Source organism: Leucopleurus acutus, assembly GCF_964270905.1.
Source record: "Leucopleurus acutus genome assembly, chromosome: 3".
In the NCBI taxonomy this organism is placed as follows: Eukaryota; Metazoa; Chordata; class Mammalia; order Artiodactyla; family Delphinidae; genus Leucopleurus; species Leucopleurus acutus.
The window spans coordinates 28,566,856-28,638,297 of record NC_139145.1 but is presented as its reverse complement, the minus strand read 5'-3'; the positions used below and the strand labels follow the sequence as shown (position 1 = coordinate 28,638,297).

At 49.9% G+C, this 71,442-nt stretch overlaps 1 protein-coding gene across 3 annotated transcripts; it reads left to right on the top strand.

The window, feature by feature from the left end:
• Nucleotides 1-14,455: 14,455 nt before the first annotated feature.
• NEURL1B (neuralized E3 ubiquitin protein ligase 1B) lies at nt 14,456-50,055 on the top strand (the record flags this gene model as incomplete). 3 transcript variants are annotated; one of them, XM_082836256.1, is made up of 5 exons in its annotated part: nt 14,456-14,520; nt 32,672-33,217; nt 46,500-47,219; nt 49,315-49,440; nt 49,811-50,055. In XM_082836256.1, 5 exons carry the CDS (start codon nt 14,490-14,492, stop codon nt 50,053-50,055), a joined length of 1,668 nt encoding a protein of 555 aa, XP_082692382.1. The 3 variants fall into 3 exon arrangements, with proteins under 3 accessions (XP_082692382.1, XP_082692384.1, XP_082692383.1); XM_082836258.1 differs by lacking the exon at nt 46,500-47,219; XM_082836257.1 differs by lacking the exon at nt 32,672-33,217 and having other exon boundaries at nt 14,490-14,520.
• Nucleotides 50,056-71,442: the final 21,387 nt, after the last annotated feature.

Below are 71,442 nucleotides of genomic sequence, written 5' to 3'. Positions count from 1 at the left end.
GGATGGGAGCTGGTGGCAGATGGGTGGGCACAAGGCCTTTTCAAGGCAGCTGCCAGAGTAGGGGGCCTGCTTTGTTGGGTCTTTTCAAGAGCTGTGGCCGCACACAACGAGGGGCCAGGGATGCCCCCTTTCTTTGCTTTCTTCTCCTACACCTGCTTGACCACCTGTTCACGTAAAGGCTCCCAGCCCCTGGCCTTTTCTTCCTGCTGGCTCTCCTGGGCTCTACTTCCCCAGTCCCTAGGCCTCTTCCTGCTCTCCCTCCTGCAGGCCCTCAGGGGTGACTCTTCAGGGCTCCCCCACAGACCAGACAACCATTCTTCTTCCCCCAGCCCCTTCCCAGCGCAGCTGGCCTTCCAGGCCTCTGCCCATTCTCTACCACCCTTAGAAGGCCCCAGCTTGCCTCTTTCCACCTGTCTATTCATACAGGGGTCTTCACACTGGGGGCTCACATAGCCCCTAAAAGAATTTTGAAAACTACCTATAGCACACAAACATTTTTAGTTGGCACCTAAATGTTTTCATCATAGAAGCAAATAGTTGCAAAGGATGTGACTTCCAGCATGCTGTATACCCAATAAATGCTTTAAATAAAATCTCATCATAACTTCGGAGCTGTAGATTCCACTCATACATTTTCCAAAAACTCCACCTTGCAAACTGAACAGCTGACCATCTCTGCCAAACAGTGCAGCCAGGTCTGCCTGACTTTTAGTCAGAAAACTATATGCATTTATTTTCCAGTGTGTAAACATGCTAATGCACATCTCTGCATTGCCCCTCTCTCTCTTGAATTCTGTTTCTAATTCTAAGATGGGTAAGGCATTTGACACCTAGATAAAATAAGGCTTCGATGTCTTCTGTGTTTCTTACTGACAGTATCTTGATCTACTGCCCCAGGGATGCTCCCTCAGGAGCCGGACTCTTTCAAATTGCCTTCCCTCTGGTGCCCTGGAAGTTTTTTTTTCTTTTAAACTTTTTGTTGTGAAATATAACATGCACAGAGAAGCCACATTGTGTGGGGCTAAAGCTTGCATCAAAACTAAAATGTGCAGCTCAATAATTTATCAAAAGGCAAACATCCAGGTCAAGAAATAGGACATTTCTCGCTCCCCAGAGGCCCCTCCTTTGGGCCGCTCCAAACGGTACCCCTCCCTCCTGTTCAAAGTTGACCACTACTCTGAATTTTATGATAGTCACGTCTTGCTTTTCTCTACACTTTTATAACCTACACATACCTGTTTTTCAACATCACATAAATAAAGTCATGTCGTATGTTCTCTCTGGTGCCTGGCTTCTTTCACAGGACATTATGTTGCTGAGTCATCCAGGTTGGTATGTGGACTGTACTTCATTCTCATTACTGAATTATATTCCATTGTATGAGTATATCCCAATTTATTGACCATTCTACTGTTGATGGACATGTGGGTTGTTCTTAGTTTGGAGCTATTTGAATAAAACTGCTAGGAACATTCATGAACAGGTCTCTGTTGGGTCTATATCTAGGAGGGTTTTGCTGGATCACGGGGGGTACATGTATGTTTAACTCTAACAGATACCACCAAATAATTTTCCAAAGTGACTGTATGGCTTTACACTCCCATCAACAGTGTATGAGGGGTCCTGTTGCTCCACATCCTTGCCAGTTCTTGGTATTGTCAAAAGTTTAAATTTAGCCAATCCGGCTGGGGTGCCATGGTTATCTCATTGTGAAATTGATTTTTCATTTCCCTGATTATCAGTGAGATTCAGTACTGTCTTATATATTTATTGGCCATTGGAATGTTCTTATTTTGAAATGCCTGTTTTTTTCCCCACTTTTATACAGGCATATCTCGGAGATATTGAGGATTTGGTTCCAGAACATCTCAATAAAGAGAATATTGCAATAAAGCAAGTCACATGAAGTTTTTGGTTTCCCAGTGCATACAATGTTATATTTACACTATACTGTAGTCTGTTACGTGTGCAATAGGATTATGTCTAAAAATGGTAAACCTTAATTAAAAAAATACTTGATTGCTAAAAAATGCTAAGCATCATCTGAGCCTTCAGGGAGTAGTAATCCTTTTGCTGGCGGAGGGTCTCGCTTCCATGTTGACGGCTGCTGACTGATCAGCATGGTGGTTGCTGAAGGTTGGGATAGTTGTGGAACTTTCTTCAAATAAGACAACAGTGAAGTTTGCCACATCAATTGACTCTTCCTTTCACGAATGACTTCTCTGTAGCATGCAATGCTGTTTGATAGCATTTTACCCACTGTAGGACTCCTTTCAAAATTGGAATCAATCCTCTCAAGCCCTGCCACTACTTTATCAACTAAGTTTATGTCATATTCTAAATCTTTTGCTGTCATTTCAACAATCTTCACAGCATCTTCACCAGGAGTAAAGTCCATGTCAGGAAACCACTTTCTTTCTTCATCCAGAAGAAGCAACTCCTCATCCGTTCAAATTTTAGCATGAGATTGCAGCAATTCGGTCCCATCTTCAGGCTCCACTTCTAATTCTAGTTCTCTTGCTATTTCCACCACACCTGCAGTTATTTCCCCCACTGAAGTCTTGAACCCCTCAAAGTCAGCCGTGAGGGTTGGAATCAACTTCTTCCAAACTCATATTAATGATGACATTTTGACCTCTTCCCATGAATCATGACTGTTCTTAATGGTATCTAGAATGGTGAACACTTTCCAGAATGTTTTCAACTGACCTTGCCCAGATGCATCAAAAGTATCACTATCTATGGCAACTATAGCCTTATGAAACATATTTCTTAAATGAGAAGACCTGAATATCGAAATTACTCCTTGATTCACGGTCTGCAGAATGGATATTGTGTTAGCAGGCATGAAAACAACATTAATCTCGTTGTTCATCTCCATCAGAGATCTTGGGTGACCAGGTGCATTGTCAATGAGCAGTAATATTTTTAAACAAATCTTTTTTCTGAGCAGCAGATCTCAGCAGTGGGCTTAAAATATTCAGTAAACCATGTTGTAAACAGATGTGCTGTCATCCAGGCTTTGTTCTTACATTCATAGAGCACAGGCAGAGTAGATTGAACGTAGTTCTTAAGGGCCATAGGATTTTCAGAATAGCAAATTAGCATTGGCTTCAACTTAAAGTCACCAGCTGCATTAGCCCCCTAAGAAGAAAGTCAGCCTGTCCTTTGAAGCTTCAAAGCCAGGTATTGACTTCTCCTCTGTAGCTATGAAAGTCTTAGATGGAATCTTCTTCCAATATAAGGCTGTTTTGTCCACATGAAAATCTGTTGTTTGGTGTATCCACCTTCATGAATTCTCTTAGCTAGATCTTCTGGATAACTTGCTGCAGCTTCTACATCAGCACTTGTTGCTTCACCTTGCACTTTCATGTTATAGAGACAGTTTCTTTCCTTAAACTTAATGAACCAATCTCTGCTAGCTTCAAACATTTTTCTGTAGCTTCCTCACCTCTCTCAGCTTTCATAGAATTGAATAGAGTTAGGGCCTTGCTCTGGGTTAGGCTTTGCGTTAAGGGAATGTTGTGGCTGGTCTGATCTTCTATCTAGACCTCTGAAATTTTCTCCATATTGGCAAGAAGGCTCTTCCGCTTTCTAATCATTCATGTGTTCACTGGAGTAGCACTTTTCTTTTTTTTTTTTGGCGGTACGCGGGCCTCTCACTGCTTACTGTTGTGGCCTCTCCCGTTGCGGAGCACAGGCTCCTGACGCGCAGGCTCAGCGGCCATGGCTCACGGGCCCAGCTGCTCCGCGGCATGTGGGATCCTCCCGGACCGGGGCACGAACCCGAGTCCCCTGCATCGGCAGGCGGACGCTCAACAACTGCGCCACCAGGGAAGCCCTGAAGTAGCGCTTTTAATTTCCTTCAAGAACTTTTCCTTTGCACTCACAGCTTGGCTGACTGTTTGGCACAAGAGGCTTAGCTTTCAGTCTGTCTTAGCTTTTGACATGCCTTCCTCACTAATATTAATCATTTCAAGCTTTTGATTTAAAGTGAGACATGTATGACTCTTCCTTTCACTTGAACACTCAGAGGCCATTGTAGGGTCATTAATTGGCCTAATTTCAATGTTATTGTGTCTCAGGGAATAGGGAGGTCCAAGGAGAGGGAGAGAGACAGGGGACCAGCTGGTCAGTGGGGGAGTAAGAACACACATGACATTTATCAATTAAGTTCTCTGTCTTATAACGTTAGCAGTTCATGGCACTCCCAAACAATTATAAGAGTAACAAGAAAGACCCTTGATCACAGATCACCATAACACATATAATAATAATGAAAAGTTTGAAATATTGCAAGAATTACCAAAATATGACACAGAGACACAAAGTGAGAAAAAGCGCTGTTGGAAAAATGGTGCCGATAGACTTGCTCGACACAGCGTTGCCACAAAACCTCAAACTGTAAAACATTCAGTATCTGTCAAGCACAGTAAACAAAACTGAATAAAGTGAAGTATTCCTGTATTGAGTTGTTAGTCTTTTTCGTATCAATTTGTAGTTGTATTTATTCTGGAAACAAGTCCTTTGTTGGTTATATGTGTGTGATATATTTTTCCCACTCTGTAACTTGCCTTTTAATTTCTCATTAATATCTTTTGACAAAAAGAATGTTAACTTTCATTGTAGTCAATTTTATCAATCCATTTTTATGATCAGTACTTTCTGTGTCTTGTTAAAGAATTTTTCTATCACTTTGAGGTCATCGAGACATTCTCTTACATTATTGTCTAGAAGTTTTACTGTTTTGCCTTTAACATGTAGATCTATAATTCCCCTGAAATTGATGTTGTGAGTGGTGTGAGGTAGGGATCAAGTTTCTTTTTTTCCTATATAGGTATCCAATTGGCACAGCGCTAGTCATTGAAAAGATGTTCCTTTTCCCCCACTACTTGGTAATGTCACATTTGTCAAAAAACATATGAGTCCATGTATGTCTGGCATCGGTCTCTCTTCCGTTGGTCTATTTGTCTATCCTGTACCCATACCACACTATCTTAGTTACTTAGCTATATAATAGGTATTGGCATCCAGTAGAGCAAATCCTTCTACTTTGTTCCTTTTTATCAAAAAATGTCTTTTTCAAAAAATGGCTATCCTTCACCCTTTGTGTTTCCACACAGGCTTTACAAACTTGTTTTCCAAGTTATAATACATACTACATACACACACACACACACACACACGCACACACCTGTTAGGATTTTGATTAGGGTTGTATGCACTGAATCTATCAATTGGTTTGCAGTGCACTGATTTCTTTAAAATACGGGATCTTCAATTCATGAATGTGATATATCATTCCATTTAGTTTTTGGATTCCTCTCCATAATGTTTTACAGTTTTCTGAGTATTTTTTAGGTGAACCAATTCTTTTTAAACTCTGAAGTGAGTGATAGTACAGGCAACATCTGGATATGGCAAAATCATGAAGACAGCAATGTTCCCAGAATATTTTTTGGTACCTCCTGCCAGCTTGGTATCAAGGGGACTTCAAGCTGTGCCTAGGCCCTCCCCCAAGGCCCACTTCCCTTGCACACTTTGCACACTCTGAAGCTGACCCAGGGCTGGGACTTAGTAAAGATGCATGAACTAAGCACTACCTGTCACACTCCCAACCCACAGCGTTCAACTCATTGCTTGAAAACTGACAACCCAATCCACGCCAAAATGCTAAGGACCGGTCAGGCAGTGGTTCAGCTACTAGATAAAACTCTACCTTTGAAAAGTAGTCTGTTGAGTCCTTTACCATTAGAAAAGTTTTGTACATGCTCATTACAGAACATTTAAAAATTACCCACAGATAGAAGGGGAAAAAAACACCCATATTCCTTATTACTCAGAGAAAATGACTTGTCACGTTTTGACGCATTTCCTTTCACCTTGTTTTTATACACATTGTTCAGCCTTTCTCATTTAACATTATGACGTAAGCTTTCTCTCCTGTGACTCCAGACTCTTCAGAAGCATCATGGCCAGGAGCTCTGTAAGGTTCTGTGAGCGACACCTGTTTACTGAACATTACCTGTGGTAGGAGATGTTTGTGAATTCATACTGGAGTACGCAATGTGTACTGAAGAACTCTGGGCATTTCTTAGCTTAGTCCCTATCCGTCTGGGATTACATCCTCAGGATAGATGCTTAGAAGTGTATTTCAGACTCAAAGAATGCAAACAAAATCTTATGAGGCATTTCAAAGCAGGAGTTAGAACCTGTAACCGTGGCTGCCCATGGGGCATGTGTTTCTTGAGAACTCACTATTGCCAGACACCCCTGTAAATGCTTCAGGCCTATCAGCTCATTCCCTCCTCACAAACCTCTCAGGGAGCTCCTATCATTTGCCTCATTTCACAGAAATAGAACCTGAGGCACAGAGAGTTGGAGTGGCTAGCCTAAGGTCACAGGCAGTGCGTACCCAGGCTGGGATTCGAACCCAGGCACTCTGCCCCCAGGGCTCCCACCCTCAACCACTCCGGGAGGATGGAGGATAATGTGGACTCTTCTCCACATGCTTGCCTCCTCTCATGGTCTCCTTCCTCTTCGTCTAAGGAGCCTCTTCCCTCTGCAGGTGAGGGGTCAGTGAGAGTGAGGACCCGACTGTAGGGGTCCCACAACAGGCACGAGTCCCCTGAGTCCAGCTGTGTGACACGGGCAAATCCTTCCCCTCTCTGAGCTTCAGTTTCTTCATCAGTGAAAAGGGCGAAGAGGCCACGAAGCGAAATGGCTCGGTGAACTGGACAGTGCTCCCGGGTGCTGGGCTTCCACGGCCAGTGCCTCGGCACCAGCTCTCAGGGCCACCTCCCAGTCACCCACCTCTGCTGGCTCGGGTCCCATCTCCTCCCGTCCCACCTGTACTGCCTGATTCTCTCCAGCCAGCGAGGGTGCGACCCTAGGCCTGGCGCAGAACGGGTGCTCCTGCAATGGCTGTGGGACTGAGTTTTAAAGAGCCCTCGTGAGATTTCACCCAGTTATGGGACAAGTGGGGGCAGAGCAAGCAGGGACCAGAAATTGTTGGGGGAAGGAGTGGGAGATAAAAGAGGGTATTTATCTTTCTATATCTATCCCTCTGATAGAATTAATGGTCCTTGTTTCACGAGAGTTTAGCCTGTCACTGAGTCCCCATCGCTCTGAGACATAAGGGCAAGTCACAGGGCAAGTAAGAAGGCGAATCACTATTTGAACCCTGGTCTATGGGACCAAATCCTGGACCGCCAACCTGGTCCTGTGCATCCGACTGCAGTGTTGCAATACACGCAGCCTGAATATCACAGTCCAAGACGAATCCCACCTGATCCCCAGTAAACCCAGAAACTGATTTTTCCTGGCCATTTTACAGATGAGGACACTGAGGCCTGCCTGAGGCCTCAGTTGGGTAAGTGCTGCAGCCTCGAGTTGATCCTGGGCTTTCCAAGTCCCAATCGGTACCAGAGCTCCCCCAGCCACATGGCACAGACACCTTCCCTCAGGCTGGGCAGACGATGATGAAGAAACCTCTGAGCGTGAACCAGACCGTGGTGAGAAGCCTCCAGCACGGGCTGGGGTGGCTTGATGGATTCCCTACATAAACAAGGAATAGCGTCCCTCAGCACAGAGAGCAGACAGAGACCCCAGCCTTTCTCTTCCTGAGACAGTAACAGTGGTTGCTGAGATGAAGAGCCTGGTCTGAGCCAGTTTCCATGCCAGGCTCTGGGGCAACGGAAGGGCCACTGGCCTCATTTACTCTTCCCAGTAGTCAGAGAAACAGACCCTGTCCCCCGTCCTCATTTTTCAGGGGGAGAAACTGAGGCTTAGTGAAGGAAGTTGCTTGTCAGAGGCCACATGGCCAAGAAAGGGCAAGCCAGGGGGTTTGAAAAAGTCAGCCTGGCCTCAGGGTCCAAACCGTACCCTGCTGCACCTGATGTGGCCCCTGGTGGCATCCTTCCCCACCTCACCCCCAACCTGTCCCACCAAGGTCTGCCTCTGTTCTCTGGCCCTTACCAGCCTCGCCGGGCTCCTGGCAACGCCTCAAGAAATGCAGCCCAATCGCGTTTTACACTACAGATGTGTTTTGGAGAAAAAGTGTGCTCCACACTGGATCTTATTCCAAACTCGCGGTAATTCTAACCTCAGGCCATTTGGACTGAGCCTGCACTCTGCGCCGATCCCTTCCCAGGCTGCTTCTCATTTCATTCCCACACTGGGAACGACTGTCCTCATTCTACAGATAAGGGACTTGAGGCTCAGAGCAGGCACGTGACATGCTCAACGACCCTCAGCTAGGCAGTAGTGGGCTGGGTGTGCACCCCAGCCAGGGGCCCGGAGCTGGACTCTTTCCCTCTGCACCATCTCCCATCAGAGCCGGAGGAGGACCTGGGGCTGCCCCCCAATCCTGGAGCCCATCGAACCCACTGGTGGTGCAAGTGGCCTGGCCTCCTGGACCAGCAAGGCCCTGCACATTAAGATACACACATCCCAGCTGCCCCAGTTCCTAGTCTGCCTCAAATCCCTGACAACCTGGGATCCTCCACTCAGGTTCCTGCTGCAGCCCACATGGCCCCAGAGCCTCCGTGATTCCCCTGATGCTCTCTAGCCAGTGCAGGGCCAGCTGAGGGAGGTGAAGATTGCCTGAAAGACCCCAGGGTCACAGGAAGCCAAGCGTCCCAGGCCTGCCAGGCATAACCCACGCTTCACATGGCCTGCAGTGGCACCACGGGGCCCCAGGCTGGCGTAACCCCTCTGGTCCCCTGCTCAGGCTCCCCAGACCTGGCAGCTCCTGACCCAGCTCTGAGGAGCTGCCCCAGGACATGAGACACCACAGTGTTCAAGGCCAAGAGAAGCAGCTTCTTCTACTGTCCCACCCCATGTCCCCACTCTGTTCTCTTCCTCTAGAAGAAACGTCCTCTTCCCCAAGCAACTGACCCCAGGAATAACAAGAGTTACTAATTAATAATAATGGTGGCTTAGTTTTATTGTGCATTTACCATGTGCCAGGCACTGTTCTAAGCACTTGACATGTATTATCTCATTTAATCCTCAAAACAATCCCATGAGGCTAGTACCCTTACTAGTCCATTTTACACGAGGGTAGTGAGGCACAGAGAATTTGAGTAACATGCTCAGGGTCACACATCTAGATAGGAGGGAAGCCAGACTATGAAGCCAGGTAGTCTGGTTCCAGAGACTGAGCCCTTAGCCAGCACATCATCTGTGGATGAGATCCAACCCCTGTCCCTGGGGTTTATCTATTGACTCATCAATTCATTCATTAATTAAACACTTACTGACCACCTATTCTGTGTCAAGCACTTTGCAATCATAATCTCGTTGAAAGTTTATAGCGCCTATCAGGTAGGCGTTATTATCATCCTCATTTTACAAATGAGGCAACTGATGTCCAGAGAGGTTCAGTAACTATGCAGAGACACACAGCCAACGAGATTCAAGGTAATCAAGTAAGTAGCCTAGCTAGGATTTGGCCCTTTCCACATTCATTATTCCAGTTTTTCTTTAAAAGTCCATGTCCCCCTGGTGGGTTCTCCACAGCTCTAGGAAGGCAGCAGGGAAAAGCGGGCTCTCCCAGGGCCAGGACAAGCTGTGTGCTGGACCCTGGGATGGATCAGCACAGGCCTGCCCTCAAGTTGCTCTAGGTAGGATGGGCTGGGCTCTTTGCAAACTCTCAGCCACCTGAGGGGCCGACAGGAGGAATGCACAGACTCTGGGGTCAGAGCAGGCTGGGCTCCTGTTCGTAGCCCAGCTGCGTAGATTTGGGCAAGTTGCTGTACCTCTCTGAGCCTCCCAGCATGTCATATAGGAGGGAGATGATAATGGCCCCTACCTCTGCTGGAGGGGATGAAGATTTTAAAAGGCAACAAATACAAGCAACTCCTTAACAACCCTTCACTCCTTTTCTCACTCATAGGGTTTTTATGAGGATTAAATAAATCAGAACCTAACATGTTCAGTCATACTGCTCTCTGCCTATGTGACCGGGGCCTTGCTACCTACACTCTCTGGGCTTTGGTTTCCCCATCTATAAAATGGGCATATTAATAATACTACCTCCTGGGGTTGTTGTTAGCTTAATACATCTAAAGGACTCAAAACAGCATCCAACACTCAATAAACGTTAGCTATTACTGTGTCGTAATTATCATTGTAACTGCACAGTAAGTGCAAGTTATTGGGATCATAAATTGATTTCAATTCACCCCCCGCCTCAGGCTTCCATCCCATGGCCATCATGACCATGTGTCTCAGAGCATCTAAGCTCTGTCCTTGTGTTATGAGAAAGCTGAGTCCAGGACACCCATGACCCCAGCCTGTGGCAGAGAGGCCTCCACTGGATTTCAGGAAAATGCCAGTGCTTGGCGTTTTCGGATGGCCACCATGGGACCCATCCATCTGAATGTTGTTGATGTGTCTCTGGGTAGACTCTAGAGGAAGATTCTGTCCATTCAGCCTTCCTGTGCACCAGTGATGAGCTCCCCTTTGGAACTGATGCCAGCACCAAGTATGTATCTGCAAGGGAACAGGACAAGGAAAGCCATGTTCCAGGGCTTCTTTCCCTTTTTCCTTGGCTGCCAGGTAAACTGTGGCCAGATTTAGTATCACACAAACGTGATTTGCTCATTGAGGGCGGCCCTGCATGAACATAGGTATGGGAGCCAGAAAAACTCAAGACACCTGTCTCCTCTGTTCACGACTGTGCCACACTGGATGAGTGGCTTTGTGGTTCTGAGCCTGTTTCCTCTTCCGTAAAAAGAGAGAGAGAGCTAGAAGTCTCTGAGTTCTGCTTCCTCCTGGATGTGTGAACTTGGCAGTTCCCTCTTTGCCCTTCACTTCCGTTTCCTCTCCTGTCAAACAGGAATTATGTTAATGACCACGCTACTAGGTTGTGAGGAGGATCGCTCAAAGGGCACAGCCTGGTGCCCACTGCATGATTGGCACTTTGTAACCAGGAACTGAAAATATATTGCTTTTGTGGGTGAAGACCGCTGGGTTTGGAAATCGAGGTTTGATGGGCAGAGTTTGCTGAAAAGTAGAGGCCTCCCGTAGCAATTTTAAAACCAAGCTTTGTGGTTTGACTGTAGCCTGGATTCTCAGTTCTTGAGTTGCAAGGACGAGTCTGTGCAAAGACCCTTGGGTTCCCTGGAGGAAGGGGTCTTCTACCCAGGAGTCTGCAGTGGCCATAACCCCCACCAGCTCAGTGCGTGCCCTTTTTACGAGGTGCACTTGACGACCTGCCATGCATGGGGCAGGATCTGCTAGGGCATGCCCAGAGGGAACAATGCCAGGGAGCAGAGCCTGGGCCCTCCCTCTACCCACTGCCATGGGAGACTGTGCCAACACTGCACAGTCAAGAGAGGCAGCCCCACCCTGGGGCCCCTGCAACCCAAGCACGGGTCCTGGTGCCAAGGGAGGGTAGCATTGTCTCCACGGTTTTGGATGTGGCTAAGGGTGGGGGGCAGTGTGGAAGTCAAAGCCAGGAGAGGTTATGACTAGAGGCTGCTGTCCTGGCCCAAGGATGCCCCGTGTCCTCTGCTTCTGTTTGCACACCTCCTGTGACTGGGAGCTCCCTCTCTCCCAAAGCCACCTGCAGCTTTGCCTTCCTTCTCAAGTGTGGTGCCCAGAACCAAAGCAACTTCTCCCAGAATGGTCTAATCATGCACTGGAGCGGCAAGCTCCTCCTTTGCTCTACAGACCATACTTCTGTTAATGCGTCCCTATTTTATTTGTTTCTCCCCACACATATCACTATTGATGACACCCAAGTCCAGGGCTGCTATCAACTAAAACTCATTCCTTCACAACTCCTTTTTACCCCTTCCTTCTTCCATCCCTTCCTCCCTCCCTTCTTCCAGCCTTCTTTCCTTTCTTCTCCCGTTTTAGAGCAATGCCCCTCTGCAGTCAGTTTTTTCAAATGTGTATTGAGAATTTGGGCATGCTACTCCGACTCTGGGCACTGGGGATTCATAAGTGAATATGTCCTGGGTCCTGCCCACAGGAGGCTTCCCATCTGCCAATGGAGAGGACAGAGGGTTAACAGCTAAAGCACCTGCCCTGAGGGTATAATTGACAGAAAAGACAAAGTGCAGAGGGACCTCAGAGGGGTGAGCAACTACCATATATGCCCAAATATTAGGTCACCCAAGTAAAGGTTAAGGGCAATCCCTATTCTCCCAATGAGAAGATGCACAGTAAAGTTGAATAATATAAACTTTAAGGTGTGGAGACGAAATAGTCAAACGGCTATTGTAATATTTATTTCTTTACTGAGAGAGATATATTTTAAATCACTTTTATATAGTTAAAATTTTAATATTTCATTTATTTAATAAAATATTAATTTGGAAAGACTGCTTTTGTCCAATCTAAAATTTCAAGAAACTACTTGGTTCAAACTCTTTACACGTGGCTTTGACACTAGTGTCACCATCAGCTGGTGGGAGGGTGGGGGGAAAGAAGTTTTGGTTTTCCAGAGCACATCTTAATCACAGGGACCAAGATGCTAAAACACAGCCCTTTTGGATCCAAGCGTCAGGTGACCACTGGACACTGTGTCCCCTCTGCAGGTACCATCTGCATTGCATTAGGACAGCTGGGGCTTCATTTGCAGGTGTGCATTTGTGATCTGCACAACCCTGCCACTTATTTGGGTGCTCTGAAAGTGACCTTTAAAAGGCCTGTTTACGACAACCTCCCTTGCCGTCACCCTTTGTGACCCTACCTTTGTGACACTTGCAGTTACAAAATCCTATTTGCACTGCACTGCTTTATATGAGTAAAATTTCCTAGACTCCTTTTATAATAATACTGACCTCTATACGCATCCCAAACTCACGTGGATTGAGGGTATATGGAACTACTGCACCTTTCCCAAACAGGACTTTGTGTTTAAAAAATAAGTGACTGAGAGAGTACCCGTAATATGAGAAATTGTGACTCAAACACAAGCCAACCTTATGTTCAGACGTATATGATAAATCAGGGTGTGGTGGGGAATAGAGAAGCCTGCCCAGAGGTGGAGGCTTTGAGCTGACCTTGAAGGACGAGAACCCTTTTGGGATGGGTCAGGCACTCGAGGCAGAAGGCACCAGAGAAACTGAGCTGCGGGGGCTGGGGGCGGGCGGGGGCTTGTTCTCCCGGATACCCATCTTTCAATCACATATCTCCAGGCCAGCTTTGCCCCTTACTGGGAAATTTGGAGCAACTGTTTTCCACTCTCTGCGCCTCAATCTGCCTATCTGTGAAGTGGGGGTAATAACACATTTCATAAGGTCATAAAGGTTACAAGAGCATGGAAAGTAAAGCCGGAAAAAGAAAAATTGGTTTGGAATTGGGTCTTCTTGGGCAAATCATTTCACCTCCTAAGCCTCAGTGTTCTGATCTGAAAAATGGAGCCCAATGAAGGCAGGGGTTAGCAGGCTTCATGCCCCACTGAGTGTGGTCTGGGTTCCTGCACAGGAGAGGTACTGAGATCTGTGGGGTGAATGAATGAATAAGGAATGCCTGTTACTCCCTCTGCCAGAGACACTGTCTCCAGCTCTTCCCATGCCGACTCTTTGCTGTGCATCGGATGGAGCTGACACGCCCCCAGGTTCTCCCTGAGCCCCGCAGAGTTACCCCATCAGTCTTGTTTTATTTTCCTCCTGGCTTTGATCATTATATTATGTGATCTTAATTGCTTGCTATTTCTGTCTTCACCACTAGACTAGCATGGCTTGTCTGTAGCTACGGTGCCCGGCACAGCCTGTGGCACAGAGGATGTGCTCAATAAATATTTTAATGAATGAGCGAGTGAGTGAATTGATGAATATATGTTCCCTCCTCCCAACCTTTGGACACTGCCTAGGTTTCTCCTACTTGTAGGCACGAGATCCCACCCCAACCCATCACCCTGGTTGAACTGTTTTCAAGCCCTTTACACTGTCCGAGTTGACCTTGTGCTTGTGTTTCCGTCCCGGACCTCCTCATCCCCCACCCCTACCCCCGCACCTTCAACATCCCGCATAGAAGCTCCGCAGGGCGAGGGCTTGGCCCCCCTGTGGCCCAGCGCCTGGCACACAGTAGGCCTTCTTACAGTGTTGCAATTAATGACAGAAAGGCCAGCAGGCTAACGAGCCTGGCATCCTGAGGGCACCTAGCTGCCCAGCGCGCCTTCCTGCCCCGGGCGCGGGAGCCGCGAGGGCGGGAGGCTCGGCGGTTCCCCTCCCGCCTCCCGGTGCAAACTTTCAAAAGATGCTGCGGCCGCGGCCCCGCCCCTCTTCGCGTGGTTGGAGGCGGCGGGAGGCGGGGGCGGAGCCGGCAGGCCCCGGCCGGTGGCTCCGCCTCCTCCTCCCGCCGCTGCTTCCCTCACCGCACCCTCCCCAGCTGCAGCCCGCCGGCTCGCCAGTGCAGCCGCGATGCCCCGGAGCCCGAGCCCGACCCCGGCCCGGATTCCCGGCCCACCGCGTATTTAGCCTCCGTGCGTCCCGAGCGCGCCACCGCCAACGCCGCGCCCCGACGCAGCTATGGGCAACACTGTGCACAGGACCCTGCCAGGTACGCCGGAGAGCCCCTCCCGGGAGGCGGGCGCTGGGGTTCTTCTCTCCTCGGGGGACCCTCTGGGTGACTTCCGGAGAGCCACCCCACCTACCCTTGGAGCCCTCGGCGGGCGCGGCGGGCTGGAATCTCAGGTGCTTCCCGACTCCCGGCTCAGCGCGCGCGGAGCGGCTGAGCTTTGCGCTCTGGGAGGGCGGGTACCGCGTCCTGGTTACCTTGGGGACCCCGGTGCTCTTTCTCCCGGCTTTGGCCAGATGCGCGAAGGGGCCGTTGGGACGATGCTGCGCGACCCCTTGCCTTTGTTCCAGCCCAAGGGCGCTGATGAAGGAGCCCGGGGCGCTCCAGGGGGGTGAATGGAACCAGGCTCCGCAGGGCTTCCGACGGCCAAAAGCCGCCCGATGTGCCGAGACTGCAGCGGCTGAGAGTTGGGGGGGGGGTGCTCGCAGGGGTACCTCAGTTACCAGCCGCTCAGCGCCCCCGCGGTACATGCTGCCTTGGTTTGGCCACGTTCCCACGCGCACCCTGGCTGCGCCCCCCTCTGGTGTCTGCTCAGCTGGGAGCTCTCTAGCCCCTTGCAGTCGCCGCTGACGAGCGCATCGCCCCCTAGTTAACACCGCCCCAGAATTTCCGGAGCCAGAGTAAGGGGATCCAGAGCTGGAAGGAGGTGGGGGTGTGAAGACAGAGAGGCCTTGCTAGAAAATACCTGATAATTGTGGGAATAGATCAGTGCTGCTCAAAGGCTTGGAGGCTCAGTGTCTGGCACTTTGCCTACCCCAGCGCGATATGCAAAGAAGCTTCACAGTAAAGGTGTGTATTCCAATTTTATAATGAAGAAATTGAGTTTCAGTGGAGGCGAAATGACACACCCAAGGCCATGTTGCTAGTGGGGAGGGGGTCTGGATTGGGACCTATGTCTGTCTGCCCACCCTCCTCCCTGCCAAGTCTTTAGAATAAATCTTTATTTTGCCTTAAGGCTGGGCATTTGTAGCAGCCTTTAGGCAGAAGGTGAGAGACACATATGTGAGGTTTTAGGAGGAGAGGGAGGTATCACCTCCTCTATTCTCTAACAGTCCCATATAGCTCTCTCCTTCATAATTACATATCAAAAAATAATTATTTCTTCCCCTGGAAGGGATTGAAATGGACGGTGCTGAGCCCCACATTCCCAAGGCCTGCTTATAGGAGAGGAGCCCCTCCTTCTGCTTTATAAGCCCCTGGGCAGCTTTCAGGCCACTGCACACAGAATTTACCAAATCCTCTGAGAGGTGAAGTCACCAGCAGAGCGTCACCAGTTAATCAGTGGCAGAGGTGGGATTCGAATCCAGGTCCTCTTACCTGAGAGTGGCCACGCCTCCTATGGCCAGGGCTATTGACGGCATGGGGATGGGAATGGGATGGGGAGAACCCGCCACCCAGTCTGGAGGTGTCCAGGGATATTGGCAAACAGAGCAGCAGATGTCCTCCCAGCCACAAAGACATGAGCCCCTTTGTGGGATTTCTTAATTAAGAAATGTTTATGCTGTTCTAGTAGAAAAGCCATTCTGCCACCTGTGGGTCAGCCTTGGGGTAGATGAAGGGACAGAGGCACGCCAGGCGGGCTAAATATAGCTGGATATTTATGTAGTCTCCATCCCACTCGGCCCTCTCTCTGTGGACAGGGCCACCCCGCGCTGGGAGCCTGGGGTTAAGGTCAGTTACTCATGGCAGTAGCTAATCATGGAAAATTCAAGCTCCACTGGTGCTGAAGCTTGCATTGAGTTTGAGGAAGGAGACGGAACTGGCATTCCTGTGCCACATCAGGCTGTAGGTGCCAAAAACGTGAAGAAACATTTATTGTTTTCTGACCTGCCCGTAATTAGTTTCTCACACACATTGTGCTGTTTTTTGCACCTCTGTGCTCAGTACGTGATGCTCCCCACACCTGGAATATCCTTTCAGTGTCTAGTCCATCTCTCAAAACCCAGCTCAGTTGTCACCTCCTCCAGGAAGCTTTCCCTGACCACCCACACCTTTGCTCTGCCACCTAAATACCTTCTTGTCTCTGCTTGTTCATCAGACCACTTTGCATTGTCATCACCCGTCTCTACTACTCGCCTTGGGGCTGCCTGAGGACAGAGCCCACGTCTTGATCATCTTGTATCCCTGATTGCCCAGCTCAGAGCCTGGTGCCTGGAGGGAGCCCAAAAATTGGCGGTGGAGCTCACATGTTGCCTGCATCTTAGGCTGAAAGAACACTTGGCTCAGTGTTGCCCTGTAGAAATCCTTGTGCTTTCATTCTCAGGAAAAGGACACATGCGTGGGGTTCCTTCTACGGGACTTGAAATAGAGAGCTGGCATTTGCCGAGCACCTGGATTCCATGCCAGGCTTCCTGCATATGTGGCTTCATTTATATGCCAAGCATGCTTCTCCTTAAGGCTTCCGCACTTGCCGATCCCTCTGCCTGGAACATCCTTACCCCAGATCTCCACATGGTTTCCCCCTGCTTCTTTCACGCGACTCCTGCCATTGCCCCTGCCCCCATCGTCTCCCACTCCCTCTCCCCTGCTTTGTGTTTTTTCTTAGCATGGCTCGCCATGTGCCATGCTGTACATGTAGTTAGCTGTTTATCGTCTGTCTCCCCAGGGAGGATTTTGCCTGTTTTATTCACTGGGGTATATTCAGCATCTGGAGCAGTGGCTGGGACATAGGAGATGTTCAGTAAATATTTGCTGAATGAATGAATTTAGTTCTTGCAACAGCTCTGCAAGGTAGGGATTATCATCTCCATTTTACAGATAAGGAAACCAAGTCTCAGAGAGGTAAAATGACTCATCCCATTTCACATGGGCCAACCAGTTGGCAGAACCAGGATTGAATCCAGGTTTATTTAGCTCCAAAGTCCTGCAGTCTTCCCCTGACATCCGTGGTTCAGATACCATTTATTGGGTGCCGCAGAGTACACCTGGCATGCTATTGTATACAGTAAGGAAATGCCCCGAGAAAAGAATGTCTTTTGTGATCGGTTGAGGGAAAGCCCCTTGGTGGCCCTCACAAAGGGCATCAGCAATTCAGATCAATGGCCCATAAACAAGTGTGCAGGGTTCAGCATGGGAATTTGCATTTGCTATGCTCTTACTGTGTGCATTCCCCATTCCCTTTCTAGTTGCAGTTCAGACCTGCAAAATAAGGTGCCATTCTCCTCCATTTTACAGATGAGGAGACTGAGGCACAGAGAGGTTGAGACACCTGCCCCAACTCACACAGTAAGGCAGTGGTAAAGCTGGGCTTAGCAGACCCAGGTCTGTCTTGTTTGTAATATACTACATGGTCCTTTTTTCTGCACTCCTTTAGCCTTAATCTGGGTTTTGCAAAGCAAAGAAAGAAAAGTGTAAACATGCGTGGGGTGGCGGGGAGAGGAGGGCGCAATTCCAGCAGGGAGGGGGATGGGAGGAGGAACTCTCCCCCTTCTCCCACCAGCACGTTTCAATCCCTTCCCTCCACACGCCTCTGGGGCTCACCCGTAGTTCTGGTTGGAGAAGAGTCTGAATTCAAACTGTCGGTTGGGTTTAATCATTAAGTCAGTCCATGCTTGACCAAGTCAACGGCCCTTTCTAGTGTTAGTTCAGTGAGTGGTATCCTGGAGCTCTGGAGTGAGGGAAGCGTGTTGACCCTGCTCTGTGCCAAGCCCTGAGTCAAGGGCTTTACCCACATTACCTGTTTCAGATCCTCATAACAACGCTTTAGAGGGGCTATATTTATCCCCATCTTACAGGGAGGCAGATGGAAGCTTGGAGAGGTAAAGGACAAAGGCTCACCGGTATAAGGGGGAGAACCAATCTTCCTAACCTAGATGGTCAGTCTGCAAATGCTACGTCCAGACCGGAAGCATCTGCTCCTACTGGGCCACTCAGGTGCCCTCCCTGTAGAGCCTCTTTCTTTATTTGACCTGAATACGGAACCATGTGGCTACTGGGCCTACATGGGTCAGATCTGCTGCCCTCTGGCAGTGGGCGGTGATGCTCCGAGGGCCCGGCAGCCACTCTTTTCCCTGGATCTGGACCGTCTCAGCTCTAGGGAGGACAGCAGCCTTTGTCACTCTCACAGCCATCACGGCGGCTGCACGGATGACCCAACCAGGGACTCCCCTCTCTCTGCACGGCTCTTCCTCCTTTACCCAGTCACAATGTAAAGTTAGGTGGGGCTTGCCCGTCTTATCTGGCCCCATCTGCCTCTCTCCCACTGGGTCATGAAGAATCACTTTATAGCCTCCCAGTTGAGCTAGAGGCCTGAGCCTGAGCCTCTCAAAGTGATAGTGGTTCGTCCAACAGCCCTGAAACCTACCAGGCTGTCAACACATGGTCAGGGGCCCTGACTAGTCAAGGTTCCTTGGTGAGGGCCTGCGAGGATGCTGGGGGCTGGCGTGGGCGTTGGGGGAAAGGATGGAGCAGTCTTATCTGTCAGTGGAAGTGAGGAAGAGGAATGGGTCTGTCCAATGTATAGGAAACATGGAGAAGTTGCCTGTGGAGAATCTGGAGCCAGAAGGAACTGGGGCCTCCCTCTGTTTTTACCCTCTTATCCCACCTCTTCTCCCTTCCTTCTCTCTCTCCCCAGGCAGGAAAGGGGGGTAGGGAAGGCTTCCTGGGGGAGGCGACATCTGAAGGAAAGTCCAACTGAATGTCTGCCTCCCCCATTCGAATGTCATCTTTTTCTGCCTGCTTTTAGGGTCTTCTGTAGCTCAGTTGCACCAAAGCCATCCCGATCTCCGCTTACGTGCCGTGTGCCCAGGCTGGTTGACCCTGGGGTGTGCCCTGCTCTGCGTTTTCCTGACTGTGCACCTTCGTTCACTGATCTGACATCTGTTGGGCATGTGTCGTGTGCCAGCCCTGGGGTTCCGCCCTGAATGGGATGGACAGCCACAGGCAGGCCCCGTGGAGCTGGCCACTGGTGGGAGAGGGATAGAATGCTCTAGTAGAGCAGGTCACGTGACTGGTTATAGCACTGCAGAGCGTAAGGTGCTGCTACCTTGTGCCTCAAAGAAGGAGGGGCCGATGTCCAACACCCCGAACAAGGCCTGGCCTTGTTGTCTGTCTACTGTGGGTCGTGCACGACCACCTTTAAAAAAAAAAATCCTAATGACACAGAATAGGATAAAAAATAAAATATCGAGTGCATTCGCGTAAGAAGAGTATTTTGGCCTCAGAAACTTTGGCTTCAGTTGTGCACGTGTGCGTGCACCTGTGCGTGTTGCATGCCACAATGTCAAATGCGTTTCTCTCCGTGGGTCACAGTGGTTAAGGGCTATGGTGAGCCCACTCACTGGTCTACAGCAGGAGGAGGTCTGGTGTCTGGGTCTAGACATGCATCTTGGAGTCAGGCTACCCGGGTTCAAATCTCAGCGCGGCCATTTCCCAGTGGAGTGATGTTGGGCAAGGACTCCCCTCTCTGTGCCTCGGTTTCCTCCCTGCAAGTGGGGAGGATTCGTAGCTCCCCGCAGTTGGTGGGAGTGAACATTAAACGGAACAGAGAGGGCGAAGGCTTTAGCACAATGTCCAGGGCAGTCACTGTCATGGTTATTGTTGCCACCGTGGACAGGAGAGGCCTCAGGCCTGCCCCTGGGGTCCCTAGATGGGGCTGGCTGACAAGTGCCCTTCACTTCCTGCCTTGAAAGCTCTGCCCCAGGTGACCACGAGCCCCGAGCTGAGGGCCTGGATTGGGAGTCATCCCTTTCATAGCACTGACAGCAGTTCCCAAGGGTTCCTTGAGCCCTGTCCAAGACACCTCATTTCTGAGGAGAAGAATCTGCCTGGCAGGTTGCATTTGCAGTTTGCATCGGCTCACCAAACTTCCAGGTCTAGTGGGAGAGACTAACAAGGACACGGCAGTTTGGTAAGTGGGGGAGGGGAAGCCCAGGGGGCTGTGAGAGCCTAGAGGAGGATGCAGGGAAGGCTTCCTGGAGGAGGTCCTGTCCAGCTGAGACCGGAAAGCAGAGAAGTTAGCCACAAGGGAATGGGAAAGGCTGTTCAAGGCAGAGGGTTAGATGTGCAAAGGCCTGAGGGGAGGGAGAACAGGGCATGTGAAGGGGGAGCTGCAGAGTTCGGGGGTCCCAGTGCAAGTGGTGGTAGCAATATGAGGTCAAAGCGGTGGGTAGAGGTCAGGTCAGAGGAAGAGTGGTTTCTTGCAGGCCGGCCTGCAGTCAGAAGACTTAGCTTTCTCAGATGCCACACTCCCCGCCAGGATGATGTGCTGTGTTTGCTGGGCTGGGCCGCAAAGGCTGCTCAGAACAGGCTGTTTAATCTTCCCCATGGACAAGAAGAGTCAGCTCTGTCCTCTTTTGGACCAAAGGGCTTTCTGTACTTGGAGGTGCTCTATAAGGGCTTAAAATAGAAGCCCAGAAGCCAGGTGTGTGGTGAGAGCTTAAAGCAGAGAGGGAAGAGGAAGGGGCCCAGCGTGCGGTAGGTTGTGAGCACCCACCTGGGGGGTGTAGCCAAGTGGTCAGAGCTGCAGCACGCCCGCCCCATGCCAGGCCCTTTTTCTGTTTCATCCCCTTTAAACCATCAGGACGAGCCTTCCAGAAGTAGTCTCCCACTTCACAGATGAGGAAACTGAGCTCAGAAGGGTCATGAGACCTGCCTTGGGTCAGGCAGCTAGGAAGTGGCAGAACAGAATTTGATCCCAAGCCTGCCTGACCCCAGAGCCCCTTCCCCCATCACTATGGGGCGCTGCCCCCTGGGGCTTCTTGGGGCTGCTGCCCCTTGGCCTCATCCTGAGCTCCTGAGTCCCCCCTCCCCACAAGCTGTCCTTCCTGCAGGCACACCTTCTTACCTTCTCTGTCCTGGGAAGGTGAATCGCCTCTGTCCCCAGCAGCCAGGATGATGCTGCCCATAGAAAAGGTCCATCCACCAGCCCCGCTCACCTCGCCCCAGGCCTGGAGACTCTAACTAAAAAGGTGGAATCCTGCCCTGGAGGAGAAGGGGTGAACTGGAGCTCTGCACCCCTTCCTCCTGCCTGACTAGGGCTCAGGCTCCTGATGTGTCTGCCTGGTAAAAGCTGGCCCGTGCTCGGCCATCCCCACCCCCCACTGGCAGGGGTCACCATGCACCCACATCCTTTCCCCTGAGCCCGGCGGCTACCCGGAGCTCCAGGCAGCCCCTAACAGTCGGTCAGCAAGGGCCTGGGGCCAGGGTGAGCGCCCTTTGTCACCCTGCACCCAGGCTTTCCTGCAGGCCAGGAGCATCCTGTCCCCCTGGTGTGCTGTCATTGTTAACAGAGTTGGTAATGGCACAGGCTGGGGGCCTCCATCCCTGGGTCTGAGTCTTAGCTCTGCCCCTTATGATCCGGACGAACGACTTGACCTCTCTAAGCTTTGATTCCCTTTTTTGCAGAAAGGAGATAGTGATGTTACCTCTCAGGCCTGCAAAGCCTCTGACAGATAGTGAGTGCTCACAGGGGGCACCTGTTATGATTATGTATTCACTAGACAAACAAGCCCCTGCTCGCTGCAGGGCCTGGTGCTCCCAAGGGAGACAGACACAAAAGAATAATAATAACCACTAGCTTGTATCACTCAGCCAGGCCGTGCCAGACACTGTTCTCAGCAGGTACCTGCATTTAGCCCTCAGGACAAGCCCTGTGAGAGAGCTACTATTTTTAGTCCCATATAACTATTGAGAGAACAGAGAGGGAAAGTAGCTGGCCTAAGGGCACACAGCTTGGGTAGTCCAACATGAGTCCCACTAGAAGGAAGCAATGCTGATGTGGGATGGATGACTGCCAGGTCAAGACAGGGGGTCAGGTGGGGGGCATTTCACATTTGCCCTGGAAGCCTTCATGGTATTGAGCAGAAACTTGTGAGCATTTAGATCTGTCTGGCAGATTTCTTTTCAGTTGTTCACCTACTTCTGAGGTTGTTTCTCTCACATCCCACCTTTAGGCATGGCAGGGTAGGGCCACTCTCCCGGTGGCTTATGGGGACTCCAGCTGACATTCCCAAAGTCTGATGTGTAGATCTCCTTTCAACCCCCTTTCAAGGCAGGCCAGGGGACGACTGATGTCCTGAGAGTTTTCTGGAGAGCAAAGCAAGGGCCACGTCAGCCCCAGAGGAGCAAAGGATCCCCAGCAACATAGCCTGGGGACCCTTGGGACCTGAGAGCTGCCTGCAGATCCATGAGGCAGGGGAGCAGACTTGATAGGGAAGGGTGCTGTGGACCGAACACAGACATGACCAGACGTGTGTGGACATCACAGGAGATTTCAGCTCAGTCAAAGGAAGGACTTTCTAACTGTGGAAGCTATCTGGAAGTGGAGTGAGGGCAGTGGGGGAGAAAGTACCCTTTGCCAGAGTGGCATGGGTGTTTAGCCCAATTGGGACTTGACGTGGACATTGTAGAGGCAACTAGAGCCTCAGATGATCCGGGATGAATTGTCCATTAAGGTGCCTTTTGATCCCGGGGTCTTAATAAGAAGTGCTAGCCAGCGCTCATCTGCTGAACGCGTGGAGGGCCTTTCATAATCTCTCACTTTTCTAATCCCCCTGCCAGTTCTGCATGTTGGGAGGCTTTAGCCCCATTTTACAGATCAGGAAACTGAGGCACAGAAAGATGAAGCCACCTGCCCCCTTCTGGGTCTGTTCCCTCCCCTGTGACCTCCCAGCCTCAGCAATTTCCCACACTTAGCAGCAGGTACTTCTGAGCAGCAGCCATTCTTGGGTATCAGTGCCAGCTCGCTCTCCTCCCTTCCCCTTCATTCTCCTTATTACCAGGACTCAGGGCAGCTCAGAGCTGGCCTCTTGTATCACCTCTGGGCAGAGGGGAGAGAGTTCTTTAATGAGTAAACCATCTGGGGATACGGATGGGGGGGTGGTGTCTGGGGCAGTACTGGCAGTCGGCACAAGGCCCACAGCTATTAACAAGTGTGTTCTGTTTACATCCTCAACATTACCCATTGTTTACATCATAATTATATCCCTCAGGCGCGTGTTTTCTTTCCTTTTCCCCAAGGCGATGCCCACCCCTCTCATAAATTCCGAGAATGCTCAGAATCACCACGTCCCACCTCCCAGTTGGCAGATCAGGACTCTGAGGACAAGAGCCTGGCGAAGGGTCACCCAGAGATTACAGGTGGGGTCTTTGGCTGGAATCCCAGGAGAGATGGTGGAAAGAGCACTGGTTTTGGAGGTAGTCTCATGTTCAAACCTCAGTTCTCCTCTATGTAAGCTAAGTGACCCTGGGCAAGTCTCTTGCCCTCTCTGAACCTTCATTTCCCATCTCTAGGATGGGGAGAATGATGGCGACCCCCCTCATGGGGTTGTGATGAGGAATAAATAGGAGACTCCATGAGAAGTCTGAGCTGACATGAGATGGGGACTCTTTAAATGCGCATGTCTCACCCTCTCTGCCAGAGGGGATGTTGGATTCCTTGAAGGCAAGGCATCTGTGCTCTTGAAATTGATGAAAAGGAGAGGAGCAATAGGACCAGATAGTCCTGCTGGGTCTCACCTCTCAAATCCCTGCAATAGATTCCTAAAGTACTCACTGGCTGGCTAGGGAAGCAATTCCACATAATGGTTAAGTGTGTGCATGGCTTTGGATTCAGGTCTGAGTGAAATCCTGACCCAGCTGTTTGCCTGCACCATGACCTCGGGCCATGCCCTCCTCATCTGGGCCTAATGTCCTCATCTGGGGAATGGGTTCGTGAGGATGTAGAGAGGGCCCAGTGAGCCAACAACTTTCAGGTCATCAGAGCTTAGGACGTATGATACAGAGATTCTTATCAGGACTCCTGAGTTTGCATTTCCAACATTCATCCTTTACTTCTTGGGTCAGGGGCAGAAGCCCATGCAGACTTCCTGCAGGCATCCTCAGTCTATACTCACTGGCTTTTGGGAGCCCTCAGACATTTGGAGAAAGGCCAGTCTGACAGATGAGGGGGAGAGGAAAAAGAAAGCTGGCTCTTTGGAGAAGGAAGGAGAGTAGGAGGGGCACCCTTGAGTCACTTCTCTGTGGGCCTCAAAGCCAAACATGGCAGGGAAGGAATCTACTTTAGTTGAGGACCTACTGTGTGCCAGACTCTGTTCCTTCCCTGTAGGGATAACTTCTACACGTTGCCCAAAGCACCCATAGCCTCTTCTTCCTAGCCTTGGGAGCCAGGCTGGTATGGTTCTAATGCTAACTCCGCCACTTCCTGGCTGTGTGGCCTTGGGCAGCTCTCCCAGCCTATCTGAGCCTCCCTTCCTCACCAGCAGTGGGTCTGGTAGCAGTCACCTCCTTCAGCACTGTCAGGAGGATCCCAGGAAGTCTGGTGGGTGGAGAGCCAGCCGCAGGCTCCGGATGGCCCCCTGGGAGGTCTGCCTCTCTGATCGTGCCCCACCTCCAATCCCCTTTTAAACCTTGGGGACATTAGGCTCTGGGGTTCCATCCCCCTGCTATAATCTGCCACTGCGTTCCTTTTCTTAGCTGTTGCTTGTTGTTCATCCCAAGTTCTGCCAACCTGTGGCCTTTGAGTTGCTCAAAACAGGCGGATGGATGGCCTCCACCACCACACCTGCCCCTCTCTGAGACCAAGCCAGGGCCTCGCTCCACCTCTGTCCCAGAAGGTGGCTTATGCCTCTTGTACATAGCCTACTTTTTTCTTGTAGGTCAGGGGGGTAAGCGAGAGACCTTGGGAGGAATGAGGCATAAAACAGGAAGGATGCAACCTTCAGTGTCAGACGGGACCAGATTCAAAACCAGGCACTGGCCTCACAGGCTGGGTGGTCTCTGGCCAGGACGTCCGCCTCTCTGGGCCTCAGTTTCTTCACTTGGAAGCCACCTGGCAGGGTGCGGCCATGAGTGAATGGGCCATGTGGTGAGCCCCCGGCACACACGGGGAGTGCCACAGAGGTGGGCTCCCATCCCTCAGGGCCAGCAAACACCACCCAGCCATGGGGTTTGTGAAGAGCATTTCCTCAGCTCCAGAGGTGAGAACAGTTGGTGTTCTAGGAGAGTTTCCAGCTGCTTTTGAGCCTGAAAAGCAGGGCCAGTGGACCTATTGTTTCAAAATGGGGACAGGGGCCCTGAAGGTGCCCATCTAGGGCTGAGGAGAGTGAACAGCCAGGCTTCTGGGCACCACCCAGGCTGGGGGAGTGGCTGCTATCAGGGCAAAGAGAAGGAGAACGCTGGCCCATCAGCTGGCTCAGCAGGCAGCTGCCAGAAGCTACCTGGAGGAGAGGCAGGTGCCAAGGGACAGGACCGTGCCAGTGGTTAGAAGCTGCGTTTGAAACCTGGACTGGTTTTCCCGCTCCAGCTGTGCCAGATCATTTTGATAGGCAGGGAAGAAAGGAACGGGCAGTTTCTATGGGAAGACCCAGGACTTGAATCTCATTTTTCAGAGAGACAGATCCTCAGAGGCTCTTTCCCTTCTCCAAACACTTCAGTGGCCCCCAGAGCCTTCTTGAGGATCTTAACCTCCTCTGCTAGGCCTTTAAGACCCTTTGTGTGTAGCTCCTGACTCCCTCTCCACCCTCCCCTTTCCCTCCTACGCTCTATTCCCTGCAGTTCCCCAGGTGCGCTCGGCTTGTTCTCGCCTCCAGGCCTTTGCCTGTGCTGTTCCCTCTGCCTGAAACACGGTTCCCCATCCTTTCTCATGCCCCACCCCCAGCCATTTCTTCCTCAGACTGCAGAGTGGCCCCTCTGAGAAGCATCCCCATGGCCCCAGCCCTCCGTGCTGACCACCCTGTGCAGTCATGGTGTCTTGTGTCCATGCCCCCTGCTGGTCTCGCAGCTCTGGGGTCAGGGACTGTGTGTGACTCGTCAGTGCGTGCGTCCCTGCAGCCAGTGCGGCCCTGGCATGGAGCAGATGCTCCTTAAATGTCAGATGAAGGAGGAAGTGAGGTACTTGAAAAAGAATGAGGGCACGTTCCCCCCCACCCTCTGCAGCAGTGGGGTCCTAACCCCGGGAGCCGGCGCTTCTGAAGTTGGAGCTTCCTGGGTCCCTTTATCAAGAAGAGACCTCGACCGAGGGGCCCAGCAGAGGGTTGGAGCCGGCTTGGGAATCCCAACTCTGCTGAACACGCTTGGAAGGGGGCGTTGGGATGACCTCACTCCCTGGGAACTCAGTGCATCTGAGCCCACTTGAGCCAAGAGGGCTGCCACTTAGACCTGGAAGGAGAGGGCTTTTCTCCCAACGAGCAGTGTCGCGTGACCTCCGGCCTCCCCCCTGGGCCTCCTTGCAGCTGCTGACAGGAGTGTTGTGCCTTTCCGGCTGCACTGTGCTGACCGGGTTCTGTTTGCAGAGAATAGGAGCGGGGAGGAGCCCGGTGGCGGTTTCCAAGTGTGGGCTGGCCCCTTTCCACCCTGGGTGCTGGCCGACCAGGCCTCTGAAACAGAGAACAAAGTCCTGTTAGGCTGGAGTCCGTCTGCTGGGTGCATGTCACTGCCCTTTTTGGCAGAGGTGAAGGAGGCTTGGTTATTTTTTTCTAATCCACTTTCAAACCCACCAATAGAAAAGTTACTTTCTGTTGCCAAAGCAGACTGATATCCCCGCCCTGCTTTGGGTGACGGGAAGCCTTGCCAAACGCCAGCCTTGCCTTTTCCTCTCTAAAGCCCGCGTGCGCGCGCACACACGTGCGCCCTGTTGCTTCCTACCTCTGTCACTTGAAACAGAGACTTGTTACTGAAGGTCCACAGTCTGAGGTTGGATGTTGTGCGGGTTCAGAAAGCCCCTGAAGTTGTACATCAGATTGTGTGAGTGGAGTGTGGGTGTGTTTCGGTGGGAGAGGGGCCGGTACAGCTGTCATTGTGCTTAGCAAGGCACACGACCCCCGCCCCCAAAGGCCACAGGCGGCCGCCTTGGAGAGGGGACAGGGATGGGAGGAAGGGCCCGAGCCTTGCCCTCTCCTGCCACTGCCCAGCTTTGCCGCCTTGGTTTCCTCCTCTGGAAAATGAAGGTGGTAACACCTACCCTGCAGGGTTGTAAGAATGTAAACTCAATACACAAAGGCCTGTGCCGGCACATAACGAAGGCTCAGTAAAAGGCTAGTTAAATCCTCTAGTGAGAGGGAGGGGGTAGAATAGACTGTCCTCGCAGTTGGCAATTCCCTTTCCCGGTGGAGCGGAATCTGATGAAAATTTCAGCCAGGATGCCATCTGCTGAATGCCAGCAAGCTGGAGGCCGTCATCTCGGCAGCCAGAGAAGCTGGAGCTGTTGCTTCCTGCCATCCTCCTGGCAGCAAATGCCATTTCCTTGGGCTCTTTTTAGATCAAAGGAAAGGCTGGGTTGGGGCGATGAGCGGGCATCATTCAGGGGTGGCACAGTGCACATTTGGGACGCTGCTGGGATGGCTTAAAAATAGGTCTCTGTCCTTGGATACCCAGGGAAAGTGACCCTGGGGTTTTCAAGAGGCCTTTCCTGGCCAAGGTTACCAACCCTCCATGGGAGAAACATTGCAGGATATAATCCCCTGACCCTACAAGTAGCCATCTTCGACCCAGGAGTAAACCTTTTCTCGGCAAAGAAACTAAATAAGGTAACTAAAGGGGGTGGGGGTGGGGTGGGGGACCCAATGTTAAGTGAACACCTACTACGTGCCACACACTGAGTCTGACCAGCTGGCCTCATTCGTCCTCAGAGCAATCGTGCAGGGTGGAGATGACTCTTACCAGTTTTCTAGGTCTGGTTAGGGGACAGAGCAGAGAAGTTAAGCACGTACCTCAAGATCACACAGCTATGAAACAACAAAACCAGAATTTAAACCCCCATCTGCCTGACTCCAAGCCTGTGCTCTTTTTAACCGCCTCTCACATTGAGATTTAGAAAATAAAAGTGTGGGAGAGGTGGAGTGAGGGGCTTACCCAGGGGTTGGACCTGATGTTCCCTGCAGGGGAGGGAATGAACGTTTAGTGCACATCCATCGTGTGCTGGGACTCCTGCTGGGAGCTTTCTGTGCTCTCCTCGCCCCTCCCAGCAGCCTGAGATGAGGCTCTGCATTCATTCACACACTATTCACAGATGGTGACTTGTCCAAAGGCCCCTCAGACAAATTAGCAGCAAAGCATGTGTTCGAACCCAGAGCCCGTGAGGGCCGTTCTAGAGCACTGATGTGAGTAAATCACAGAGCAGCAGCCCGCGGAGCAGTTCTGATGTCCCCCTGCTTTCCCGAAGGACTAGCCTAAGGCTGGCAGTGGCAACATTTGTTTAGCCAGAACAGAGCTCCCTCCTCCCTGAATACCGACAGCCACTCATCACCCACCCCCCCAAAATCTGTACTCGTACGTTTTCGAGTGGGGCATTGCTTCCTTGACTAAACGCTGGAAAGACCCTTCCCTCTGGTCTTGGAGGGGCTGCAGCAGCCTTTGGTTAACCATGAGGGGTGGGCCAGGACTGTCCCCTCCTTCCTACACACAGGAAGAGACTACAGTCTCCCCTCGGTTCCCACCGCGTAGAAACTCCTTCCCCCTGCCTTGTTCTTAGAGTCTCTAGACCCAGTTCCTGGCCAGAGAGAGGGAGGCACACCCGCACGAGGCCAGTGGAGACTCTGCCTTGCATGGGAGAAAAGGGTCTGGTCCCTGGTGTGGGCTGGGGACCCCTCCCTGGCAGAAGGTGACACCTCACCAGTGACAGGGTATCCATTTAAATCTGGTCCCGGCACCAGCAGCCAGGAACCTCTGTGCCCATGGACTCAGCCATTTGCGGGAACAGCTGAAGTCATCTCCAGGAGGGGAACGGCAGGGGACATTTTGGCTCTCAGTGGAATATTCTGCAGTGGTGAAACAGAACAGTGAACGCTTGGGAGCCATGTGGGAAAAGATGCTTTTTATATAATGTTGAGTTAGGAAAGAAAAGGCAGGAGTCAAAATTAAATGTGTGCTCTGGTGGCAAGGAAGTTAGAAAAGGTACTCAGTACTACTTAGTGCTTAGTCCTTCTGTGCTCCTTATGGAGGAAAGTCAGGACAGGAGGAAAGAGCGCTGGTTTGGGGTCAGACGGAGCTGGGTTCATATCTCCTTGTAACCGCAGGAAGTTTTTTTTCCTGGAAAATAAAGACAGTCATCCTGTGGGTGAGGATTTGTATTGAGAATTAACTGCAACCTTGTATCAAAAACATACGGCCCAAGACATGGCGCCTAGTGAGGGCACAGCCAGTGGTTCTTCCGTGGATAAGGGCCAGGCAGGATCAAGGCCAACATGAAAAATGCAGTGGGAGTTAAGGTATGAATGTGGGGAGAAGAGGGGAAATCTTCTCCTTCTTCCCAAACTTTCTCTAATGTGGCTGTAGTGTTTATTGCTGTAATTTAAATGACAAAGTTCAGGTTTTCCATTGACGTCCCTGAACTCGGATGTTCTCCGAGGCCCGTGGGGTCCGTGGCCACAGTTTTCTGTTTCACGTAGAGGCTGCTTTCCCTGAGCTGAGCTAAAAGCAGACGCTGGCGTACAATTTGCAGATTGCTTTTTGTTCTTTCATTTTGAGCATTTTCAATTTGTGTAAATAACACATCCTCTTAGAGACTTTTTCACTCTGGTTTTCTTTATCTCACATCAGGACTCTGGCCTCAGAGGGAAAAGTAGTGTTTATCCCTCATTCCCTGAAGGAAGTTGGATCATATAATCAGAATTAAACAAATATGTAAACTTCGCTGGTTCCTTGGCTGCCTTTTATCCTAACATATAGCTGGTTGAGCAGGAAACATCCCCTTGTAGTAACAAAGCAGTATCTCGCCACCCCCCAGCATCCACTGAAATCGCCAGGCCACTCTGAAGGAGCAGCTGCTTAGGGTTCCCAAGCCCGTTTTGTAAAGAAAGCCTCTGATTGAGAGGTAAGGTTGGAAAAACAACAGTGATGGGAGCCGAGATAAAAATCATCAAATAACGGTGGTTTGTGGTCTTTGGTGCTTTTGATCTCTGGTCCTATTTAATGTTTCCTGGAGAGGTTGCCAGCGGCGGGGACCTTGGAGAGAATCCGGTCTGTTAGACACAGGAGGAGACTGCCGCCCAGGGTTGGGTGGCTGGTACAAGGCCACAGCGTGCGTGGAGAACGCAGCCTCTGCTGTCCTGGGCGGCCTCTCGGATGGTTTACACCCGGGCAGTATTTCCCCCACGCGTCTGATTTTTGTCTTGCCGGAATTGCTGTCCAGTGGTCCCTTACTCTTATCTTTGTGGTTCCGGAGATGGCCCACAGCCTGGCTCTGTGTCCACCCTCCTCTCTGCCTTAGGGGCCCTCCCTAACAGGCAGTGCCGGCCCGCTCCACTGGAGGCCCCTAGTGGCTCCCTCTCCCCGTGGTGTGCACTCTGAGCCTCCCAGGCTGGCGTTCAGGGCCTTCCTGGCTGGTCCCTATGATGCGATGGCACCCTCACCCCTCACCCCTCACCCCTGCAAAGCAGTGGCTGCCCAACCTCAGATACCCTCTGTCACACCTACCGTAGTACTTACCCTCCCCTCCAAGTCCAGCTTCCCCCACCTCTGCCCCAGTGTTCCCTCTGCCTGGAATGTAGACTCCCTTAAGACCTGGCTCTGTGGACATAACCCCCTGCCCTCCGGCCCCTGGCTGAGTCTGGGGTCTCCTCTGGGCCTAATAGCCCCCCAGTGCCAATGCCTAATGGGGTCTCTATTGTTATTATCGGTCCCTAATGTTCATGTCTATTCATCTGTGTGTCTTCTCTTCCACGGAGAGACTCAGATCTCCACAAGGGCAGGATTGTATCATCACCTGTGCTCCCTCAGTGCTTCACACCAGCAGATGCATCTGCAGAAAAGATGGATGGATGGGTGGATGCATGGATGGATGGTTGGATGGATGGATAGGTAGATAGAAGGATGGATGGATGAGTGGGTGGATGGATGGATGGATGGATAGATGGATGGATGGATAGATGGATGGATGGTTGGATGGATGGATAGGTAGATAGAAGGATGTATGGATAGATGGATGGATGGGTGGGTGGATGGATGGATGGATGGATGGACGGGTGGGTGGATAGATGGATGGATGGATGGATGGAAGGATGGATGGATGGATGAATAATGGAGTGAGCATTTTGCCTGCAGCCCTCCTCCACCACTTCAATGCCTAGCAGGCCTGCCTAGGGGTACAAGGAATCAACAGGTGGCCTCTGCATCCCTCTCCTACGTCAGGGGTCTACAGCCCAGCCCTTCTGTCCATCCTGTGTTGATTCCTAAACAGCAGAGAGAATAAGGTAAAATGGCTAAAAAGGCAGGATGGAGGTCACACAAACATGGCGTCAATTGAAGCTCTGCCTTTAGTGAAGCCAGCTGTGTGACTTCAGGCAAATAAATCAACCTCTCTGAAACACCATGTCTTCATCTGCATGAAGGGGATAATGGTAGTCCTTCCCTCATACGGTTATTATAAGGATTAAATGAGGAAATGCATAGTAAGTAACCAGGGATGGAGGAGGAAAGGTGGGAAGGATGATGCCCCCACCTCCAGATGGGGCCACCTGGGTTTGTGGCCAGTGTCCAGATCCTTTGAAAGGAGACTATCCCAAGATTCTCCAGGTCCTTTGGGGCAAAATTCCCCTAGAAATGAATTATGAAAGGTGTATGTTCTAGAAAAGCCAGCCTTGCTTATAAAGAATGCCCTCCTCTTCTGTGGGTAAAGGGGAAGGGAAATCAGAATCCTGGCTTGGGTGTCCTTTGGAACCTCAGTATTATAATCATGTTATTAGTTGCTTATTAACCACATGCTCTGTGCCAGGCAGTATTCTAGGAACTTCATCCACATGTTCATTTAGCAGCTGTGTGAGTTAAGCAATGTCCCCATTTTACAGGCAGGGAAACAGGCTAGAGAAGTGATAGGATCTCCTGCATAGCCACAGCCAGGAGGTGCCAGAGAGCTGAGATTCCAGGATGCACTGGGGATCCCAAGAGTGCACCCAAATTGCCTTGCTTTTTAATAAAAATTACACAGAGAAAAGCAACCAAAGACTCCCCACTACTCCCCAAGAATCCAAGGCCGCTGTTCCCTTTAGAGGGACTTCGCAGCCCACAAGCGGCTTTTGGAGGAAGCCTCTAAGATGTGAAGGGATTTGATGCGGATGGAGAAGTCAGTTGACCCCAGCCTGGCTCTTGTGACCAGCTCATTGGTGTTAGCCTGTCTGGGAGCGAAACAGCTCTGAACAGTTTCAGAGGGGCCTAACAGTTTGCGAGGGCGCCTAACCCTCCTGCCTGTCTCTTCCCGCAGACTCGAGCCCGCCCGCGCGCCTCCTGGCCACCCGGCCTTGCTGCGGCCCCGGCCCGGAGCGGCGCCCGGTCCTGGGCGAAGCGCCGCGTTTCCATGCACAGGCCAAGGGCAAGAACGTGCGGCTGGACGGCCACTCGCGCCGGGCCACGCGGCGCAACAGCTTCTGCAACGGAGTCACGTTCACGCAGCGGCCCATCCGGCTATACGAGCAGGTGCGGCTGCGCCTGGTGGCCGTGCGCCCGGGCTGGAGCGGGGCGCTGCGCTTCGGCTTCACAGCGCACGACCCGTCGCTCATGAGCGCCCAGGACATCCCCAAGTATGCCTGTCCTGACCTGGTCACGCGGCCCGGTTACTGGGCCAAGGCGCTGCCCGAGAACCTGGCGCTGCGCGACACTGTGCTGGCCTACTGGGCGGACCGCCACGGCCGTGTCTTCTATAGCGTCAACGACGGCGAGCCCGTGCTCTTCCACTGCGGTGTGGCCGTGAGCGGCCCCCTCTGGGCGCTCATCGACGTCTACGGCATCACCGACGAGGTGCAGCTCCTCGGTAGGTCGCGGCTCCCGCTGGCAGGGGGATAGGGCGGCGCCGCCTGGACCAGGCAGCGGGTCCCCGCGCGCATGAATGTGTATTTCTGTAACATTCACGAATACCGAGGGCTCACTTTGCCAGGCGTCTTCTAAGCAGTTGACACATTTCAACTCATTTCTTTCTGGCGAAAACCTACCACCCCCGTTTTACTGATGAGAGAACTGAGGCACGCAGTGGTTAAGTGACTTGCATTGCAAAGCCAGGATTGGAACCCACACGGGTGTGGTCCAGAGTCCATGGTCAGGCCCAGGTTCGTTCACCTGCTCCTTCGTTCAGTTCCGTGCTCATTCACTCATTCTTTCATTCATTCCTGTGCTCATTCCTTCACTCCCTTGTTCACTTGCTCGCACACTCATTCATGCAAGTATTTGTTCTTTTGCTCGCTCATTCATTCACTCATTCATATATTCACTCACTCACACGTGTTTATTCATTTGGTCATTCATTCACTCACAATCCATTTACTGGTACAGCAGTCAAACATATGGCCTAGTCTTCTAGTATTTACAGTGCCCAGGCAGTCGGCAATATGTATCGAATCAAGGCCCACGGTTAAGGGGCTCAAGGTCCACTGGGGAAGCAGGCAGGCAAGTGTGGCTCTGGCTGTAACAGAGGAGGTGGTGAGAACTCATGGGGCTACAAGTCTGCTGCTCTTAAGACCTTATTTCTCTCTCTCTCTCTCTCTCTCTTTAAACTTTTTTTAAAATTGAGGTAAAAGTCACATGACAGGGTTTCCCTGGTGACGCAGTGGTTGAGAGTCCGCCTGCCGATGCAGGGGACGCAGGTTCGTGCCCCGGTCCGGGAGGATCCCACGTGCCGCGGAGCGGCTGGGCCCGTGAGCCATGGCCGCTGAGCCTGCGCGTCCGGAGCCTGTGCTCCGCAACGGGAGAGGCCACAGCACTGAGAGGCCCGCGTACCGCTTAAAAAAAAAAAAAAAAGTCACATGACAAAAAAGTACCATTTTAAAGTGTACAGTTCGGTGGCATTCAGTTGGCAACCATCACCTGTATTTAGTTCCAAGACGTTTTCATCACTCCAAAGGGAAATCCATACCCATTGGGCTGCCACTCCCCATCCTCCCCTCCCCCCAGCGCCTGGCAACCATGGACCTGCTTTCTGTTTGCGACCTTAGCTCTTGAAGTCACAGGTGGCACCTGAGCCAACCTAGCCTCCATTTCTGGGGGAGCAAAAGGAGAGCAAGTTTCTCAGGGGACACAGCCCTATATGTCATTTACCTGCAGTGAACGCACAGATCTAAAGTTTGAGTTTTGACAGATTTATACACCTGTCCATAAGCAAAGAAAGTTCCTGCCTGCCCCTTCTGAGGCAGCCCCCCTCTCTCCCGGGGCAGCCGCTCTTCCGATTTTTCACTATAGATTATTGTGCCTCTTCTTGAATGTTACATGAATGGAATCATACGGTATATGCTTTTGTCTCTGGCTTCTTAATCTCAGCACAAGGTCTTTGAGATTCATCCCTGTTGATGGTGTATCAGAAGTTTGTTCCTTTTTTATTGTCCAGTAGTATTCCATGATACGGATGCACCACAGTTTGTATATCTGAACGTTTGGGCTGTTTCTGGTCTTTCAGCCCTGCATCTTGAGGGAAAACTCTGGCCCCGGGCTCCTTGCCTACCACCACCCACACCACCATTGGGCAGGGAGGGGAGATGTATACGTTCAGGCTCCCCAACTCTCCAGGAGAAGAAAGGCAGCAGAATTTCTGAGCAGTTAGGAGCAGAGGGTTGGGAGTCTCACGGATCTCTACTCCACACCTGGCTCTCCGCTTGCCAGCTATGTGGGCTTAGCCAGGTGACCGAACCCTCTCTGTGCCTCCGTTTCTTCATCTGTAAATTGAGTTCGCGATAGCACCCACCTCGTGGGATTGTTGGGCAGGGGAACATGAGATGGTGTATGAAAGGGATGCAGCACAGCACCTGGCACATAGAAGGCGCTCAAGAAATAACAGCTAAGAAGTAAGAATCTCTGCCCGTTTGCGTGGGAGCTGAAGCACATGTCTGAAATCCAGGCTTAGGCAGACCAGATTATGAAGAGCTACCCACCCTCCAAGCTGGGGCCTTACTTGGGCATTTTAACTGTGTTGCCCCACACTCTTTTCCATGGACGATTTTGGTATTTCACCTCCAGGAAATGTAGGTTTCTAAAACCTCCTCTAGATCTCCCGTCACTCTTTTTTGGAGCTCTTTATTCCTATAGAGCGGGAAAACAATCAGAGCTCATTCACCTGTTCCCTCAGATAGCCCACGTCTCAGGGCAACAGCCGAGAAATCACAGCCACTCCATAATCAGTGCAAGTAGATTAGGATTTAAAAAAAATACAAATCGGAAGCAGCCTCTGATGACTTCATGAGACTGAACAAGCCTGTGAGGAGTCACGGACTCTTGCCCCTGTTCATTTGTTCATTTAACAAGCCTTCATTGAGCCCCTCCAGCATCCCACGCCCCTTGGAGGGAAGGAGAGGGCCCACTGGAACATCAGTGGCAGGTGGCAGGCACGAGCCTCAGTTTCCTTATCTGCCAGTAGTGCCTGCAGTGAGCTGGTTGACAGGGAGCAGCCTGCATAGGTGCCACGGGGCAATGTTCACAATTACATGCAGATGGGGAAATGAGATTAGAAGGAATGCTATCTCTCCGTGATGGGATCATAGGTGAATTCCACTTCTTTCTTTATTACCTCTCTGAGTTATCTTTTTTAATATATATGTAAAAAACCTTTTATAATCAGAAAGGGCAGTAAAGTTATTTTTCTTTCTAAAGGTTATATGAGATAACGGAGAGGTTACTGACATGGGATCAAGGCTCAATAAATGTTTCCTTCCCAGGGAAAGAGGAAATTGACATTGATTGCATCGGGGTAAAGGGGATATGGGTGTTTTTCTTCTTTTTTTTCCCCCCAAGTTATCAACAATGATTTATAATCAGAAAAAAAAAAGTTATAATAAAAATAAGAAGAAAGCGAAACAGTCATGATTTTGTACGGTTTGAGCCTGGGTAATAGATACTCTGCTGTTGCCGGCACAACATGAGAACCAAAGAAATCCCACCATAAAGGGGGTCCCTCCCTCCCAGTTGCTGGAAGAACTGGGCTTCTGAGGGTGGTGTCCACAGTACCAAGTGGATAAATAAAAAGCAACTGATGTTAGTGTCATGCAAATTCCTCTGGCTTCCTTTTCCTCAGTAGGAACAAGGGGGTAACATAGTTCCCTTAGAGGGTCTCAGCTGTGAAACTTCAGAATAGGGACCCCTCATCCCTCCCTCACCTCTCTCAGACCACACTGGATAGACCCTCAACACCAAGCTAAAACAGCGTCTGGGGAAGGTTGTCAAGTTTAGGATGCCCGGTTACATTTGAATTTCAGAAAAATGATGAATAATCTCTTTAGTACAAGTATACCCCATGCAATAGTTGTCACATCGTTATAAAAGAATTTGTTTTCCTTTTTTAATTTTGATTTTATATTGGAGTATAGTTGATTTACAATGTTGTGTTAGTTTCAGGCGTAAGGCAAAGTGATTCATTTATACATATATCCATTCTTTTTCAGATTCTTTTCCCATATAGGTTATTACAGAATATTGGGTAGAGAAGAATTTGTTGTTTATCTGAAATTCAAATGTAACATGGCATCCTATATTTTATCTGGCAACCCTCATCTGGGAGGTGTCCTCCCCATCTGGTGGGACAGGGGTGCACTGTATTTGCCCTGGAACTTGAGCCAAAATTAAATCTCAGAAACAAAAAGAGATGCGTAGGCCTTGCCTATTTCTCTTACCTGATGAAATTGTGCTTTCAGCCCAGCATTCCTCCTGCAGGGGGGTCCAGCTGCAGCAGAGAGCGCTGCTTCTCTGTGGCCAGACCCTCAGGTGCCCCCTCTTGTGACATTCAGTCTTTCCTCAAGATAGGACGACTTAGCCCCTTTTAGATAAAGAATCCAGGGCTTGGAGAAGGGAAGTGACTTGCTTGTGAGTGGCAGAGCCAGGATTAGAACCCTTTAGTTCAGTGGTTCTCAGCCTTGGCTGCACATTGAGGTCACCTGGGGGGCGCTGAAAACCCCACTTCCCAGGTTGCACCCAGATCAATTAGATCAGAACCTCAGGGAGGTGGGGGGGGGTGTGTGGCTCCCAGGCATTCAGATTTCTTAAAGGCTCCTCGGGTGATCCCAGGGTGCAGCCTGGATTGTGATCACAATGATCCTCTTTGCATGGGTGCCTGTCCCTCCTCCCTGCCTGCTACCAGGCTGAGCTCTTCAGACCTCTCAGTTCAGGGCATGGTATCATCACACAAGCCCCTTCTCTTGTTTTGACTCTTCTGCTTCATCTCCGATCCCCGCTCCCATTCGCGCCTTCCCCTGCCCAGATAAGCGTCACTCTGATGTTTGGCAGCCCTTGGGCGTGTGTATCTTTTAAAAATATGTAGAGGGCTTCCCTGGTGGCGCAGTGGTTGAGAGTCCGCCTGCCGATGCAGGGGATGTTCTCCGCAACGGGAGAGGCCACAACAGCGAGAGGGCTGCGTACCACAAAAAAAAAAAAGAAAAAAAAAGTAGAGCTGTTTTGTATGCATAGGTAGATGGTATTGTGCTAAGGATCTTATTCTATTTTTCTTTTTTCACTTGCCCCATTTTAAGATTTATCCGTATCTGTCTCTCTGCTTCCTTGTTCTCTAATGGCCTCCCGCTTTGATGGACGCCTGGGTTGCCCCCATGCAAACTGCATTGCTTGATACATTCTCCCACAGGGAGGCCCTGTGGCTGCTAGTTTACTGTTCTCAGGGGCATCGACCAGGATGGGCTTACTGGGGCCTGGAGTGGTCCATCCTGAGAGCCTTGATTTCTCTTGATGCTCCAAGTTACTTTCTGCTGATTTTAGTAGTTCTTGGACCCAGGAGAAGAAGGTTCAGCCGGGTCATGCACACCTCTCCTGGCTCCTTTTTCTCCAAGGAAGCCCTTTTCCAGAGCTCTGGAATGCAGGCCCCATGCTGTCCTGAGGCAGCCCTGTCCCTCTTCCAGGCAGCTCACTAGTGGTCAGTGTCATGGCCTCATTATCCTTCCTCTGTCGAGCAGTAGAAGGCTGGTCAGACTGAACATGGAATGCCAGCCCAAGGCCATGGCATTGCAGGCTATGCTGTCAGAAACCTTTGCTTGCAAGTGACAGAAACCAGTTCAATCTCACTCAAGCAAAAAAAAAAAAGGTGGGGGATGCGTGGGGAATTAATGTCTTCTGTGACTGAAAATTCCAGGGAACAGCTCCCTGTTAGACTGGCTTGATGCAGAGGCCCAAGAAATAGCACCCAGAATATTGGCCTGCCTTTATTTCTTGCTCAGCTGTAGTCTTTGTTGGTGTCATCCTCCACCAGGCTGTCCCTCTGGGTTGGGGGCAAGGCCACCAGCAGCTCCAGTCCCATGTCCCATGAACTAGCAGGAGGGCTGCTTTCCCACAAGGTCTAGCTAAAATCTCAAGATCTAACCTCGTTGATCTCCATGGCCAGAGGGATGGGGTAGAGTGACTGGTCAAGTTAAGACTCCCTCCTCAAGGCAATGAGTGGAAATGGGGCAGGGGGAGTTCCCTCAAAAGAATAGTTGGGTGCTGAGACCAGAAGAAGCAGGGATTGGGTGCCTGATAGCCAGCAACAGTGGCTCTCCAAAGGCCTCATAAGGGAGTCATTAACCCCCCTTGAAAGCCTTGAGCCCTTTCGTTAATTTATTGGACCTACTCTGTGCCAGACACCACGCTGAGGGCTGTACCTGGGTGATGTCTTCTGGTCCTCACAAGAACCCTGTCATCCCCATCGGCAGACCCAGCATGGATGGATAACTTGGCCAGGGTCACCTAACAGCTGGTGGTTCTAGAGTCAGAATCTGTTCACCAGTGTTATGAACAAACTGCTTGATAAAGACTTGAAGTTGTAGATCGAAATCAGAGCCTGCAGGTCTGAGTGCATCTCTCCATGCTGCAGATAAGGAAACAGAGGCCCAGAGAGGGGCAGGGATTTGCCTGAGGTCACCCAGCTGATCAGTGGCTGTGGTGGGCAAGGGGCTTTGGTCCAGGACCCGAGAGGTGCCTTGGCCTGGGACCTGTGAGCACCCACATCAGGCAGGGAGGAGCGGCTTCAGCTGGCTTCATCCGGCGCCCCACTGGGGAGCAGCAGAGGGTAATCGGCTTTTGCAGTTAATGTTTTCTTTACAAACAGCCCAGATCAGCGCCCAGCTCCCAGCCCCACAGTAAGGCATTTGCCTGGTAGGGTACCCCGAAGGCTTATCCTTTCCCAGTCAGGAGTGAGAGCTCCACTCTGTGGCCACGTCCTACTAGGGGCCCCTACAGGCCCACTCTGTGCTGGGCATGGCACCAGGCCCGTGGTTATTCCTTCCACAGCGCTGCCATTCGTCCTCCCCATGGGCCTGTGAGGCAGGTGTGAAACTCCCCAAATTGCAGAAGGAAGCTGAGGTCACAAACCGCACTGGCCAGGGACCAGCTGAGGTCTGTCTGCCCTGGTCCAGTCTTCTCTGATTGGCAGCAGGGGGGCATCTGGAAAAGCCCGGGCTCGGTGCCCAACATCCTCACCTTCTCTTCTCGATCCCAACACCCCTGCCTTTCTGCCTGCCCTCTTGTGGCCATGGTAGAAGGAGCTCTGCTCCTGTCCCCTCTGCCTGTTCAGGGGCATTCTCCTGTCATTTGTCCCTTTCTCTAGCCTGTCTTTCCCTCTCCACAGAATCATCCCCATGAGCACATACCAGGGTTCTGGTAGCTCCCATCTTTAAAAGAAACTTCCCTTGACCATCTCTTCCACAGGCTACTACCATTTCTCTGCTCTCCTTCCGAGAGAAACTTTCTCAAAGGTGTTGTCTATACCACCCCCTCCCATTTCCCTCTTCAGCTCAACCCAGTGAAATTTTTTTTTAATATTTTTAAAATTATTTTTTAAAAAATTTATTTGTTTTATTTATTTATTTTTGGCTGTGTTGGGTCTTCGTTGCTGCGCACCAGCTTTCTCTAGTAGCGGCGAGCGGGGGCTACTCTTTGTTGCGGTGCGCGGGCTTCTCATTGGGTGGCTTCTCTTGTGGCAGAGCACGGGCTCTAGGAACGCAGGCTTTAGTAGTTGTGGCACGTGGGCTCAGTAGTTGTGGCTCACGGGCTCTAGAGCACAGGCTCAGTAGTTGTGGCACATGGGCTTAGTTGCTCCGGGGCATGTGGGATCTTCCCAGACCAGGGCTCGAATCCGTGTTCCCTGCATTGGCAGGTGGATTCTTAACCACTGCGCCACCAGGGAAGCCCTCCTTCTTACTTTTAAATCATATACTACAACATGCACGTAGAAAAGTGCCTAAACAACTGTAGAATTTAACAAACGAACAAGGCAAGGCCATTTCTCTCATCTACCCTCTTTCTCCAGATGATATGAGCCTGTCGCTGGGCCTTGAGTCCCATCTCTAAGCTGTTGGCTCCCGAATCCATATTCCCAGCCCTGACACCTCCCCTGAACTCCAGAGTTCCCTCCGCCTACTCACATCTCCTTCTGGCGTCCGAGAGGCTTCCCACAGGGAACACGTTCACACAGCCATCCCTGTTGTCTGTGGATGGTACCACCCACGTGGTGCCTCAGCCGGAACCTCCGGGGTCATGCTGGACTCCTCCTTTCCTCCCCCGGCAATTATTCCGTCAGCGTGTCCTGTCACTTCTGCCTCCAGGACACGGCCCAAAGCAGTCCTTCTGAGACACCGAAGTGACTGATGGATGGTCCCCTCTGTCTCCAGTTCTTCCAGTCTTCATTGTCATCTTCACACACAGATGGTTTCTCTTGGGGCATAAATTCTGCTTTACCTCCAGGCCCAGACATAGTGGACCTGAGAGAGCCAGGGAAGAGAAAGAAAGGGAAGAACTGAGCTCCATCCCAGGCCAGAGGCAGGCCCTGGAGGTGGCCCAGGGAGAGTGGGAGGTCAGGGCACCCATCCCAGCCATTCCAGCCTCCGCGCGCCTGGCCTCAGACTGCTGCTGCATGATGGTGCTTGGTGGGTGATCATGGGGGGGTGGAGGGGGGTACTTGTTGGACCCTTCCTCTCAGAGATATTAGGTCCCTGGGGACCACAACTCCACTTGGCCTGAGGCTGGGTCCCCATTGCTGTAAGAGTTGCACAAGGAGAGCTGGATTTTGGAGGCAGCGTTGCTTGTCGTAAGGAGCCCGGCTTTGGAGTTGCGTAGCCTGAGATGGAATCCCATTTCTGTCACCGCTGGCTGTGTGACCTTGAATAACTCCCTTCATCTCTCAACGCTTCGGTGTTTTCCCACTGTGAAATGTGCCCATTTTGCAGAGCCGCGTGGGATAGTGCTAAGGATTGATAAGGGTAACGAGTGCATGGAGGTGCTTCTGGTAGGTGCTCAAGTAAATGGTTGTGTATACTTTCATCAGGTCCAGGGAGTGGATTTGGAGACGAGTCGCAGGTTAGAGCCAGGAAGTTCTGATAAGCTTCCTTGATGGCCTCTTGATGTGGCTGGATTTCTGCCTGTAGCCAGCTGGCTGATTCTCCATAGAGAAGCTTTGAGAGGTGGATTCTGAAGGGTCGGGCCTAGGCCAGCACTCTGCTGTCTTGGGCCTGTCTCACTCAGGGACAATGCCTGATAGGGACGAAGCTCCTTATATAAAGGAAGGAGACCCAAGCTTTTCCAAGGGGCTACTGTGTGCCAGGTCCCAGGTTAAGTGCTGTCACATACTCTGTAACACCAGCCTCAAAAACATAGCTTTCACTGCCTCAGAGACTTCACACATGCTCTTCCCTCTGCCTGAAATGCTTACTCTCCACCTCCCAGCCACCACTCCCTCAGCCTTGGTGTCATAGCTCCGTGATCAGAGACTGGGCTGTTCTGACCCACTCTCAGGCCCCACTTCTGACCAAGTCCCCCTTTGACACACACAGAGCATCCCAGTTCTATCACTTCCTGGCTGTGTGACTTGGAGTAACTCACCTTGCCTCTCGGAGTCTGAGTTCCCCACTGGAATGTGCCCGTCTTTCAGAGCATCGTGAGACGGCAGCTCTTGGTGGCAGTCATCACAGTTTGGAAGAAGAGTTAGTTTTCTGTCAGTTGCTTCGTTAAAATCTGTCTCTCCCACTGCAATGAGAGCTCCATGGACCCAGAGGCCATGCCTGCTTGTTCTCCTCTTCAGCCAGTGCCCAGCACAGTGCTTGGCACATGGCAAGTGCTCTATACATTTTGTTAATAGATGTTTAAGGAATAATGATAACTACCATGTTTTGAGCACTTTGTGCCGTGCTCTGTGCTAGACCACCGGTCCCCAACCTTTTTGACACCAGGGACTGGTTTCGTGGAAGACAGTTTTTCCACGGACTGGGTGGTGGGGGGATGGTTTCCGGATGATTCAAGTGCATTGATTGATTATGGTCTCTGTGCAGTCAAACCTCTCTGCTAATGATAATGTGTGTTTGCAGTCGCTCCCCAGCACTTGCATCACCGCCTTGGCTCCACCTCAGATCATCAGGCATTAGATTCTCACAAGGAGCGTGCAACCTAAATCCCTCGCATGTGCAGTTCACAGTAGGGTTCGCGCTCCTATGAGAATCTAATGCCGCCGCTGATCTGACGGGAGGCAGAGCTCAGGCGGTGATGTGAGTGATGGGGAGCGGCTGTAAATACAGATGAAGCTTCGCTCGCTTGCCCTCTGCTCACCTCCTGCTGTGCGGCCTGGTTCCTAACAGGCCATGGGGACTGATAGCGGGTCCGTGGCCCAGGGGTTGAGACCCCTGTGCTAGTTTATAAAAGCACCTAATTTAATCTCTATAACAACATGGGTGGGAGTGTGGGGGGCAGGTATCATCATTATTCCTTTTTTTTTTAATTTATTTTATTTTTTTATACAGCAGGTTATTAGTTATCTATTTTATACATATTAGTGTATACATGTCAATCCCAATCTCCCGATTCATCACACCACCACCACCGCCCCCGCCCCCACCCCTTCCCCCCCTTGGTGTCCATACGTTTGTTCTCTATAGCTGTGTCTCAATTTCTGCCCTGCAAACCGGTTCATCTGTACCATTTTTCTAGGTTCCACATATATGCGTTAATATATGATATTTAAGCTGAGGAAGCTGAGACTTCAAGAGGTAAAGTGACTTACCTAAGGTCACATAGCCAAGAAGGGCTGAAGCCAAGACTCGAACCTAAGTGTACCCATCTCCAAGCCATGCTCTCAATTAGGATGCTATACTGAAGGACAGAAGGACAGGCTCTTACGTGGAGCTGTTAGGGGCCAGGAGGAAGAGCTTTGGGGGTGGGGGACAGAAGCAGAGTGTGTTGGCAAGAGCAGAGGCCCAGGGCAAGCCATGGCTAATGCCTTTAGGCTTGGCCTCACAGGATGACTGTAGTAGGGCAGTGAGCCCTGGGAAAATGCATTACGCCAAGAGGCTCCCAGAAACATCCACTTGTCTAAAATGCCTTTTCCAAAAAAGTGCTTGTTTTAGTCTACTTTTATTCATGTTTTTTTTCTGATTACAAAATCAGTGCATGTTCATTAGCGAAAAATGAGAAAATCTGAAAACCATAAAGAAGGAAATTTCCACCCAGAGATAACCACCCTCAAATTTCTATGTATTTCCTTCCTATATCTTTCCTCTGTATCCCATGCATACATTTCCCACATAATTCGAATCAACTCATATATTCGGTTTTGTATCCTCAGCTATTCATTTAATATTATATCACGGGCATTTTTCCCCCATTGTTAAATATTAATTGAAAACTTGATTTTTCAAAATATTGGGGGTTTTGATGATAAAACTTTGCAGTGTGTATGTTTACTGTAGAAAAGTTGGAAAATACAGAAAAATCTGAAGAAAATCCCTCATAACCTCACCCACCTGAGAGATAATGACCATTAACATTTTGTTGTATGTCTCTCTAGAACTTGATTTCCTATGCACATATAGTATTATAGACAGATACATACAGACACATGCACACATACATACTTTTTAAAAGGACCAAACTGAAATCCTACTTCTTCCCTCAGGTTATGGGGAAGCATCCACTAACGCAAGACAAACTCAAATGTCCACAGATCCCAAGCAAGTAGTTGAGATGGGTGAAGGGGCCAGCTCAGGGCCTTGGGGAAGGAGAGCAAACCACCTCAGCAAAAGGGCAAGCTGTAACCCATTGATGACAGGCGAGAATTCAGGTCCTGTGTCACTAGACCTGATTTTCCAAGAGAGGCTATAAATCCAGTGTAAAGTGAATCTCCTGACTCTTAAATACTGGCCACTAGTTCAAAAAATATTTTGAAAGACCAAGGGGTGATTTATTCAGCAAACCCCTGGAAGGGGAAAAAAGAAGAGGCAACCATAGCTTAAAAGAGGCCAGTGACAATGAGTGGGCTTTATTTGGACCTTCATTCAAAGAAACTGGGAACAAAGCATATTCTCACACACAATAAAGAAGTCTTTACATTTTAGAGAGACATACTGAAATTTTTTGAGATAAAATGGCACGTCTAGGATTTGCTTCAAAATAATATAGGAGGGAGAACTGATGGGGGCATCAGTGAAACAAGATTGGCCATGAATGGTAATTGTTGAATCTGGGTAAACAGCATTCATTATACTATTTGTATGTTTGGTTTTTTTTAAATAAAAAGTTTAAAAAAAGAAAAAAAAAAACCAAACACCAGTAGGCCAACCAGACAGGTCTGTGAGCCAGCATCAGACCTTGGATGGCCAGTTTGCAAACTGCCCTGTGTGGAGCAGGGGTGGGGAGTAACATATGAGGCTCTCATCAGGGGTTAGGGCATGTTTTTTGCAAAACCATGTTTGTTATTAAGATTTAATTTTATATTTGGAAAACTAAAGAGGAAGAAATATTTTTTTCCCCATGACATAAATTACAGAATGGTAACAAAATCTTAGCTAGAGTGGTTTGGTTTAAAAAGTCTGAGTAACACTTTTTCTTGCTTCCTTTACTTGCTTTGGTTAACAAGAAAATTTTGATCACAAAAACAACTTCAAAATACTTTCTTTCCCTGATATCTTTGTTATTCAGAGAGGCAGTCAGTCTCTGCTAGAGACCTCATTCATTTATTCATCCAGTAAACTACATAATAATGAAGGCTATCTGCCAGGCACTCTGCTAAGCCCTGAAACTTGGTGGTGAACAGACTGTCACAGACACGGCCCTCCAGGGACTCACATTCTAGATAGGGACAGTCAACAAGTAATCTGTTGATACCAAAGTATGAAGAGCTGGACGACAAACACTATTTTTATTTGCTTTTTTACTTAATATAGATCAAGAGCATTTTTTCATGTTACTAAAAATTGTTCAAAAATATTTTCATGACTGTGACTTTTAAAACACACCCCCTTAGTTTCCTGTCCTATACAATGAGGCCATTTCTTGCAGAAACCTTACACATTCAAAGGTGGGGTAGCACCCAGGCACTGTGCTCCCTGCTGCAGACACAGCAGTGAGGACAGGCCCATGCCCCGCCTTCTTTCAGAAGCAGCATGGAACCAGACAGCCCCGGGTTCGAGTCCTGACTTTGCCACTTAATTGCTGTGCAACCTCGGTCGTGCTCCCTAGCCCCTTTGTGCCTCAGCTCCCTTCTTTACCAAATGGTGGGTGATAACAGTACACACCTCACAGGTTGTATGAGGACTAAATGAGAACCTGTGAAAAGGAGCTTAAAATAACCTGTCACACAGTAAGGCCACAAACCCAAGGGTTTGCTCTTTCCCTTGAAGCTCATGTTCTAGTTGGGGAAGCAGACAATAATGATTTTTAAATGCCCTTTAAATATGTGTATGTGTAGCTGATTCACTTTATTATGAAGCAGAAACTAACACCAATTAAAAGAAAAAAAAATCTTCAAAAGTATGAAAACTTCTGAGGGGGGTGGGAGGAAGGAAGAAGGGGGAAAGAAAAAAAGGGAGACGAGAAGACAGAAAAGAGGGAGAGGAAAGGATGGAGGGATGGGAGTACGAGAAGGAGGGAGGAAAAAGGGAGGAAGGGCCTCATCTGCCCGCCCCAAAGATAAGAATAGTCAAGTGCACTCGGGATGCTGCTTAATCCAATTCTGTGCACCTGAGGATCTTAAATAACCTCACGAAGGAATCAGAAAAAGAAAGGGAGGGCTCCGGTGGGGGTGGGGGCGTGGGGAGGGCAAGGCGGCGGCTCCTGGCCGGCTGCGCCCTCACTGCCCTTCTTCTGCCCTCCCCGCGCAGAGAGCGGGTTCGCCGACACGCTGACGCCCGCGCGCCTCGGCCAGGCCCGCTTCAGCGCCTGCCTGCCGCCCAGCAGCCACGACGCGGCTAACTTCGACAACAACGAGCTGGAGAACAACCAGGTGGTGGCCAAGCTGGGCCACCTGGCGCTGGGCCGCGCCCCGGGCCCGCCGCTCGCCGACCACGCGGCCGCCGCCATCCCGTGCGGGCCCCGCGAACGCCCGCGGCCCTCGTCGTCGCCGGCGCTGCTAGAAGCCGACCTGCGCTTCCACGCGACGCGCGGGCCCGACGTGAGCCTGTCGCTCGACCGCAAGGTGGCCTGCGCGCCGCGGCCCGACGGCGGTCGCACGCTTGTCTTCTCCGAGCGCCCGCTGCGGCCCGGCGAGAGCCTCTTCGTGGAGGTGGGCCGCCCGGGGCTGGCGGCGCCCGGTGCGCTGGCCTTCGGCATCACGTCATGCGACCCGGGCGGGCTCCGGGCCGCCGAGCTGCCCACCGACCCCTACGCGCTGCTCGACCGCAAAGAGTACTGGGTGGTGGCGCGCGCCGGGCCCGTGCCCAGCGGAGGCGACGCGCTCAGCTTCACTCTGCGGCCCGGCGGCGACGTGCTCCTGGGCGTCAATGGGCGCCCGCGCGACCGCCTGCTGTGCGTCGACACCACGCAGGCGCTCTGGGCCTTCTTCGCCGTGAGCGGCGGCGCCGCAGGCCAGCTGCGCCTCCTCGGTGAGTCCCCCGACCGCGCTTTTGCAGGGCTCACCTCGGGAATCCTGGCACCACTGGATAGGTAGCCGGAGCCACTGCTGAAGCCCAGCCGGTGGTCCCCTAAACTTGAGCGCGCATCAGAACCACCTGGCCTCCACCTAGAGTTTCCCATTCAGTGGGGGTGGGTCCTGAGAAGATGCATTTCTAACCAGTGCCCCGGGGATGCCTTTGTCGCAGCTCCCTGGACTACACTTTGTCCACACCAACCCAAGTACCCGCTGGTGTCAGAGCCTGACAGGGAAATTGTCGGTGCAATTTTTATTTCCATTATTATGATTTATTATAAATATTTTTACATATGTAATGTATATTAAGTGTAGGAGAAAAAGAAAATACAACTACATTTAAAAGAGGAAAATGAGGATAACACCGTCCACAGAAAGTGGAACGCAGGCTTGAACCATCCCGTTTTGAGATTGAGTCTTGCCTTCATTCATGCCACAAATAGACACGCAGCACCCTCCTCCAGCTGTGGGCCAGGCCCTGAGCTCGTGGGATGGGGCACGGCGGAGGAGAGGACACAGACCACGGAGCGCCCTCACGTCCTCACAGACACCCAAATGGAGATTTGCACGGTGTGGTGTTTGCAACAGCAGAGGGGCTTCTCTTCTTGCCAGCTTGGTGGAGCGGGGCTGGTGATCAGGGAAGGTTCCCAGAGAGCACAGCTCCATTTTCATGTTTCAAGAAGTAAAGTCCAAACGATAACAGAAACGATGAACATTTCATATGTCACCTCATTCAGTTTTATCCTCCTGAAAATTGAAGCACAGGGAGATTAAATAACTCCCAGTCACGTGGCTGGTCAGCCATGAAGATGCTGGGCAAATCAGAGAATCCCTGAGCCTCAGTTCCCTTCAGTGTAGAAAGGGAGTGATGACGTGCATCGTGGGGTTGTTGTGAGGATGGAATGATGAGGTGCATATAATGCTTTTAAGCAGGTGCCTGCCACATGCAGCATGTTTAATAAGTAGCAATAGTAACGACAGTGACTGTTGCTGTTTGACTGAGGACAGAGGAGGAACAGGGTAGTGGTGGTTGTAATTTGGTTGGTTTGGGTTTTTTTTTTTTTTTTTTTAAGGGACCATCAGACAATAGTCATCATTTCAGCCTGAGATGAGTTGCCCAAGTTCCCACTGGGGCTTTGCGAGAACTAAGCCTAGAGTCATTCTCTCCCCCTCCCCAGCACCTCCAGAAGAACCACGATGAGCCTTTGAGTGGTCAGGAAGAGAAGGCAGGAGAAGCTAGAAAGGAAGTGACTGCTTTTAGAGGCCAGGGACTTGCCCTCCTGATCCCCATCTGACAGCAACCCTGGTTCTGTAATCTGTCCATCCATCCTCAAGCAGGGTAAGGGAAGGGGCATGTCTCTTCACATCAGAGAGAACCCATCATTATCTGAACCAACAGTGAGTTCAGGGAAGAAGACCCATCCATGTTGAACACTAGTTGGGAGTCTTGTAGTTGCAAGTAACGAAACCCCACTCACAGTGCCCTAAGCAAAAAAGGAATTTGGGGGGTACACACATGCCTCAGAAGTCTGGGAGTATATTGAATGGATTCAGGAACAGCTGGATCTAGGTGTTGAAAGGATGTCCTCAGGATTCCACCTGAAAGCTGTACTTTCCTCTGTGTTGGCTTGACTCTCAGGCAGGCCCTACAGCACCAGGCTCATCTCCCCATGGAATGGGCCCCTTCTTTCCTAGTAGTTCTAGTAAAAGTCACAGAATTTGGCCTTGCAGGCCTTGCTTGAACCACCACTGAGACCAAGGGTGGAAGTTCTTATTGGCCTGGCCTAGATCGTGTGTGTGAGGGTGAAGTAGTGCCTCAAACAAAATTCCAGTGCTGTTTCTGAAATAAACAAGAATGGAGGCTAGGCGGCAAAGACCAGATGTCTATCACACATGTACGATTCCATCAGTGCTTAGCAGAACCCTGTGAGGTAGCTCTTGTCCTCCCATTAGATACATGAGGAAGTGAAGGTGCAAAGCAGTGGAGAGCCAGGGACTAGCAGAGCAGAGCCCACCTCCCACTGCCCCTGATGGAGTCTCTTTGGTCTCAGGCACCCTGCAGTCCAGCCCAGCAACCACGTCCCCGTCAGGATCCCTCAGCGGCTCCCAGGACGATAGCGATTCCGACATGGCCTTCAGTGTCAACCAGTCCTCCTCGGCATCTGAATCATCCCTGGGTAAGGAAGGGCAGACCTTCAGGGATGGGGGAGTGGAGGGTGCAGGGAGACAGGGGCTCGCCCTGGTGGCTGTACCAGCCCTTCCTGGGGCTAAACAAGGTGGCTGCCTTTCCCCCGCATCCTTTCCTTCTTCAGCTGTAGGGAGGAGAAACATCTGGATGTGGCATCCCAGAGGCTGATAATGGTGCTTGATGCTTGGGGGTAGGAGCGTAGGAAAGGGGGCAAAACCCAGGAGAATAACCAAAACTGGTGTCTCCCAAAGTTGTCCCCCCATGGATTCTGCCATAGAAGCCCTGCCTTCTTGGGATTGCCCCAGCAGAGCCCACCTGAGAGCCACGGATTAAGGTCTGCCTGTTCTCCCTTTCTGCAGTGACGGCCCCCAGCTCCCCACTGAGCCCACCAGTGTCCCCCGTGTTCTCCCCACCGGAGCTGGTGGGCAGCAAGAACAGCGAGTGCGCGGTGTGCTTCGATGGCGAAGTGGACACAGTCATCTACACGTGTGGACACATGTGCCTGTGCCACGGCTGCGGCCTGCGGCTCAAGAGGCAGGCCCGGGCCTGCTGCCCCATCTGCCGGCGGCCCATCAAGGACGTCATTAAGATCTACAGGCCGTAGCCTGGCCCGCCGACGGCCTTGACCAGAGCAAGGTCACCTTTCTGAAGCCCACCCCCACCCCGGGCCGGGCAACCACCATGGCCGCCGGGGAGTCCAAGGGCAGCAGCTGTCTTGCCTGCCACTCTCCAGGGGTGGGCAAGGCGTGACAGTCGTGGACACGAGGCCCCCGGGGGTCTCAGTCCAAGTGAGGGTTGCTTCTGGCTCGAAAGTGCTTTGCCCCCAAAAGGCCGTCCCAAGAGCGAGCTCAGGAACTGCCTGGCAGACTGCCCTGTCCCCCGGTGACCTCTCAGCTGAGAAATGGCGTCCTCTGTGCAATGCCTTTTGCTGGCGTTGGGTTGAGTGTGTGTGTGAGAGAGGGGGAGGGGAGGGAGACAGTCCAGAGAGGGCGAGTGTGTGAGAATGACCTAGAGAGAACGTGTAGGTATTTATCCAGGGATCCTGGCTCTAGGAGGTTATTTAACAGTAAGGAATGTGCAATCCGGAGCCCAGACGGTAGCGTGACTAGAAGTTGTTCACTTTACAGGGCTGTGACGTCAGCTGGTTTTGAATGTACAAAGCCTGCACCTAAACAGAACTCCCTCAGGTGGTATAGAAAAGGGACACTCGGATTTTCTAAGGCAAGGAAAAAATAGCTCCTTGTTTACAGCTCCGAAGCGGCAACTCCTCGGGGAGTAGTTGGGCGGAGAACACAAGAGAACAATTTGCTTTCTCAGATTCTAACTCAGGCTTGGGGAGGCGTTTTGACTGGGTGCTGGGGCCAGAGCTCTGGGCAGTGTCTTCTCCAGAAGCCTTGTCACCCCTTCAGCCCCAGACAGCCTGATTACAAGCACACCACCCCTTGACTCCATCCCTACCTGCTTTTAGTCTATAGCATCCTCACCGTCTCCAAGGAGAAGACAAGCAACAGGTTCCCTTTCCCTGGGGGGGGCGGGGGAAGAATCCTAGATGCCGGTGAGCCACCTGGGGTTGGAAAGGGTCACTCCGAAGCTCTCCACATTTCCTGCTGAAATACGGGGCCTGGCATTTGTCAACGGCTGTGGGCATCACCAGGATGACCTGCTGGCCAAGTAGGGGAAGGAAGCAGGGCTTTGCAACCGGAAGATGTTAACTGATCATTAGGATGTTAACTAGGAACTGAGACACTCGCTGAAAATGCTGACACTGGGACTATCCCCCTCCCCAGGGTTATTTGCTGGGCATTTCCTGGGACCCTGGCCCTGCCCCAACCCCCTCCCCCCCCTCCCCCCTGCCTGGGCCCATCTCTGCAGACTCCCGGACCACACCTGAGCTGATGGGCTGGGAGGCCTGCAATTCCCTTCTGGGCCCCACCTCTGCCCTGTCTTGTGCTGTACCTTTAGGGAGGTCCCTGGGCCTCTCTGTTTCTCAGTTCCCGATCTGTCCAAGAGGAAGCCTGGTACCTGTCCACTCCAGAGCTCTTGGCAGGACTGGCACATTTTAAAAGGCCCAAGACACCTTGCAAAGAGCAGGTACTGTTTTTAGTCCAATTCCTAATCTGTTCCTCTGTTGAGGGAAGCGGGGAAGGGAGGACATTCAGAGTTTTTGCCTTCATGTAACAAGTGTTGGTTGCATGTCTGGGGTCCCCCTCGTCAGATCAAGGCCCATAAGGCCAGTCAGTCCGTGCCCCTGTGATGCTCCAGGTCTTAGACCATCTGCTTCTCCTCTGCCTGGTATTCCGACCTGATCTCAACTTCAGAAGCCCTACTCTTGCCCCTTCAAGGATCCCTGATTAGTTCTTTTTCCCTTATGAACTTGGGAAACATGCCCAGGTTTTAATTTTGCAGGAGAATCTTTAGGGGAGTGACTGGCACCCCAGCATTTGCCAAGATAAGTGTTTGCAAACCTAGGCGGCGCGCGGCACCCAGCTGAAGTTGGTCCGCTGGAGCCTTCTATTTCCCCCGCGTGCTGGGTGTGGGCAAGGCCACGCACAGGCCCCCTGTGAGAGGGCTAGTCACCCACAGGACCGTGGTTCTCCAGGCAGCAGCTCCACTGACTGGATTGAGCCATAGTCGCAAGCCCCGGTGGTCTCGGCGGCCTGGGGGAGCCAGCTCCTCTCTCGTCCCCTCGGGTTCCAGCCAGGGTCAGTGCAACCACTGCCAGGAATCCAGGGATCGAGGGCCTGGACCCAGGGTGGACCAGGCCATGTGCCTGGTGACCTATTACCTGGGAAGAAAGGAGCTGGTGGCCTGTTTAACATGCTCTGCAGCTGCTATAAATAGCCTCCCTGTTTCCAAGAGGAATTAAGGGTGTGTTTATCTTCTAAAAACCAGACATTTCCTGATGCTCGAAACTGATTTCTTCAGCGCTGCAGAAGAGCTGCCCACACCGCCCTCTAGGTTCTGTCTGGAGAGGGGGCAGGAGGAAGAGGGAAGGGAACCCCTCTCCTTTATTTGGCATCACTGTGTGCCCGGCACTGGGCTGGAGAGGTGCATCCCCATGTCAATCCTGTGAGGGAGGTCTTAGTACCATATTGAGTCGTATCAAAGACACCACTGACGACAAAACACACCATTCTGTGTACCACTAAGGGAAAAACACTGCCGATTTCAACTGTAAGGTGCCACAGCTATTCGATTCATTTTACTCCGACATAAGTGGAGAAGCTGTGCTCCTAGAATCAGTGAAATACGATATTATCCCCAGTTGGCAGGTAAGAGAACTCAGGTGCTGGAAGTGAAGCAGGAGGTGACAGGACTGGGCTTCAAACCCAGGAGTGCGTGATGCCAAAACCCACGCTCTCCGCTGCTTGGCCCTGAGCCCAGAAAGCTCGAGACTGCTTGAGTTTTCTTCCTTGAAGCTCACCTGGGCAGCGCCTGGAGAGAGCTGGGCACCCGCCCCTGTGTGAGGGTTCCAGCCCCAGACTGCGGCCCCTGTGCCGCCCGGAACCCTGGGAGCACAAGTGTCCTTCCTTTCAGGCTTATCTGCCTACTGTCCACCTTCTCCCGGCAGAGCTGAGCCACGTGTGAGCTTGGGTCCAACCCAAGGGCCTCCTCCTGTTACATGGGGGTGCCCATCAGGGGCAACTTTGGGGAGACACTTGTCCCACCACCTTCCTGGGCCTCATGACCACCACCCCCCTAAGTAGGGCCCCCAGCGCAAGGACAGGAAGACCAGAGGATACCCCCTTTGTTGTGGTCTGGTGCCTGTTCATTCTGAACCGCCAGAGAAATGGAGCTGTTTCCAAGTCAAGACACTCCTTTTTCTAGCCCATTCTCAGAACTGGGAGTCTTCTGGGACTTAGCTACCCAGGGCAGCTGCTCCCCTAAGTACAGCAATGCTTTTTCAGTCATCCGACAACCACTGGTCAGCGTGGCCTGTGTTCTGGACAAAGGGATGGGAACCGGGTCTAAAGACAAGGCCTGCAGGGAGCTCGCAGTCCAGAGCAGGAGGTGGGCAGATTTGTAAACTTGTATTTGACCCATCTAGTGCTGGGTCCTGTGGTAGCACTTAGTAGGTACTCATTAAAGATTTACTGAGTAAATCAGAAATCAGGTTATGAGTCTTCAGGGTTTGGTAAAACACCGTGTATACATGCACGCAAAGTCATTCAACAGACATTTGCTGAGTGCCCACCAGGCGTGGGGTGCTGGGAGGACGGAGCTGAGAGGATAGGACCCCAGCTCTGATGTCAGAGGGAGTGACATTATGAGACATTTGGGGCAGAGTCCATGGGCTTTCCTGGCCATTCTGTTGCCTCGGGGGTCTATCTTAGTGAGTACACAACTGCTTTCCAGACCCAGAGCCCCCTGCACACTTCAGAAAGCCTCCTCTGAATTAGGAATGCCGGGCATCTCGTAGTCACTGAGTTGCTGGCGAAATGGCCTTGGGCAGAACCCTCAAGAGCCCCACCGACCGATAATCGCCTTCAGGTCTTGCCAGGGAGACACAGGGAGGTAGCTACCTGCTACTTTCAGGCCTTGGGACTGGTGGCTGGCAATCAATCCCCAAGTCGGCAGAGAACCCTCAGTCAGTTCCAGAATAGGGTCGTGCAAACTCTTGGCGAATGAGAGGCAGTCACCTTCCGCTGCTCAATCCTGTCTCTGACCCGGTTCTGGCAGAAGGACTCCAGCTCAGGAACACGTGTCCTCCCGGCATCTCTCGGTATTTAATTTTCTCACCGTCTTTCTCAAGTCCCTAGTGAGATGACTTGTACAACAATTTGTCTGTGCCTTATGAAAGTGTCTGTGCACTTTTAATCCTTTTTGAAAGCGACTTTAAAAAGTGGGCCGGGGACTAGCATACGTGGTAGTGTTCTAGAAATCTGTGCTCATCACTGAAACCCTTCTGCATTGTGTATTTGATGTTGGAGTGAAGAAGTGTACGTCCCCCGCCCCACCCCACTACCTGTGTACAGACCTTTTTAAAAATGTCTCTTTTTCTGATTCAATACTGTGACCTCTCCAATACAGTCTAATCTTTGGAGATCTGTAATAAAGGTTTCAAAACCTGGGGGGAATGGGTGGGGAAGGGTTTGCACTGGTCCTGTGTGTTGTGCTCTTGCGTGTTGTGTGTTTTGATTTTTGTCTGTTTTTATCCGTTTTATATTAACATAATTTTCCTGTTTAAAAAAACAAATACAACTTTGGCTTGTTAAGAAAGTCTCTTCAGGACTCAGTTTTAAAAATCACAGTTGCCTACACAGTTGGGGAGTGGAGGTGAGGGATACAAATCATTGCCAGCCTTGAGGAGACAATTTGCAAAATGTCTATAGAACCCTGAGAATATTCAAACCTTTTGCCAAGTAACTCCTGAGAAAATATCCCCAGGAAATAATTCTTGTTGAGGATAAGCTCTATATGTAAAGATGTTCATTGCAGCATTATTTATAATGATGAAAAACTAGAAGCAAGCCTGATGACCAACAACCAGGGTTTATAGTTGTCCCCCACCATTCTATCATCAGGGGATTGGCTCCAGGACCACCCTGCCTTGGAGTATCCACGGATGCCCAAATCCCTTATATAAGATGGTGCCGTATTTGCATATAACATACGCACATCCTCCCATATACTTTAAATCATCTCTAGAATACTTAGAATACCTAATGCAAGGCAAATGTTATGTAAATAGTTGCCAGCCCAGCAAATTCAAGTTTTGCTTTTTGGAACTTTCTGAAATTTTTTTTCAAATATTTTCCATCTGAGTCTGGTTGAATCCACAGATGCAGAACCTGCGGATATGGAGGGCCAACTGTACTTGCCAAGAGCTCTTGGTTACAAGTGACAGAAACCCAACTGGAACAGGCTTTGGAGAATTAAAAGGCTCAGGTAACTGAGAAGTCCAGTATCAAAACCCAAGAACTCACTTCGGGTGCATTTCGATCCGGAATCTGAAAAGCTGCAAGAGGATGTGGTCTTTCCCCCTCTGCCTCTGACTTCTTTTGTCCCCACTTCCCATACAAGTTCTCAAGGCAGCTGGCAGCAGGTCCAGGTTATATCCTGCCTTTGAGCAATCCCTGCGTGGACCAAACTGGATCACGTGCCCCTTCCTTAGCCAATCATGGAAGCTGGGGAGATCCGGGGCTCTGATTGGTCAGACCCAGGACATGCGCTCACCTCCACCCAATAGCCGCACCTGTTGAATTATGGGGTTGGGGGGTGGGAATCAGAGACCCCATGGGAAAATTGAAGCAATGTTGAAGGAAAGCTGGGCAGGGAGGAACAACAGGTGTCTAAGAAAGGTTAAATAAAACATGATACAGATATATCCCTGGGAAATAGTATGGGCTGTGAAACCAGACAGCCTGGTGCTCACCTCCACATTGGGCCAGACACTTAAACTCTTTGTGCCTCAGTTTCCTCATCTGCAAAGCAAGAATAGTACGAGCTCCTGGTTTTAGGATGGATGTGAGCATTATTGAGACCATGCGGGTGATGTGCTAGGCACAGCATCTGACACTCAGCAAAGAGTTTATAACACAGGAACATGTTTACATTAAAATATACTGTGAAAATCAAGATATAAAACTGCACATACAAAAGACAACCCAATCAAAAAATGGGGGAAGATCTAAATAGACATTTCTACAAAGAAGACATACAGGTGGCCAAAAAGCACATGAAAAGATACTCAACATCAGTAATTATTAGAGAAATGCAAATCAAAACTACAATAAGGTATCACCTCACACCGGTCAGAATGGCCATCATCAAAAAATCTACAAGCAATAAATGCTGGAGAGGGTATTGAGAAAAGGGAACCCTCCCACACTGTTGGTGGGAATGTAAATTGGTGCAGCCACTAAGGAGAACAATATGGAGGTTCCTTAAAAAATTAAAAATAGAACTACCATGTGACCCAGCAATCCCACTACTGGGCATACACCCAGAGAAAACCATAATTCAAAAAGTACATGCACCCCAATGTTCATTGCAGCACTATTTATAATAGCCAGGACATGGAAGCAACCTAAAAGTCCATCAACAGAGAATTGGATAAAGAAGATGTGGTACATATATACAATGAAATATTACTCAGCAATAAAAAAAGAGCAAAATAATGCCATTTGCAGCAACATGGATGGACCTGGAGATTGTCATACTGAATGAAGTAAGTCAGACACAGAAAGACAAATATCATATGATATCACTTACATGTGGAGTCTAAAAAACGGGGCTACAAATGAACTTATTTACAAAACAGAAGTAGAGTCACAGATGTAGAAAACAAGCCTATGGTTACCAAGGGATAAGGGAGTGAGGGGAGGGATAAACTGGGAGATTGGGACTGACATATATACACACTACTATATATAAAATAGATAACTAATAGTAACCTGCTGTATAGCACAAGGAACTCTACTCAGTGCTCTGTAATGGCCTACATAGGAAAAGAATCTTAGAAAAAAAAAGTAGATATATGTATATGTATAACTGACTCACTTTCCTGTATACCTGAAACTAACACAACATTGTAAATCAACTATACCCCAATAAAAATTTGAAAAGCAACAACAACGACTCAAAAACAACCCTGCACATACACTTTGATTGGATGGATGTAAAACAAACAAACAAACAAAACAAAACACCAACAACAACCAATAGCCCTAAAACCTGACCATGCATTGGAATGACCAACGGAATAGAAGCAAAATGTCCATGGGGGCTGTGTCTGGGTGATGGCATTATTGGTAACTTTTTTTCTGCCATGTTTTCCAATTTTTCTATAATGACCAGTTATTGCTTTTAATTTAAACTTCTTATTTGGAAAAATGATCTCCCTGCTCTGCAAAACCCGACAGGCACAGCTGGCCCTTGCTAGAATTCAGCAGGAATTCCCAGGCTGACTGTCTGCGTTTGAGATCCAAATTTAGTCACGGTGGAGATAAGGGCTTGCTAGTTTCTAGTGGAGACCAGGCCAGGCTAACCAGTTTGGTTGGGCTTCCTCCAGGCCAGGCTTTAGAGCCCAGATTTCTGGGGTGGAGCCTTGCAGCGGTATCAGGAGTGGGGGGAAGGAAGAAGAGAAGTTGCTGCCCAGGGCTGTTCCTCCTGGCTTGTTAGAACAGCCCAGCTAGGTGACATTGAATTTTGGAAACAGTAGGGAAAGAGAAATGAACCAGCATTTATCAAGCGGAAGAAACCGTGATTTTCACACGTTCTCTCAATGAATCTTCACCACAATATTTGTCTCCTCATTTTACAGGGAGGAAACCAGGCTCCCTCCAAGGTAGAAGCAGTATTAGACCCCAGGTGTGCCTGTTCCAGAGTAAAGAGGCAAAATCTTTCAGAGGCACATTTTCACCCTTTCCCTTAGGTCTCAGAGGCAGAGTCTGCCCAGAACTTAATCTAAAAACTTAATCCCTGAACCCATCTCCGTCACACACCCACACCTGATACAAAATCAGGTATGACATGGCCTTTACCCTCAAGAATCAACCAATCTGGAACGGGAAGGCAGACCCCAAAACAGACATGTTCAGGCTAGTGTAGTTCTGAGGCTGCTGGGACAGATCAAATCCAAGGCATAAAAGCTCTTGATCATTTAGTGATGTAATTTAAGCATCCTTCTTTCTCCTGGATGTTCAGGCTTTTACCAATGCCTGGGCCACACTCCCAGGCACATCATATTCTTGTCTAAAGCTTCAGTGTACAAAGCCCACGCCCTGACCCTCAGCATCCCTGATGCAGCTAGCCTCAGAGGAGTTTTGCCAAAATATATATATAAAGACTTCTCTTTCCCTCATTTCCTGGCTTCCCGCAGGACAAACAATCCTTAATAGTAATAGTAATAATAATAATAAACAAATCATTTAATGACCACTTACTATGTGCTAAGGACATCCGTTGAATCCTCATGACAGCTCTTTGAGGTAGATCCCATCATTACTCCCATTTATGGAGAGAAAACCAAGACTCAGAGAAATTAAGTAACTTTATCCCACTGTGCATGGCCTCTCAAAGACAAAAGGATTTCTTCTCTTTCTTTTTGTAATTATTTCCCAGAATCTAAACCCAGTGATTTTTCAAGGGCAAATGGGCCTGGAACATATTCACTTGTGTTTTCATTGATCCTACAAACAGCCATTCAGGTAGGTATTATTGTCCCATTTTACAGGTAAGGGAAGAGAGGCTCAGAGAGGGCAATGACCTGCCTGCATCACACAGCTCGTGAGCTGTGGAGCCCAGGTTGTGAACCACGTCTGGCTCCTTCCACGGCATCATGGCTTCTCTGTGAGTAAACTGTAGGGAGGGGGAGGGAGAGGAAGAGGAAAGAGAAGAAAGAAAACGAAGGGTGGGAGAGGAGGGAAGGGGAGAGAAGCGGAAGGGAGAGAACCAGACTCAGCACCTAGAAGGGCAAGGAGAGAAAAGCTGTCAAGCCAGGTCCTCAACCTACATAACGTCTATTAGCCCAATTCCAGGGACAGAGAATCTTTGCTTCTCCCTTCAGGCTCAAGTCTCCTGGCTCTTGGAAGCTGGTTTTGGCTCCCACACAGGGATGTGGAAAATGAACTTTCCAGGCATCCAGCTATGGGAACAGAGCCCCAACCTTGGCTGTTAAATGTACCCAGGGGAAGCTTCCAGAAGTCCCTGGGGCAGCTGCATCAGAGTGCTTTGGGCAGGCTGGTCCCCTTCCCTCAGCCCCCTCCCCTCCTGGCTATGACCTGCCCAGGTCTAAACCTTCCTCTCGCAATTCAGAGCCTCAGACTCCCCGCCTGCCTCTCCCCGATGCCAGGGAAAGGCTTCAGCCATCCTTTGAGGACTCTGGAGGAACTGCTCAGGAGTCAGCCGGACAGGCCAGAGTTCACATCCACACTCAGACCCCAACAAACTGGGGCACTTGGTCTGCCCAAGGTGCCTTCTTGGGGTGCTGTTCATCTCGAAGTCTGTGTGGCTGCGATGGGGAGGCTCCCTCTCTGCACCTCACTTCCCTGCCTCTAGGTGGGGCTGTAGAACCACTCACTCCCCAGGTCCTGAGGAGGCTGCATTCCGGCTTGTCAGTTCCCAGCAGGGTATCCACTATGATGGAGTCTAGCAGAGGGGGATGAGAGCGCGGGCTCAGGAGACAGACAAGCCTGAGGTCCAGGCCTGCCTCTGCTGTGGGGCAAGTTACTGACCCTCTCTGAGTCTCAGTTCCTGCATCTTTGAGGCGAGAGGGTGTCAGCCCCGTGGTGGAGTGCTCAGGACGCTCCGTGTCAGGAAGTGGCTGGCACTTAGGAAGTGCTCAGTAGGTGGTTAGCGTTTTTACCAGTACTGCAGGCCTGCTACACCACCTCCCCCATTCATCCCACTCCTCCCTGTCCCAGCTGGGCCAGGGGTCACCTCTGTCACCCCACAGTCCCCTGGGCCTCCCTCCAGGTCCCGTACTACCTCAAGGAGTGGGCCTGTGACACGGCTAGCAGCATCTACAGGCGATCAGCACAGGTGTCCCAAATAGTAGAACCTTGATTTCAACATCTCCCTCCCCCAAGTGTGGAATATCTGGCATTAGCACACCTCCTACACACAAGGAATGAAAGCGAGGGACGATCAGATGGCAGGGGCTCCCAGGCCTCTGAGCTGGCCCCGGCCCCTCGCCCCTTGCTTGTTTTGGCTCCCTGTCAAGAATGCTGGCCCGGGCCTGGGAGGCTGACTGACCTCAGACTCCGGAGGGGAAGTCACACTTTCGATCAACTCCCCGGAGCAGCCCTGCATTCCAGGAGGGGCGTGGGAAGGGCCAGGCTTCCCCCAGCTGAGCTGAGCGGAGAGCTGCCTGCAGCCTGGTCATCCCCGCAGCAGCCTCGGCACTGGCCGACGCCCACCTTGGCGTCCCCTAGGGGAACCTGCCCCACCAGGGAGGGATGGGGACGGGGGTCTGGGAGAAGATGCCCAAAGCCACCACAGGAAAGAAATGCAGGGAGGTGCCCAGGGAGATGTCTCTGGCTTTTCCCATCCACGCCCAAGCTTCCAGTGCTAGCTGATTTGCCTTTTCCAGTGTTATCCCCATCCCCACAAAAACAGGAATCTTCTCCATTATTCTGAGCAATTCAGGTCTCCCTCAAGCCCCTGTTCCCCAACAGGTGGTCCCAAGGCTGTCTGGAGCTGTCCCTCCCAGCCCAGCCTTGCTGTCTAGACCCCTCCCCGCCCCTGGGGTTGTTTTAGCCGGGGTTGTTCTCGGGGGCGCCAGTCCTGGGAAAGGCTTCCCTGGGGAGGTCACCCAAGAGCTGGGCTTCGGAGCATGGACAGCGGTTGGCCGGCAGAGAGGATCAGCCCAAGCATGGTCTACAGCAGAGTGCAGCGTGAGCACAGAGGCTGTGGACAGCATGATGGGTGGGGCAAAGGTCCCCAGAGACATCTTCCTTCTGCTACAACCAGCCTCTCTTCCTCCAGAGGTTCCCACGACTCCCCTGGCTGGCGGCTCCTGGGCAGGCTTCCTCCCACAGGCCAGTCTCCAGAAGAGACAGAAGAATGGGCCAAGGGCAGTGGAGTAGCCTGGGCAGGGGGTCAGGAGAGAGGATAGCCATGTGATGCTGGGTGAGGGCTCCATCCCCTTGGGACCACGTTTTCCCCATACCCACCATGAAGCAGTGACCCTAGAAGTCCTGAGGTCCAGAGAAGGGAGCCTTCTGGGCTCCTCCTTGGGGGAGATTGGCTGATTCTTTCTAGAAGATGGAGCACTGTCGTCCTCTAGTGGCTTTGGTGAGAGACGGCAAAAACCAAAGCAGAAAGAAACTACTGGACAGGTAGTCACGGTCCAAGCACTGACGAATCTACTGCCCCGCCACACCCCACCCTCAGCAGATCCTCAGATGTCACCAGGTGACCCGGGAAGCCAGGCTCCTGCGAATGGTGTTGCGGATCTGGGTAAGCTTGAGGAGGGCATGTTAGGGTGACAGGCTGTGCTGAGGTTACATCTGAGTCTGGGGTTGGGCTGGCACTGAGGTGGGGGACACGGTGAGGGTGAACTGGGGCTGGGCCCAGGACAGGTTCCTTCCCAAGACCCCACAATGCTGGGAGGAAGGTACGTGGTTCCTAACTCTGGTTCCCACCTCAGGCCACTGATCTGACTGGCTCTGTTTAACCCACACATGAAACCCTATGTCAGGCACATTAAAATAAAACAAGGAGCCCATCAGTAAACTTGCTCAAGCCTCTTAGATAGCCTCATGCACCAGAGGGCAGACAGCAGAAGCAAGAAGAACTACAGTCCTGCAGCCTGTGGAACAAAAACCACATTCACAGAAAGACAGACAAGATGAAAAGGCAGAGGGCTATGTACCAGATGAAGGAACAAGATAAAACCCCAGAAAAACCACTAAATGAAGTGGAGATAGGCAACCTTCCAGAAAAAGAATTCAGAATAATGATAGTGAAGATGATCCAGGACCTTGGGAAAAGAATGGAGACAAAGATCGAGAAGATGCAAGAAGTGTTTAACAAAGACCTAGAAGAATTAAAGAAGAAACAAACAGAGATGAACAATACAATAACTGAAATGAAAAATACACTAGAAGGAATCAATAGCAGAATAACTGAGGCAGAAAAACAGATAAGTGACCTAGAAGACAGAATGGTGGAATTTACTGCTGTGGAACAGAATAAAGAAAAAAGAATGAAAAGAAATGAAGACAGCCTAAGAGACTTCTGGGACAACATTAAACTCAACAACATTTGCATTATAGGGGTTCCAGAAGGAGAAGAGAGAGAGAAAGGACCCTAGAAAATATTTAAAGAGATTATAGTCGAAAACTTCCCTAACATGGGAAAGGAAATAGCCACCCAAGTCCAGTAAGCACAGAGAGTCCCAGGCAGGGTAAACCCAAGGAGAAACACACCAAGACACATGGTAATCAAACTGGCAAAAATTAAAGACAAAGAAAAATTATTGAAAGCAGCAAGGGAAAAATGACAAATAACATACAAGGGAACTCCCATAAAGTTAACAGCTGATTTCTCAGCAGAAACTCTACAAGCCAGAAGGGAGTGGCATGACATATTTAAAGTGATGAAAGGGAAGAAACTACAACCAAGCTTACTCTACCCGGCAAGGATCTCATTCAGATTCGATGGAGAAATCAAAAGCTTTACAGACAAGCAAAAGCTAAGAGAATTCAGCACCACCAAACCAGCTCTACAACAAATGCTAAAGGAACTTCTCTAAGGGGGAAACACAAGAGAAGAAAAGGACCTACAAAAACGAACCCAAAACAACTAAGAAAATGGTAACAGGAACATACATATCGATAATTACCTTAAACGTGAATGGATTAAATGCTCCGACCAAAAGACACAGGCTCGCTGAATGGATACAAAAACAAGACCCATATATATGCTGTCTGCAAGAGATCCACTTCAGACCTAGGGACACATACAGACTGAAAGTGAGGGCATGCAAAAAGATATTCCATGCAAAAGGAAATCAAAAGAAAGCTGGAGAAGCAATACTCATATCAGATAAAATAGACTTTAAAATAAAGAATGTTACAAGAGACAAGGAAGGACACTACATAATGATCAAGGGATCAATCCAAGAAGAAGATATAACAATTATAAATATATATACTCCCAACATAGGAGCACCTCAATACATAAGGCAACTGCTAACAGCTATAAATGAGGAAATCGACAGTAACACAATAATACTGGGGGACTTTAACACCTCACTTACACCAATGGAAAGATCATCCAAACAGAAAATTACTAAGGAAACACAAGCTTTAAATGACACAATAGACCAGATAGATTTAATTGATTTTTATAGGACATTCCACCCCAAAACAGCAGATTACACTTTCTCCTCAAGTGTGCACACAGAACATTCTCCAGGATAGATAACATCTTGGGTCACAAATCAAGCCTCAGTAAATTTAAGAAAATTGAAATCATATCAAGCATCTTTTCTGACAACAATGCTATGAGACTAGAAATGAATTACAGGGAAAAAAAACATAAAAAACACAAACACATGGAGGCTAAACAATACATTACTAAATAACCAAGAGATCACTTGAGGAAGAAATCAAAGAGGAAATCAAAAAATACCTAGAGGCAAATGACAATGAAAACACGATGATCCTTGGGGCTTCCCTGGTGGCACAGTGGTTGAGAGTCCACCTGCCGATGCAGGGGACACGGGTTCGTGCCCCGGTCCGGGAAGATCCCACATGCCGCGGAGCGGCTGGGCCCGTGAGCCATGGCCGCTGAGCCTGCGCGTCTGGAGCCTGTGCTCCGCAACGGGAGAGGCCACAGCAGTGAGAGGCCCGCGTACAGGAAAACAAAAACAAAAACAAAAACACGATGATCCAAAACCGATGGGATGCAGCAAAAGCAGTTCTAAGAGAGAAGTTTATAGCAATACAATCCTACCTCAAGAAACAAGAAAAATCTCAAATAAACAATCTAACTTTACACCTAAAGGAACTAGAGAAAGAAGAACAAACAAAACCCAAAGTTAGCAGAAGGAAAGAAATCATAAAGAGCAGAGCAGAAATAAATGAAATAGAAACAAAGAAAATAATAGGAAAGATCAATAAAACTAAAAGCGGGTTCTTTGAGAAGATAAACAAAATTGATAAACCATTAGCCAGACTCATCAAGAAAAAGAGGGAGAGGACTCAAATCAATAGAATTAGAAATGAAAAAGGAGAAGTTACAACAGACACCGCAGAAATACAAAGCATCCTAAGAGACTACTACAAGCAACTCTATGCCAATAAAATGGACAACCTGGAAGAAATGGACAAATTCTTAGAAAGGTATAACCTTCCAAGACTGAACCACGAAGAAATAGAAAATATGAACAGACCAATTACAAGCAATGAAATTGAAACTGTGATTAAAAATCTTCCAACAAACAAAAGTCCAGGACCAGATGGCTTCACAGGTGAATTCTATCAAACACTTAGAGAAGAGCTAACGCCTATGCTTCTCAAATGTTTCCAAAAAATTGCAGAGGAAGGAACACTCCCAAATTCATTCTATGAGGCCACCATCACCCTGATACCAAAACCAGACAAAGATACTACAAAAAAAGAAAATTACAGACCAATATCACTGATGAATACAGATGCAAAAATCCTCAACAAAATACTAGCAAACAGAATCCAACAACACATAAAAGGATCATACACCATGATCAAGTGGGATTTATCCCAGGGATGCAAAGACTCTTCAATATACGCAAATCAATCAATGTGATACACCTCACTAACAAATTAAGGAATAAAAACCATATGATCATCTCAAGAGATGCAGAAAAAGCTTTTGACAAAATTCAACACCAATTTATGATAAAAACTCTCCAGAAAGTGGGCATAGAGGGAACCTACCTCAACATAATAAAGGCCATATTTGACAAACCCACAGCAAACATCATTCTCAATGGTGAAAAACTGAAAGCATTTCCTCTAAGATCAGAAACAAGACAAGGATGTCCACTCTCACCACTATTATTCAGCATAGTTGTGGAAGTCCTAGCCATGGCAATCAGAGAAGAAAAAGAAATAAAAGGGATACAAATTGGAAAAGAAGAAGTAAAACTGTCACTGTTTGCAGATGACATGATACTATACATAGAAAATCCTAAAGATGTCACCAGAAAACTACTAGAGCTAATCAATGAATTTGGTAAAGTTGCAGGATACAAAATTAATGCACAGAAATCTCTTGCATTCCTATACACTAATGATGAAAAATCTGAAAGAGAAATTAAGGATACACTCCCATTTACCACTGCAACAAAAAGAATAAAATACGTAGGAATAAACCTACCTAGGGAGACAAAATACCTGTATACAGAAAACTATAAGACACTGATGAAAGAAATTACAGATGATACAAACAGATGGAGAGATATACCATGTTCTTGGATTGGAAGACTCAATATTGTGAAAATGACTATACTACCCAAGGCAATCTACAGATTCAATGCAATCCCTATCAAATTACCAATGTCATTTTTTACATAACTAGAACAAAAATCTTAAAATTTGTATGGAGACACAAAAGACTCTGAATAGCCAAAGCAGTCTTGAGGGAAAAAAACGGAGCTGGAGGACTCAGACTCCCTGACTTCAGGCTATACTACAAAGCTACAGTAATCAAGACAATATGGTACAGGCACAAAAACAGAGATATAGATCAATGGAACAGGATAAAAAGTCCAGAGATAAACCCACGCACCTATGGTCAACTAATCTATGACAAAGGAGACAAGGATATACAATGGAGAAAGGACAGTCTCTTCAGTAAGTGGTGCTGGGAAAACTGGACAGCTACATGTAAAAGAATGAAATTAGAACACTCCCTAACACCATACACAAAAATAAACTCAAAATGGATTAAAGACCTAAATGTAAGACCAGACACAGTAAAACTCTTAGAGGAAAACATAGGAAGAATACTCTTTGACATAAATCACAGCAAGATCTTTTTTGATCCACCTCCTAGAGTAATGGAAATAAAAACAAAAATAAACAAATGGGACCTACTGAAACTTAAAAGCTTTTGCAAAGCAAAGGAAACTACAAACAAGACAAAAAGACAACCCTCAGAATGGGAGAAAATATTTGCAGATGAATCAACGGACAAAGGATTAATCTCCAAAATATATAAACAGCTCATGCAGCTCAATATTAAAAAAAAAACCCAATCCAAAAATGGGCAGAAGACCTAAATAAACATCTCTCCAAAGAAGACATACAGATGGCCAAGAAGCACATGAAAAGCTGCTCAACATCACTAATTATTAGAGAAATGCAAATCAAAACTGCAATGAGGTATCACCTCACACCAGTCAGAATGGGCTTCATCAGAAAATCTACAAACAACAAATGCTGGAGAGGATGTGGAGAAAAGGGAACCCTCTTGCACTGTTGGTGGGAATGTAAATTGATACAGCCACTATGGAGAACAGTATGGAGGTTCCTTAAAAAACTAAAAATAGAATTACCATATGACCCAGCAATCCCACTACTGGGCATATACCCAGAGAAAACCATAATTCAAAAAGACATGTGCACCCCAATGTTCATTGCAGCACTATTTACAATAGCCAGGGCATGGAAGCAACCTAAATGCCTATTGACAGACAAATGGATAAAGAAGATGTGGTACATACATACAATGGAATAATACTCAGCCATAAAAAGGAACGAAATTGGGTCATTTGTAGAGACATGGATGAATCTAGGGCCTGTCATACAGAGTGAAGTAAGTCAGAAAGTGAAAAACAAATATCGTATATTAACGCATGTATGTGGAACCTAGAAAAATGGTACAGATGAACCAGTTTGCAGGGCAGAAATTGAGACACAGCTGTAGAGAACAAACGTGTGGACACCAAGGGGTGAAAGCGGCAGAGGGGGGTGGTGGTGTGATGAATTGGGAGATTGGGATTGACATATATACACTAATATGTATAAAATGGATAACTAATAAGAACTTGCTGTATAAAAAAATTAATAGAAATAAATTAATTAATTAAATAAAATAAAACAAGGAAAATGCAATCAAGAGAAACCCTCAAGTCATGATGCTAAGTGAAAAAAGCCAGTCAGGAAGTCTGGTCTGGGTTTGTGACAAGCTCTGAAGATGGTAAACTCAACCGTGTTTTTGATAGAAGGGGCAGAATCCTAGCACGAGTAGCCGGCATCATGGAAGCATTGGATGGTACTGATGGCCGGGTGTGGAGTGGAACGCCCGTGGGTGAGGCTGGCTGGGGCGTGTCAATGACAGCGCCATAGCTCTATCCCTTTCTCTGCACATGGCAGCCCTGACTGCCCAGAAACACATCCTCTCAGCTTCTGGTCAGAGCTCCTCTTTCCATCTTTACAGCTCAAGACCTGCCATTCCATCTCACTGGAACACATTTAACATGAGAATATTGCTAAATTATAAAGGGAAAAAAAAGAGCTACAGACCCTATCTATAAACAACTTGATAACCTTAAAATATACATGAATAATTGACATAGAAAAAAAGCTGGAAGGAATACGCCAAAATGTGAACAGTGGTTATCTTGATGGAGAGATGATGGTGGTGAGTGGTTTTATTTTCTTTGGCTTCTCTGCATGTAAAATAAAAAATTTCTATCAGGAACGTATACTGTAGTATATGTATATTGTAGTTATCTAATACAAGAAGGGTCTGGACAGTGTGCATAAAAAGAGAGCTGGCAAGACAAGATGATCTTCTAAAGAGAGTGAGCAAAGTGGAGTCCAGTGAGTAAGCCGATTTCTCTAACGCAACGCAGTCTCTGCCCTCACCAGTCTCATGGTCAGGGAGCGGGGACAGACATGGAAGCAAATGGTACAAGAGTGACCAGCACTATGACTGGGGTAAGCTCAGGAGAATGTGGGAGCTCTGATCAAGGCTGAGAAGGTGGGGGAGGCTTCCAGGAGGAGGGAACCCTTGAGGAGCATCTTGAAGGGGGAACAGATGGTCTCCAGGTGCAGAAGAGGAAGAACGGTTTGCCAAGCAGAAGGAACAGTACGTGCAAAGGCCCTGAGGCAGCTTCATTCCAGCCTGGGTGGCTCATCAGGCCAATACAAACAAATAAAACCAGGAGTTTCCTGGTGGTCTGCTGGTTAGGATTCGGTGCTTTCACTGCTGTGGCCTGGGTTCACTCCCTGGTCGGGGAACTCCCGCAAGCCGTGCAGTGCGGCCAAAAAACAAACAAACAAAACCACCAAAGGTATAAGACGGAGGCGGTTTGGAGAGGATGGTATACTCCACCTTGAGGATTGCTTTTGAATATATTTTTAAACAGTCCCTTTTATTTTCCCTTCCTACTTCACATAGAATAGAAAACACTTAAGCTCTGATTCACCTGTTAAACCACCTCCCAGAGCTGTGGTTTCCCTGAGAACTTGCAAATTGCCCAGCGAATGCTAAGAAGTTTGATCAGAAGCGGGGGCGTCTCCAGGGCTGTATATCATTCCCCACTTGTCTGCCAGGGAAGAAGTCATGCCCTGGGTTGTGGGTGACATGTGGGCTCTGTTGGCTCCGTGACCCCAGCAGAGTCGCTGGCGCTTGTTACCCTCAGTTTCTCCAGTAACCAAATAGATACATGATGGCCCCAAACAGCCTAGAAGACCTCTCACTGCATGACCTGGGTAGAGTGAAATTGTGAGACCCCAGGTGGCCTTAAAAAGCCTACCCACCTCTGCTGGAGAGAGCAGTGACACGTGTCAGGCTCAGGCTACCCCCTTCTTCATGGATGAAGGACAGATGATGTGTGGGGTCCACCCTGACCATGCCCCACTCTGGCTCCTCCACTCCTATGACCCCTGCCACCTCACTTTGTTCTGCATTAGCCAGAGTAAACTGCCTTACAAATGTGGAAGGCTTGTACGTTTTAAATATTAACTGAGTCTCCCTGACCCCCGGCACCTCCCTCCCTTACCTGGGACCTCTCCCTCCCTCCATACTCAAAGGAAAGATGCCACAGGGCAGAAAGCAACCAGGGTGCAAGGACCCAGTGCACAGTAGACGCTCTAAGACCAATCTAGGGCTACCACGTGGAAAGATGGGATTGAGAATTGGCTCTGTGTTGTACACCTACTCCCGTCAACATCTTGGCATGACACAAACCCCTGGAACTTGGCCATGACCTTGGTGGAAAGGTAGAGAACCCCGGTGGAATGGGGTCTCAAAATAGAAATGAAGTTGTGGGGAAAGTCAGCTCATTTCACACATGCCTGGGTTAACGGAGTGTATCGTGTACGCATGCTTCTCTCTCTGTCTGGAATGTTGCCCCACCATACTCCAAGTGCATACACTCACACACACTTTGCCTGGATCGTACCTACTTACCTGCTCTCCATTCAAACCTCACAGTTTCCATATGACTCCTCCAGAAAGCCTTCCCTGGCAGATCCCACCCCTTACCCCGACACCGCCAGACTGCGTTAATCTGTGATAATTTGCTTACTTCTCTATCACCTTCAGTAAACCATTAGCTTCTCAAGGGCCGGGGAAATGTCTAGTTCATCTTTTATTCCGCATGCTAAGAACAGTGTCCAGCTCTTGGTAGGCGTCCCACAGATACTTCTCCACTTAAACAAATGACTACATGGTGGGTGAGGAAGACAAGCATGGGGAAGGTTGGGCCATGCCCAGGGACCATGACCCCTCTGTGACTATGTTCTGAACCTTTCTTGCCTCCTACCTGCTGACTCTGTCCCACTTCCCTCCTGTCCACTTTTTGGAAAGATTCTCAGAAGAAACGCAGAGTAGAGGGAAGCACAAGAGGCATGCAGGAGGAATTTGGAAGAGAGGGTCAGAGAACCTATGGGTGGAAGAGGAAGGTAGGAAATTAGTCCTTTTGATGGTGACTGAGAGATACAAGTGGAAGAATTGTACTATGTTGCCACTGCATTTTTTGTTTGCTGGACTCTGGTCTTGATCCCACAGCAATTTTCTCAGACTGGACCACATGGACCACAGCTCAACAAGCATTACATCCTTGAGAAACCCCAACAGAGAGTTCTTGCCTCTTCTTTCACTCTTCTCCCAAATCAGCAGAAGGGAAGAGAGATTTCTCTTTCCTGGCCTGCACAGCCCTTCATATCTTAGACCTATGTTAGCTCTTCATTCAGTAAAGTTTTCTTGAGCCCCCATATATCCCAGGTGTAGAATGCCCTTTACTTTCTTATGCTCTTCATCTGCAGAATAATCCCTCCGATAACCTCCACCTGAGTCCCTGAAGTGGGCAGCTATTACATTTTTTCCTGCCCAGCCTTCTTCCCCTTATTTTTTTAAATTAAAAAATAATTATTTATTTTTTGGCTGCGTTGGGTCTTCGTTGTTGCACATGGGCTTTCTCTAGTTGTGGCGAGCGGGCGCTACCCTTCGTTGCGGAGCATGGGCTCTAGGCGTGCAGGCTTCAGTAGCTGTGGCTTGCGGGCTCAGTAGTTGTGGCTCGCGGGCTCTAGAGCGTAGGCTGGGTAGTTGTGGCACCCAGGCTTAGTTGCTCCGCGGCATGTGGGATCTTCCAGGACCAGGGCTTGAACCCGTGTCCCCTGCATTGGCAGGCAGATTCTTAACAACTGCGCCACCAGGGAAGTCCCTTTCCCCTTATTTTGGAAACAGCACCTCAGGGGAGCCACCCTACCCCACCCCATCCATGTGGATCGTGCTGGCTGATCTCCTTGCTTTGGCTGAGAGCTGTGCACACGGCCTGGCCAATCAGTGCTTTCCACCTCCTCTGACCTCACCCGACCCTGATCCATTGTCCACGGAGCAGCTGGAGGGATTTTCTTAAGACTTAAACCAGATTATATAATTCCTCTGTTTAAAATCCTTCAAAGATTTTCGTATGAAGCCCAAAGCTCCTTACGGGGGCCACAAGGCTTTGCCACCTCAGAGTTTCAGCTTGAATGTCATTTACTCAGAATACTCTTCATGACCATGCTATGCGGAGTTTTGTTTATTTTCTCCATAGCATTCATCACGTTCTGTCAGTTTACTCTCTCTCCCTCACCCTATCAGAGGTGAGTGGAAGCAGAGACAGTTTATCTCGTTCACTTTTTATCCCCAGCACCCGGCACATGGTAGGTGTTCAGTCAGTCTTTGAAGAGGGCTCCGGAAAATGACCTGAGGTGGGGGAGAGCCGAGCGGACAGACGTGCTGGGCTACTGCAGTGGTCCAGGGCAGAAAGGCAGATGGTCTGCACTCAGGGGGTACGGGGCCAGTAGACACAAATGGACAGAGGGAGGATGTGTTTTGGGGGCAGAGATAACAGAATAGGCTGATAAATTGGGAGAGAGAAAAGGAGGAATCAAGGATGACCCCTAAGTTTCCAGCTGCAGCAGCTGTGTGGTTGGTGGTACCAGTAGACTTGGGAAGAGAGGGCAAGTTTTAGGGCAGAGCCTACACTTTATGTTTGGGATATATTTGTGCTGAGCTGTCTGTGAAACACTCAAGAGGAGGAGTTGCCTAGGCAGCTGGA